Source organism: Neomonachus schauinslandi, chromosome 10 (assembly GCF_002201575.2).
Source record: "Neomonachus schauinslandi chromosome 10, ASM220157v2, whole genome shotgun sequence".
In the NCBI taxonomy this organism is placed as follows: Eukaryota; Metazoa; Chordata; class Mammalia; order Carnivora; family Phocidae; genus Neomonachus; species Neomonachus schauinslandi.
In genome coordinates this window covers 34,920,433-34,970,964 of record NC_058412.1, presented here as the reverse complement: position 1 = coordinate 34,970,964, position 50,532 = coordinate 34,920,433, and the positions used below count along the sequence as shown (strand labels likewise).

Below are 50,532 nucleotides of genomic sequence, written 5' to 3'. Positions count from 1 at the left end.
TCTTTTAAAATGTGAGAGATGTGAACACGTATCAGGATGCCTTCAGGTACAGGGGACAGAAAATTCTTCCCCAACTTGCTAAAGCCTAAAGGGACTTTATTAACTGATAGAATTGCAAAGCCCCAGTGTAGCTCTTGTTTATTGTTATAATTGGAGAGGCTGTAGAATGGACGAAGGAAAGGCAAATTTTTATATCTGATTACAGGCAAGTATGGGAATTCTCTCTGATGCTTCTTCCGGTCCACCCCCATTCCGAAAGTGAGGGAGGAGATGAAGTGGCAGGTGCCTGAGGAGAGCAGAGGTTACAAATATCCACCTGGAGAACTGGATAGAAAGCTGCATAAAAACAGAGGCATCCACGGTAGGGGTCCGCCTGGGGCAGGCGAACAGGGCCAGGAGACAGCTTTGGTTCTTCATCCTTCGGCTTCCCTTCATTTTTACTCCAAATGTCTCCTTCCACCTTTTGAGGAACGTATTCGTGTACCCCGTTTGGTACCTTAGGGGGCGGGGCCTCCGAAAACCGGCTGGGCCTCAGGTTTTCCGCTACGCCCGCGGCCTTCTGGGAATCGTAGTTTTCTGAGGGCACTGTGCGCAGGCGCTCCGTGGTCCTTGCTCCTTGTGGGGCCGCCGCGAGCAGGTTGGCACCCAAGGTGAGGACCAGGGGTCGGGTGTGGTGGGAGCGGCGGCCGGGAGAGGGAGGTGTTGAAGAAAGGACGGGGAAGGAAGGAGGGATGCGAGGCGCGGTGACGTGAGGCTGGACCCGAAATGGGGTGTTTCGAACTATCCCTGGCCCCCGCCCCTAGGCTGCCCTTGATCCGACCTGCTGCGGGGCAGGGGAGGAGGCGCCAGCTGCAGGCCCGGCGCGACACAGGGCGACGACGTGGCTGCGAGGTGAAGTGAGATGTCGCTAACCTGGTTCCGGAGTGTGAGATGACGTGCTCTGGGGTGCGCAGAGCCGCGCTCCGCAGTGCGTATCCCCCGGGTAGAATGGCGCATTCCCTCCCTTAGCCTTCCTTTCCGAAGCTCGCCCTGCGGTCCTTCTCCTGCTTACCCGTGGTAGGGGTTCAGTACACCAGGACTGAACTGACTCCGCGCAAACCTGCTGGTCCATCTTTCCCGGAAAGCACCTCCGTTCCGTGAGCCAGGTTCAGGCGTTTCAACCTCTTACACCCGGCTCGTTGGAGCTGCCCAGTGGCGCTCCCTCTTCTGAGTGCTGCTTTCCAATGCCAGCCAGACTTTCGTGCAAAACTTGGTATTTCAGTTAGTCTGCAAATAGTTCTTGAGTACTATGTGGAAGTAGCTTTCTTAGTGTGAGGGAAGCAAGATGTGGCTCCCAAGATTTACCACCTACTTGGAAAGATAAAGATACAAAGATACTTATATACTAGGTGATTGAATCAGAAATCTGAGAGTTCAAAGAAGATAAAGACCCTGACTCTTTGTTTTGTGATGTGGATCCATTTGGTTGTAGATTGGGAAAGAGTTTATATGCTTGGCTGGAAACATCCATAGTTTATTTTAATGACACTGGTGGGCATCTTAAGATTAATATCACCTTTTGGTTCTGTGAAGCACATTGGATGCTGTGTCCTCTATGTACCCCCAGGACTCTAAAGAGCTCTTAAGAGGAGAGGTCTGGTAGCAGAACATGAATGAAACCTTAGGTGAGGAAGGTAGAAGCTTGCCTTTGCTACCTGTCTGGGTCTCTGGGTTGCAAATTACAGAAACCCAGCTCAAACTAGTATGGGGGAGGAGGTTCATTTTGAGGATACTTGGTTAGGTCACAGAGCCCCAAAGAAAAGACTACAGGTATGTAAACTGGAACAAAACAAATTCAGGACCCTCTCTTAACCCCTTGCCCCTTCTTCTGTATGCCCTTATGTTTCATATTTCCCTGTCACTGCTGACTGGCTTTTTCTGCTCTCAGATGGCTTGACAAAATGTGACTGTCAAGGGCTCCCAAGTTTTCATGCCCTCAAGTGGAGCCTCATGAGAAGAGACTGATCTCTTTTTCTTGGTTCCACTTCCAAAATTCCATGGGAAGGACTAATTTGTTCAGGTGCCAATCAGCTTTGGCCAGGAAATGGAGTCAGTTTTTATTATTGTATGGATGTGGGTAAAGCTATTTCCTTGAAAAGAGTGAAGTGTTGGCAGAGCTCAAGAGACAGAACAATAGCTGCTGCTTGTTGCCTGTCACTCACCTTGAAGTAGAACTACTAAGAAAATTACTTTTTGTAGAGTAGTAGGCTGTCCTGGCCATAGTCCCTTTCTCTGAGAACTGCTCTTTGTGCTCCTTGGGAATGGCTGAGTGGGCAAGAAGTGGAAACATGATCTAAGGTCATTAGTCTCTCAATGGCTAACAACCAATAGGGCCTTAAGAATTCTAAGTAGGAGGGCGCCTGGGTGGCTCAGTTGGTTAAGCGACTGCCTTCGGCTCGGGTCATGATCCTGGAGTCCCTGGATCAAGTCCCGCATCGGGCTCCCTGCTTGGCAGGGAGTCTGCTTCTCCCTCTGACCCTCCTCCCTCTCATGCTCTCTGTCTCTCATTCTCTCTGTCTCAAATAAATAAATAAAATCTTTAAAAAAAAAAAAAAAGAATTCTAAGTAGGAAACACAGAGACCATGGCCAGTTAATTGTGGGTGTTAGATCAGTAAGCCCGGGAGGGCTGGGAGTTAAAGACCTTATTGAACCTTATCTGTACAGAGGACAATGTTCTTTTTTTTTTTTTTTAAAGATTTTATTTATTTATTTGAGAGAGAGAATGAGATAGAGAGAGCATGAGAGGGGGGAGGGTCAGAGGGAGAAGCAGACTTCCTGCTGAGCAGGGAGCCTGATGCGGGACTCGATCCCCGGACTCCAGGATCATGACCTGAGCCCAAGGCAGTCGCTTAACCAACTGAGCCACCCAGGCGCCCCAGAGGACAGTGTTCTAAGAACATTCCTCTGAGAACATTCTCTTGGGGGATAAAGAGATGCAAGACCCATTTAGCCCTTGATGGCTTGAGAGAGTACCTTTTGTTTCAGCACCATTCTCATTTGTGGTCGCCTCCATGCACATGCATACACAGAAATTGTAAATATAATCTTGCTCTTGGCCATTCTAAATATCCAAGATGGCATATACAGGTTCTCTGTGTAGAGCTCTTAAGAGCAAGAGGTAAAGATATGCAGCACCATCATCCTTCAATATCCAGCGGGGTACACAAGTCTATTAATGAAAAAAATAAAATCTGATTGGTAGTGGATCACAACCATAATTGGAATCCAGAAGATGGTGCCAAGTAGGATTTATCGCACTGGATCATATGGATTGTATTATATAGAATCGGCCTCAGATGAGCACTGATGGATCCCTTTACCCTTTCTTTTTCTACTCTTCTGTTCTCTCTACTGGTACTGACTCCATCTTGCAACAACTTTTGTAATAAATCCCTGACAGAATATTGTTATAGCATTCTCTGTGGGCAAGCTTGGGGAGGCCATTGTTCCTGGCTCCACTTCTGGAAGGGTTTTTCACTTTCCCTGACTAAAACTTCTGTCAGATGAATTTTTCTCTTGAGAATATTGTTATCTCTCATGTCTTCCAGGTACTGTTATGTCGCAGGTTGTCTCCATATCAGGCCCAAAGATGAGTAGGATTGGAAAGAAGAGGACAGAGATTCTTCATCCTAATCCAGATGTATAGTTATTCTGTGTAGTCTGCCTTCGCTTTTTGATATTTGACTGCTGACAGCTTTTAAGACTCACTCCTCCTTCCCCTTGTGTCCCACACCTGGACAAGCTGATAAGGAAGCCTGAATGCTCTCTCCCTGGGCATTGGCAAGAGATTCACATCACACAAACCCCTTCCTGTGGGCATGGGAACACTCACCTGGCCCTAACCACAATAAAAACCCAGGCCAGTCTCCTTTCCTCACTCTCTCAAGCCATTTTGGGCCTGCTTGAGAGACGTACCCTGGTCTCTCCCAGAGACCTCAGTTATGTAAGTAATAAACCTTTTCATACACTTGGTCTGTGTTTATGTGGCATCATCATTCTCCATATTGGAACCCAACTTTGGGTGGGTCCTATCTGCCTCTGCAGGTGACCATTACACTCTGGATACTCTAGCTCTCTAGCTAATCCTTTATTTCCCATGGTCTTCTGTGATGCCAGCCAGTGCTGCAGGGGCAGTGGTCAGTCAGTCCATCCTGGTTGGTCCTGCTGCCCTGTTTCTCCTGCAGGAGAAGCAATTGTATTCAGTCCTGAACTCACCATTGAATATCTGGGTGTCATTTTGCATATAGCCTCCTAGTTCTGTGGAAACTTTAAAAATGACTAACAGAGGTGCTTGGCTGGCTCAGTTGGAGGAGTGTGCAACTCTTGATCTCAGGGTTGTGAGTTCAAGCCCCACGTTGTGTGTAGAAATAATAAACTAAAAAATAAATAAATAAACTTAAAAAAAAAATGACTCTACAAAAAAAAAAAAATGACTCTACAAAAAAAAAAAAAGATCCTAAAGAAACTGGCTGGAATTTCTAGAATCTGGTGTCTGACTCCGTTTCTTGGTTGGATGAGACCCGGTCACTTTCTTGAAACTTTGGCAATCAGGAAGGAATTAGGACAGAAGGCCAGTGCTCTTCAGATCCCGGTAAGGGCCACAGATGTCATGAGGCCTAGATGCTGTTTAATTACAGTATCCTTATAATGCCTACTGTACCCTAAAAATAACACCTGAGTTGGCTTGAATGTATTTCTGGTCCTTAGAATGAAACAAAACTTGATTAATACACTAATAAACTAATTTGCTTTTACTTTTTTATTCTTGATCATATGGACTTCACATTAGCTTTATTTTATTTTTTGTTTTTTTAAGATTTTATTTATTTATTTGACAGAGAGAAAGAGCCTAAGTAGAGGGAGCAGCAAGCAGAGGGGTGGGAGAAGCAGGCTTCTCACTGAGGAGGGAAGCCTGATGTGGGGCTTGATCCCAGGACTCTGGGATCATGACCTGAGCTGAAGGCAGACGCTTAACCGACAGAGCCACCCAGGCTCCCTATTCACATTAGCTTTTAAAAAAAGTGTTCGTATAAGCATCCTCCTGGTCATCTTGAACTTAAAAGTCAAATTGAGTTATTTATTAAATTGCTTATTTATGTCAAAATACTACAGAGTACAATGCTTATTATAGATTTATAAAACGGGGTAAAAATTAACTTCATTGTAAACTGTTTGATTTTTTAATAGTTTTCTGGTGTGGGTTCTGTTCCCAGGAAGCTGCTAACTCAGGAACAGAGTTATGGCAATATCCATAATTTCCATCTCCTGGGAAACGAATTTACTTCTAGGCTTGCTTTGCTCTTCGTAGAGTATTGAGAGTAAGGGCTGTTTCATACCTAATTGATATGTAGAGATTTTTAGTCTGGGTCAGAGAACTACAAAATGCAATTGGTCTCTTTCATGTTTCCTTCTCTAGCTCTGCCAACTCTGGCCTAGGCCTTTTCCAAGAGAACATAGAGGAGGAGAGAATGGCGGCCAGATGGCAGGTGAGTTAGATTTTCTTCAGTCCGGAGCTTCTTTGCAAGCCTTGGAGATTCATCCCATTATGGTAAAAGTTGGGCTCTGAAGAGAAGACGAGAATGTTTGCTGGCGTCAGATTCTCTTCTTTCTCACCATACAACACAGCTGTAGGGATCTTCCTTCTGAATGGCCCTTCATAACGCCTTGGTGACCGGCCCCATCATGTCTTTTGTAATGGTTGGGGACCAGAGGATTGAGGCAGCTCTGCCCTTAGCAGTGAGCTCAGGGAGTGCTTAGAGAACTCTCACGAGAATATAAAAATTCTGAATCTTCTAGTCTGGACTGTTATATTCTTTTCAAAGGGACACCATATTTTTTTATCTTTTTTCTCCAGTTTTAGTTCTTAAAAGTATCTTCCGTTCCTCGTACACTTATCATGGATCTTCCCTTGACTTGAGAATCAGTTGTTCAGGCTGAGATCCTCATGGATCCATGAGTGTTAGAGCTGAAAGGGAATTTAAAGATCATCTAATCTAATTCTTTAATTTTATGATTTAAAAAATTGAGGCTAATAACAGTGTCCCTGAAGTTTGGAGGCTCTGCCATGGATATGACATGAGGCTATCACCAAGAGTTTCATGCCTCAGGTCACAGACCTGTACCTCTTTTTTTTTTTTTAAGATTTTATTTATTTATTTGAAAGAGAGAGAAATGGAGCATGAGCAAGGGGGAGGGCAGAAAGAGAGGGAGAAGCAGGCTCCCCACTGAGCCGGGAGCCCAACGCAGGGCTCAATCCTGAGCCAAAGGCAGACGCTTAACCAACTGAGCCACCCATGTACCCCATCTTTTTTTTTTTTTTAAGATTTTATTTATTTGATAGAGAGACACAGCGAGAGAGGAACACAAGCAGGGGGAGTGGGAGAGGGAGAAGCAGGCTTCCCGCCAAGCAGGGAGCCCGATGTGGGGCTTGATCCCAGGATCCCGGGACCACGACCCGAGCCAAAGGCAGACGCCCAACAACTGAGCCACCCAGGCGCCCCTCTTTTTTTTTTTTTTTTAAGTAGTCTCTATGTCCAGTGTGGAGCCCAACACAGGGCTTGAACTCACGACCCTGAGATCAAGACCTGAGCTGAGATCAAGAGTCAGACACTTAACTGATTGAGCCACCCAGGTGCCCCTCAGACCTGTACCTCTTATGTAAAGTATCCAGTGCTCTTACATCATTAAAATCATTTCTTTTTTATTTCATATATCCTCCGGTGCTGTATTCTTTTCTCTTACTCAGTGAGACATAAAAGAAGACACATAGGTGAGTAAGAACATGTTTGTCTTTTCAGAAGTCACTCAAGTTTAAGGATGTGGCTCTGAAGTTCTCAAAGGATGAGTGGAAGCAACTGGTCCCTATCTCAGAGGGCTCTTTACAGGGAGGTGACGCTGGAGAACTATCAGGGTTTTGTTTCTTTGGGTAAGCATGACTTTCCTTGGTGATTCAGAATCTGCCATTGGGTGTGTGTGTGAAGAAGATGGCCGCCCTTCTTTTCTTACTGGGGCAGAATTGTACATCTTCGGATAGATCCCCAGGAAGGGTGTAAGTGGTTTATTTATTTTTTGTTGTTTGTGTTTAACTAATAGCTGTCAGTACTGTCAGTAAATGGCCTTTTTGATCTGGATAGAATCTGTAGGATAAGTGAAGTTTGGTCTGAGACCCTAGCTTTAAGCAAAAAATTGTATTATATAAAATGGAAAATGGGTACCCCCTTTCCTGGGAATTTTCAATAAGGGGGGGAAAATCAGATATATATTTATCTCTGTTTTCCTAAAATTGGAAAACAATGGAAACAACGCAGGCACTTGGGAATAGGGATTTAGGTAAATGAATCATTGTACATCCATAATGGAGTACATTGTACATCCACATGGGCCTTGACCATGAATGATATTTATAGAGTTAGAAAGATATTAATAATATCCTGTTAAATGATAAAAGCAGTATATGAAATGATTGGAACCTGAGTACATTTACAACATATATCTATATGCATAGGAAAAGTCTGGAAGAATCTACACCAAAAATTTTTTTTTTTTTTAGGTTTTATTTATTTATTTGAGAGAGAGAGAATGAGAGAGAACACATGAGAGGGGGGAGGGTCAGAGGGAGAAGCAGACTCCCCGCCGAGCAGGGAGCCCGATGCGGGACTCGATCCAGGGACTCCAGGATCATGACCCGAGCCGAAGGCAGTCGCTTAACCAACTGAGCCACCCAGGCGCCCGAATCTACACCAAAATTTTACCCCTAATTATCTTTGACTAGTAGGCTTACAGGTAACTTTTTCGTTTTTTTATCTTTCTTAATTGTCTACAATGAACATGAAATATTTTTTTTAATTAAAAAAAATTTTTTTTTTAGAGAGAGAGTGTGTGTGTGTGTGCACGAGCCGGGGTTGGGGGGTGGCGGCTCAGAGGGAGAGGGAGAGAGAGAGAATCCCAAGCAGGCTCCATGCTCAGCGCAGAGCCTGACATAGGGCTTGATCTCACGACCCTGAGATCGTGACCTGAGCCGAAATCAAGAGTTGGACACCAAACTGACTGAGCCACCCAGGCACCCTGAACATGAAATATTTTTAAAACTACAAAGATGAGGAAACATTTTTAAATGCATAGTGATTAACACCAAAGTTAGTATAGTGGTTGCCTCGTGGTGGGGGAGGAAGAGGGGATGAGGGAGGGGCTTCAATCTTAGTATTAATGTTTATTAAGTTAGATGGGTTCATAGGTGTTTGTTTTAGTCCTTATGCCTTTTGTGTGCTTAAACATTTAATAGTGCAATTAAAAACTAAATGTAGAAAATTTATATATGTCACTAAAGAAATTTATATATATGACATTTATAAATGTCACTACTTTAAATCATTAAAAACCAAAGACATTATAATTTTTCTTTTTAAGAATTTCTAAAAAATTGTTTATTAATGTTTTCAGTTTTAAGTCTTTAATATTAACTGCACATAAGTTGAATATATTTCTTAAACTGCTCTGGTTTGATTTGTAGTTGCATCAAATTCAGTATAATTGCACAGAAGTATAATTAAGGGATACAAATCTATTATTTAAAAAACTACAAAAGAAAATGGGATAGCTTCTTCACCTTAGTTCCTTGAAGTGCAGAACCTTCTCCATATTCTACTTCTCTAAGCTAAGAATTTCCCCTCAACTCACAAGAATACTCGTTCCATCTGGGGGAGGTTCCTAGATCAGAGAAAAATTAGTGAACTACTTCAATAGATCTAATTCAGACTTTCTAGAAAGTCAGTACTGACTTCCCTTCAGAGAAGGAGAATTAGCATCTTATCTTAGAAATTAGCATATGCTTTTTGGATACTTCCATTTTCCTCTCTAGAGAGTAAGGGGATCTTATTAAACCCTGGGATAGTTGTGAATTTCCATCCCAAACAGCCATTTCTCATTTTGTCCTTTGTGAGCAGGAATTCTAGTTCCTAAACCTGATGTGATTTTCCAGTTGAAGAGAGGTGAAGAGCCATGGAAACTTGATTTTCAGGAAGATGAAGAAAGTGAAGTCCCAGGAAGCACTTTCCTAGGTATGTGTGAACTGGGTAGATGGGATTTCGCTGGACAGTTCACTTAGAGACCGACCACTCCTTGTGCTAGTCATAGGCCTATGGAGAGGGTCACTTCTATACTGGGTCTTTGTCTGGAAAACTTATGCCCAGGTAGCCACGTGGCTTTCTTGTCACCTTTCTCAGGTTTTTGCTCAAATATGCTGCCTTCTCAGTCAGGCCTGCCCTGACGACCCTATCTGTAATTGAACTCTCTCCATCTCTTTCCTCCTTCCCTGCACTACCTTAGCTCTCTTCTCAGGTGTGTCTTCCTAACATACTATATTTTTACTTTTTTATTTTGTTCCGTGTTTGTCCATACCTACCCTGATGAAAATGTAAACTCCATCAGAGGTTTTATGTTGTTCACTACTGGATCCCCAGTGTTTAGAACAGTACCTGGTACATAGCACACACTCAGGTATTTGTCATATGAACAAACAGGTATCAAGGTCCCACCTGTTGGGGGTTTTGGGGTCGGAGGCTGAGGGAGGGTTGAGACCTATTTGTATTTAACTCTGATAATACTTTTTTATCTTTCCTACTTACCTTTTACCATATCTCTTCCTCTTCCTTTAAAAGCCATTGTCATTGACAGTTCACTTTCTCAGGTCCTAGCTGGTCTTCCCACTTACTCTCTGCTGTTTAAACTCACTGACATGTAATAAACTGCCCAGTCATTTCCATGCTTCTTTGTGTATCCCCTGTTTTTCTGCATGTACCTCTCCCTGAAATGTTCTTCTTTTGGTTGTTCGCATGGTTAATATATCTTCCAGATGACCATTCTTAAGTTTTCCCTCTAAAGAAGACCCCACTCCAACTTCCATTCATTATTTCCTTCACTGGACTTACCATATCTGTTACATTTTATTTGTTTACTCTTTGTCTGCTGTCATATAGAATATAAGCATCATGAGGGCAGGGACCATGTCTCTCTTATTCAGTAGAGTCCCATGACTTCTACTGTACCTAGCACTTTGTAGGCACCTAGTAAATATCTAATGAATGAACAACAGAAGCTTGTTTGGCGGGCTAATTGCGCACCTTCTACTTCTCTTCTCTGTTCTCTTCTCCTCTGCCATTTTTCAGCCTCTCTGTGATGTTTTTCTTTTGAGGAGTTATCAATAAACCAGGCAGTATTTTGTATTCATTCTTCTCTTTTTTTTTTAAAAGATTTTATTTATTTATTTGAGAGAGAAAAGAGTGTGAGTGAGAGAGAGCACAAGCCAGGGGGAGAGGCAGAGGGAGAAGCAGACTCCCCACTGAGCAGGGAGCCCGACTGGGGCTCAATCCCAGGACCCTGGGATCATGACCTGAGCCGAAGGCAGACACTTAACTGACTGAGCCACCCAGGCGCCCCTGTTCATTCTTTTCTTAACATAGATAATGTTCTTTTTTTCACTAATATTAAGACCCAGTTATATCTGTAATTTCTATTTGTTTTAGACCAGAATGCTAGACTTGAGAGCCAGGACTCAACTCAAAGGCAGGATGTTTCTAAAGAAGCAAAGTCACAAAAGACATTAATGGAAACACTCAGAAAAGATGGTCCTCTGGGTCCTGTACTTGGCCCAGAAAACCTTGAGGGCACCAAGAAAGAACATCTTTCAGGGGAGACTTTGAAGAAATCCTCCCCCAAGGAAGACTCGCAAAGATCCACTCCTGCCAAGAAAACCAACAGTAAGGGGAGAAACCTTGAATGCAGCATATGTGGGAAGACCTTATATAACTACTTATCCCTCACTCGTCATCAAAGGACCCACACTGGAGAGAAACCTTATAACTGTCAAGAGTGCGGGAAAACCTTCAGCTATAGAAGTAGTCTTAAGAAACACCTGATGTCTCACACTGGGAAGAGCCCCTTTGAATGCAATGAATGTGGGAAAACTTTCTATGACCCATTAACCCTTACCGAACATCAGCGAACTCATACTGGAGAGAAGCCCTTTAAATGTCACGAATGTGGCAAGGCTTTCTTTGTCCGCTCATCTTTTACCCGCCATCAGAGAATTCATACTGGAGAAAGTCCTTACGAGTGTACAGAATGTGGGAGATCCTTTAGCCAGAAAAGCATCCTTGCTCGCCACAAGCTCACTCACACTGGAGAGCGTCCTTATGAATGCAGGGGGTGTGGCAAAGCCCTGTTTGACCGCTCCTCCCTCATTCGCCACCGCAGAGCACACACCGGAGAGACCCCTTTTGAACGTAATGAGTGTGGGAAAGTTTTCTTTGACCGCTCATCCCTTAATCAGCATCAGAAAATTCATAGTGGAGACAAGCCCTATAAATGCACCAAATGTGGGAAAACCTTCCTCCAGAAGAGACCGCTTACTCAGCATCAGAGAGTGCACACTGGAGAGAAGCCCTACGAATGCAGCGTGTGTGGGAAGGTGTTCAATTGCAAGTCCTCTATCATCCAACATCAGCGACGTTATGCCAGGCGGGCTTCAGACTATCACAGAGGTGCTTCAGCCCGGCCAGGGACCCCCACAGGAACTTAAGCCGCTTTTGTGCAAGATAATGAAGATTTGTGTTTGAGCACCTTCTAACTGCTGCTTATTCTCATGCCTCCATTTGATACTAGAGTCTCAGTAAATAGTCTTAATGGACCATGCCATAGACTTCCCCTTGGATGCCTCATACTTAGTATAATACTCTGAGGATCCCCAGATTGGTCAGAAGCTCTCCAATCAATATGTTTTGTAAGTGTTTGAAGGGGACCCTAAGATAAGCATCATACGTTATTTATTTATTTATAATTGTTTTTTTAATTTCTGGACCACTCCATAAGAATGGGAACTATTTCATATCTGTGCACTGCTGTGTCCCCAGTGTGCTGCCTGCCACTTATTACATATTTTCTCAATGAATGAATACCTGTCTAGTCATGAGAACTTGAGTCCCCAGTCAAAAGTAGTTTCTAGAACTAGAAACTTCAGTAAGAAAATTAACATGAAGGTAATATGTATGTAGGACTGTAAATACCTTCACTATAACTGCCCTATTAGCTCTTAATCCACTCTTCTTGGAGGTTTCTGGAGCCCTGGTTTGGGTATGCCCTTGTTCTTCCCTCAGGATCCTTAGTTTCCCTGAACTTTGGCTCTAACCTGACCTTTGGGCTCTAGTAGACTAACCTATCACCCTTGTTTCTAGGTTAATGGTTGTGTTTTTGTTTTATATTTGTTTAATCTCATTGATAACTAAAATTCCTTAGCCTGGTTTTGCCATTCCATCCATACCCTGGACACAACACCTTCCCTTTCTCATAATGTATTCGTGTATAATTGCTGATGGGAAAAATATTCACACCAAATGTTCAAAGTCCAATTGCAAGCCGGCTGTAGCCATGGCAGATGGGTGGGTTTCCAGGCTGAAGAAGTCAGCTACAATGAACCAGGAGATGGTGCTATGTCTAGTCTCAAAGAATATCACAAAGCCAAAGTTAACTCCAGGTATAGCTCATCCATGAGTAGTCATCCTTCAGTACTAAAGCAGCGGACATGAGAATGTAACTGAGACCCAGGCTACCACATCCTATTAGACATGATGTCCTTCTTGCCAGAACATCAGTATCTGTGAAACCAAAATGCAGACTGTCCTATCCACACCTACACAGTGGAGACATAGATTGGCTTCCTTACACCTACATCTTGAGAATTCCTCCTTAGTAATAAAACAATAATTCCAGAGAGCAGCTGAGAGAACACAAGCACCTAGATGAGGAGGAGGACAGGTTCCTCACATCTAGATTTTTTTTTTTTTAAAGCACAGTTGTTTTAATTTCTTATACCACATTGGTATTATAATGGATGAAAGATAGAGAATTAGCATGGCACTCTCTTCTTTCATCTTGTTAATAGACAGGAATCTGGAACCTTGGGCAGGACAAATGGAGTTATAGTGAAGCCCAGTAGCAGAGACCACAAAAAATCAGTCCCCATGATGATCAAAGATCTGTCCCCTTGTATGATGCCCAACCTATAAAACATGCCATAGGTATCATGTAAAAATGTGGATTCCTTTCCATCACACATGTGTCTAAAACCTGTGCAAAGTATGCAGAAGAAGCAATTGACCAAATATCCCAGGATCAGTAGTTCAACTTACTGAGCCATCTTACAGAACCTCATGATTGCAAAAGCCGAAGTGTTGATAATAAGCATTGATTAATGCTTACTGTGGCAGAAGCTGTTAGTTGCCTAACTTGTAGTCATACTTCTTTTCTTTCTTAACAATAGGAAATCCAAGTCTCTTCTGAGCAACGGAGTGCTCAACTATATTGCTCAGCCTCTCTTGCAGTGAGGTATATCTATCAGGCCAATGAAATACAGATATATCAAATGTCAAGCCAAGTATATTGATATATCACATACCAGGCAAATGATATGTTGATATCATTGGAATTTGTTGGATAAGACTTCTAGAAAGGCACCTTAAAAGGGAGGGACATCTAAAAAACCTCTTTTTGCCTTTGCCTTTCCCTTCTTCTCTACCTGGAATGTGGATTTAGTGGCTGGAATTCCAGCAGCCATCTTGTGACTTTGAGGATCTAAGTCATGCCTGAAGGATGGGAAAGGAGAAAAACAGAAGACATCTGATTCCTTGATGATCTTTTGGAGATTCCATACCAGCTCTGGACTGCCTACTTCTGATCTTGCATGAGAGAGAATAAACCCTTATGTATTTAACCACTATATTCACAGCCAAAGGAAATTTCTGTTAAAGTTGGTGGGCAAAGAGAAACAGAAGGAATTTATCTGATCAGATTCCTCCTGTTTCCCTCATACTTTCAGGTTGCTTCATCCAGCCACCTCTAGGGAGGCCAGATCCCACAGCCCACTGTGTGGCACTTAAGCAAGCCTGGAGGTGGTGCAAGGAACCAGAAACTTGAGCTGTGCAGTTGTTTGGCCTGTGGCAAGCAAGGGGGAGAGACTGGCACTCCCAAGCAGATAACTGCCCAGCTGAAGCTGGTGCAATCAAATGTCTGAGTGGGTTCATAGGCTCAGGCAGCTGAGGTAGAGCAAAGTGCTGAGGGTATGTGCACAGGCCCAAAGGTAACATGTAACTTGACTAGGCACATACTCATGCCTGATTTATTGCCTTTGCTATTTATTTCCCGCCAAGTTTGATTACCTGTCTCAAGTCTGCCTTCTTCTCTCCCTACCCGAGACCTGTAGCACCTCTCTCTTCTGTTGAATCTCATGTCCCTGAGACCTCCACCTGTTTGCCATCCAAATCCACCTTTACATTTTCAGTTTTGCCCTCTTCTGTGGTGACTAAAAGATTCCTTGTTTATCACTCTGCATATCAATTTTCATCTCAAAGTAAATGGCCTTTCAAGGCACTGTAGCTTCGAAGGAATGCAAAGATGCTTTCCTGGTGAGATTTTGTGGCAAACACAAAGACAGACTAGAAGGAAACAGAAGCACTCACTAAATTTAGGAAAACCCTTAAGAGACTATATCTTAAAGTGTTTCAACTCCACTCTACTGTGGAACACCAATTTATGTGCTTGGGCCAGCTGGTAGTGTCCAGGGCTACATGATTTCTAAAGTAGGGCCTCTGTAAATAAAAGTAGGATTACAAAGGAAGTCCAGGTTTTCCAAAAGCACACAAATGAAAGCCAAGAAAAACAATGAGGGCAATATTAGTTTCAGGCATTTACACCTTCTCTACAAGCACAGAAAAGAGTATACTCAGTTATTGATCATCTAAGTAGCAGTAAATACTCTGGGATACTCCTCCCATGGAGCTTAATCTGTGGTGTATATGTGTTGGGAGATACCCAATAAACAAAATTAATTACATGTTAGAAAGAGATAAGTACTATGGAAAAAAATGAAGTGGTCAGCGAAGGCTTCACAAGGAGAACAAAGGCTTGGAGGAGGTGAGAGAGCAAGCCATGTGAATACTTGGGGGATATCCACCCTTCACATCTATCCAGGCAGAGGAAGAAGCGCAGAGGCTCCATAGTGGAAGCATGCCTCACTCAATTGAATGATAGGTCAGTGTGGCTGCAGCAGAACAAATGAGGGGAAAGTGGTAGAAGATGAGATCAGAGAGTTAGTGTGTGTGGATTTTGCAGGGCTTTGTGGGCCACTGTAAGGACTTTGGCTTTGTTTTGAGATTGGAGAGCAATTGTGTTAAGAATAGGATGTACAGCGCAAGAGTAGGAGTGAGACCAGTCAGCAGGCATTTGCAGTGATCCAGGCAACAGTTGATGGGTGGTTAGACCAGGGTGGTAGCAGTGGAGATGGCGAGACGTGGTCAGATTCTATGTGTATTTTGAAAGTACGGCCAACAGGATTTGCAGAGGAACTGGATGTGGGTTGTGAGATAAAGAGAAGAAAGATGACTCCAAGGTGTTTGGACTGAGCAACTAGAAGGATGAGTTGCCATTTACTGAAGTAGGGAAAACTGTAGGAGGAAGAGTTATGGCATTGGGGGAGGAAGGGCATCAAAAGTTCAGTTTTGAACATCCTATATTAGAGATATTTATTAAATATCCAAGTAAAGAGATTGAGGAGACAACTCAAGGTCAGAGGAGAAGCCCATGTTAGAGATACGAATTGGGAATTGATCACATTTGGATGGTATTTAGAACATCTAGTCTGAACAAGATTACTAAGAAGTAAGTGTTCACAGAAAAAGAAGAGCGGCCCAAGGATTGGTCTCTGGGACATTCCAACATTTAGTTGGTTCCCAAATGAGCAGCTTCAGCAGCCCTTGGGAACTTGTTAGAAAAGCAAAATCTCAGGCCTCACCCCAGAATCCTGAATAAGGTTAGATAGAATTCAGCACTGTGTTTTAACAATTCTTCCAGGTGATTCTGATCATGGTATAGTTTGAGAATCACTGGTTTCGAGGCTGGGGAGAAGGAAGAGGAGTCTATTTAGAAACTGAGAAGGAGTCATCAGTCAAGGAGGAAAACCAGAGTTTTTCCAGGAGGAAGGAGTAGTCAGTTTTATCAACCGCTGGTGATAGATAAAGTGAGAGGAAGACTGAGAATTGACCATTGATTTGGTAACAAAAGAAGGGGGATTTCTGTGATGGGGTTGGTTAACTTGTCTGGTGTTCCAGACAAGTGGTGCCTTTCATATACAACAGTTTTTCAAATAAACTGTCCACTCCATAGCTCTTGCTATGGAGGGGGTTGGTTGGGGGGAGGCTCCTTTCAGCTGTTCTTTGAGCTGGTAGGGCTGTGTCCTCTATCACATGCTGTCTCTCCTCTCAGCCCTAGCTGATTGGACCAAAAGCAGCCAACCTTACAAATCAGAAGGTAAGTGTAGCTATGTGTATAACAAACCTAGTGTAATAGTGGCTTATATAAAATAGAAGTTTACATCTCTCTCACATTAAAGCTCAAGTTCTGTTCCACCTAATTGTCAGGGGCTCAGTTCCTTCTACCGTGTTGGTTTGCCATTTCTCTGGTGTTAACCTTGTCCACGTGGTCCACAATGACTTGTGTTCCAGCCAGCATGGAGGAGCTTTCCTCTTCCCTTTAAGAATCACTTTGCTCTCATTTCCCTGGCAAGAGGTAGGGATGATAAGAAATGTAATCTTTAGGAAGCTTTAGGCCTACCTAAAAGTTGGGAACGCTATTAGAGAAAAGACAAATGGACATTGTGGCTTCTACTCAAAGAGGGACAGGCTAATTTGATTTTCTTTCTTGGAAATTTGAACTAGAGAGAAAACTGGCTACTTTATTGTGGAAGATACGTGAGACCATGCACCATCCTGAAGATACACCCAATCCCAGCTGACAGCTCCTCGAACTTCTCTGGAGTCTTGAGAGACTTCCATGTTCCAGTCGCCTTGAGGTTAGCGGGACCAGTTATTAACTAGTAACTTCTTGGGGATCTGACTGTGTCTGGGTTGAGGTGATATCCAGGACTGAGATTCCATTTTTCCTTATTCTGCAGCCTGGAATACACACCCTTGGTTACTTTATATAATCTGTGTCCCCGTCACAATGGGCTAACACCATGGAAGCGCAGGAAGGAAGCGGTGGGGATGCGGGCGCCTCCCCTCGGGGGGAGTACCAAAGGTAAAGAGGGAATCCTGGGTAGGTGGTGGGGGCCCTCGGCCCGTCAGTTGCCATGCGAGGCGGGGTTTAGCGTGGCCGAACACATCTTCTGGGCCCGGGCCCAGAGTCGGCATCGAGGAAGGCGCGGCCTTTCGAGCAGCCAGCAAGGGGTTTCCTACGGGGCTCGACGCTCTTGGAAACCCAGTAACTACATGACGTCGCGGGCCTATCAGCCCCGAATAGTGGGGTACCGCCTGGCCAGCGTCCCGCGGAGTCCTCTGGGAAGCGGCGTCCCGTGACGTGAGCCGCGCCCCGCGGAGGATTCTGGGAGTTGTAGTTCAGCCTCGAGTTCGGGCCGGCGCAACTTGGGCCGGCGCAAGTTGGCCCGGCGGATTCCTAGATACCTTTGTCGCCTGGCCGGGGCTTCCTCTGCGTCGTGCGGGAGGTCGAGCCTGTTGTCGAGGAGGGCTGAGCGCGGGGCCTTCCAAGTCTGAGTGGCCGGAAGGAGGGCGGCGGGAGGGCCACCCGGGTGGCGCCAGGCTGCCCTGCGAGGGTCGCGCGCGCGTTCCCGGGCCTCCGAGTGCACCAGAGCGGTGGACCCCCGGGGTCCCTCGCCCGTTCGCTGCTCCCTTCTCCCGAGGCAGTCGTCACCTGCGCGGGCCGGGGGAGGGAGTCGCCATGGAGCCTGGGGGCAGAGGTGAGAATTTCGGAGGGATGCGGCCGCAGAGCCTGCTGGAGAGAAAAAAAGGGGGAAAGGCTGCCCTCTGGCTGGGGCAGGCTCTGGAAGGAGAAGCATCACGTCTTCTCTGTGAGACGACAGCCCTTTCCAACTGGTTGGTCTCACATTGGGGTTTTGAGGGAGAGCCCGCTACCTCATTGCCCTGCTGGTCTTAAGAATGATGTATGCCTCCCTTGCACCCAAAATCACCAGATCCGACAATGTGGCTTTTGACAATGACTTCGTTTTGTCTTCACGGGAACCCCATAAGGTGGTTGGAAGGAGATTGTTATACCCATTTGGCAGATGGGGAAAGTGAGTATTCCAGAAGTCACAGGATTTGTTTAGAATCCTGGATTTTTTCCCCCATAAGACCCATTGCTTTTCTAAGAATGCCAGTATTGTATCTGAAAAGCCAGTGTTCAAGAAGAATTTAACTAGTCTTCCTTCATCCTGTGAGCCTGGAAAAGAACAGGAATGAAACATTAAATGAGGATCGGATGGACACACAGAAACTTTGAATATTACTTTGATTCTCACTCAGCGATGAGAGTTAGAAATACGTATTTAATTTATGTGTCCAGATTTTCATAGCAGAGTCCTTCTAGAGTTTAAGGGCAGAGAAAGATAGGAGGAGTTGGAGGCAACGATGGTCATGTTTGTATTAATTCAGGGATGTTGTGGGATTGTCCCTTGATTTCCTGTGTTGACTTTTCTTAGGTGACAAGTAGCTGTGTGTGGCAGTATCCTCAGGTTTACTGCAAAGCAAGAGTAATCATCATGGCTCCTGTCTCCACTTGTAGGGTCACTTTCTGAGGACTCAGACTATCCCTGTGCTGGAGACCCAAAAGAAAATGGCATGACCACTGTGCTGCTGACCCCTGCATCCCAGGTGGGTTTAATTTCCTTTTTTCTCTTTTGTTTTCAGAACAGAAATACGATTTCCTCCATTGTTATGGAGTTGCTCAGCCATGATTCCTAGACTCCTGGGTTCATCCTGATAAAATGATGAGTGATGAACCTGACAGTAAATGCTCGTCACTTGTGCAGAACTTTCCCTCCAGCATTACTTCACAATCCACTTAGTGCTCAATTCACTCTTACGAGGCCTTTGGTGCTGTCATTGGCCTCATGGTCAGGTGCAAAATAATAGAAGCCAGTTTCCCTGACTCACAAAATTTACTGAGGAAATAAGACAGAGATAAGGAAAATAGTTAATCAGCAAGAAGGTATATATATAAAGATGCAGAAATGACTGGTACAGATTAAGTCATAAAAGGCCTTGGAAGAGGTTTCACATCCTCTAGAGTATTTGGGGGAAAAAATACTGGGATAAAAGCTGTACTTTGGAAAATAAGAGAGAGTAGGTAGTTGGAGAATAGAATACAGGATTATTCCAAGAGAGAGAAAAGCTTTGGCAGAAAGTCTGTAAGCGAGTTGGAGGTCTTCACGGGGTATGTGTGTCACTGTAGGGTGAGCTAGAGTGTGGTAAGGGAAGCTTAGGTATGTTGTAGCCAGACTGCAGGAAAACCTACACGGGGTCTTATTCCAAAGGTAAATAAAACCCCGTAAAAGTTTGTAGAGGCCCAGCAAGACGAAACATGCCTCTCTCTGATTGAAGGGAAATAAGTCAAGATGTTTCTGTAAGATCTGGCCTCAGACCCTGGGTGAATGGCAAACTCTGTGGTAAAGGCAGTGGGACTATTTGACAACTTCAGACCTGCCTCACAGCGCTTAGGTCTGAAACGCTGGGGGTTCTGATCTGAATTTGTAGATGTCTTTCAGAGGAAAGGGGAGAGAGAGTCAGTAGCCTCTGCTGGACGGTTTCCAGTTGGTCTTCCTGTGTCTTCCAGCCCCAGCACATGCACACTGAGCAGCAGCTCTTTAAACAAGTTCAATTTCTGAGGTTTTCTCAGGAAACTAAAGTCTGAAAGGAACTGCCAGTTAGTCTGTTACTGTTTGTAAAGAGAGGAGACCATATAAATTATATTGCTGTGTTGATCACTCCTGAGGCACATGGTCTTAAGGGACCATGAACTTAAATAAAAAGGGTACTGATTTTATACTTCAAGTATTAAAGAGTTAACATATGTGGATTTAAGAAACAAAACAGAGGAGCATAGGGGAAGGGAGGGAAAAATAAAACAAGACGAAATCAGAGAGGCAGACAAACTGTAAGAGACACTTAACTATAGGAAACAAACTGAGGGTTACTGGAGGGGAGGGGGTTGGGGGGATGGGGTAACTGGGTGATGGACATTAAGGAGGGCAGGTGATCGGGCGCCTGGGTGGCTCAGTTGGTTAAGCGACGGCCTTCGGCTCAGGTCATGATCCTGGAGTCCCTGGATCGAGTCCCGCATCGGGCTCCCTGCTCGGCAGGGAGTCTGCTTCTCCCTCTGACCCTCCCGACCCTCCCCCCTCTCATGTGCTCTCTCTCTCAGTCTCTCTCTCTCAAATAAATAAATAAATAAAATCTTTAAAAAAAAAAAAAAAAAAGGAGGGCAGGTGATGTAATGAGCACTGGGTATTATATAAGACTGATGAATCACTGACCTCTACCTCTGAAACTAATAATACACTATATGTTAATTAATTGAATTTAAGTTAAAAGAAAACAAGATAAAATATTCAACATAAAATAAATAAATAAATAAATAATTTTGAGCAGGGGATTTTCCAAGTAGGTAGTTATCTTAACTTTATTTTATTATATGAATTGTTTTTACCATTTATTTTTGGAAGGCTGTATCATAAACACTAGAATGCTGACTGCAAACAAAATTACCCAGTATATTCATATGTATGTTCAGGGAGCTATGGCAAAAGTGGTAGTTCAAAGAGAGACAAGACTGTTTCATTTGCTAGCATCCCAGGGACAGGTCTGTTTTAATGTATCACAATTAAAGTTGTACAGGAAATTTTTTATATAGAATTAGAAAAATTAGTAGACATCTGTCTTATCAGCAGTAAATAGATTCAGCTACAGATTCAGATGAGCATTACCCACTCTGCTCCCTTGCCCTACATTTTAGGAGACAATCTGAACTTTGTGCCTGTCACAAAAAGATAGATCAAGGTTAGGCTTGTACTCCTGCAATGTCTGATATCCTTCTCTTCCCCTCCCCACCTCTGTTCCCACGCCCACTTTTACAGAACCCCATTTAAACTGTTTCTACTAATTCTTCTTCAATGTTCCTTCCTTCCTTCAGCCTTTGACAAATACACAGTGTTTCTGCTCTGTGCCAGATAACTAGAGTTGCTCCAGTGAGCAAAATTAGACCCGGCCTCTGCTCTTGTGGAGCTTACCGTCTAATAGGACAGACAGACATTACTCACAAAGTCCCCTCAGTGTGTGCATCACACAAGAGAAGGGGAAGAACATGGTGCACCAGCCCAGAGAGCCAGGAAAGCCTTCCCTGAGGAGGTAACACCTGAACTGAGATCTGAAGTGTGAGCAGGATTAAAATAGCTGAAAGGATGTGGCAGGGGGAGAGCATTCAGGAACAGGAAGCAGCCTGTATAAGGGGGTAAAAGGGAATGTGGCACACATCTCAAGCAGCTGAATGGCAGCCACCAGCTGGAGCACAAGGAATGTGGGAGGAGTAGGGTGTGAGAGGGGAGAAGTAGACAGAGCAGGGGATGGGGGTGTCACACTGATCAGGGCCATTACGAGACATGGCAGGAACACTTGGGGGACTTTTGTAATTTGAGCTTGAGATACTGTTTTACAAATAAATCTACATTCTGTGACATGTATAGCAATCATCTTAACTTTAGTATGTATTGGGCAGATTTTACTCCCAAAGGAAAACTAGAGAGAAAAATATTTCCTGTTTCTTAAACTCCTTACAGTTTAAAACCATACCACAGAGAAAATAGTTAACTCGTAATTATATTTTCTCCCTTCCCCGTGTCTAAATGGTAAGGATTTCTGTAGTTGTGTAATTTAATTTATCGATCTATAAACTAATAACTTGGTCCCTTCAGGTTTTACAGTGAAGGTTCCTTCCTACTTGCAGGTTACATGCAGTTCTCTTGTATGGATGCAAGGAGCGAGTCTGGCTACAGATGCACCAGAGAATCTTACTGTTGGAAGGGATGTTAGAGGTCCTTTTGTCTAACCCTCCTGTCCTTCCTGTCTTCCTTCTCTTATGCTATCAGTTTGAGTCCCTCTCAGAGGCTCCTGGAAGATCCCTTGGTGAGCACAGGTGTGTTTGGTTTTTCAGGAGTCATTGGTGATCAGGGATATGGCTGAGGCTCTTACCCAGTGGGGGCAGCTGAACCCTCCTCAGGGAGATGTGCCTGAGAAGCATAGGAATCTGGTCTTGCTGGGTAAGGATGGCCTCCTCCCCTGCTTTGAACTTACCCAGTGTGGTACCTTTGCTTTCTCAGTTCCTAGGAGCTCTGAGAATCAAAGATTCTTAATCGCTGTGTAAGTCCTGAGACAGGCAATGTCTACTTTTGTTTCTGGATATATGTGTAACTCTGCCAGAGTTAGAGATGGACACCTTTAGATTGTATTTTCCTAGGTGGTAGCATCCTTCTCTACTCCCTGACCAAGGATGTTGAGACAAAGTTCTAGTGAAGATACCTTTTAAGAAATGGGTGCTTGGGGCGCCTGGGTGGCTCAGATGGTTAAGCGTCTGCCTTTGGCTCAGGTCATGATCCCGGGGTTCTGGGATCAAGCCCCACATCGGGCTCCTGGCTCAGCGGGGAGCCTGCTTCTCCCTCTCCCTCTCCCCCTGTTCATACTCTCTCTCTCTCTCTCTCTCTGTATCTCTGTGTCTCAAATGAACAAATAAAATCTTTAAAAAAAAAAAGAAAGAAATGGGTGTTTATTGTTTTAATAGAGAGAGGTAAAAACAAGTGACTTAGTTGTTTTGCTCAAGTAGACCCCATATCCATCTTCCTACCTTCTTAGCACTGTTGAGGGAGAAATCTAGAACTGACCTCTCTCTTTCTTTCTCTCTCTCTTTTTTTAAAGATTTTATTTATTTGGCAGAGAGAGAGCCAGACAGCACAAGCAGGGGGAATGGCAGAGGGAGAGGGAGAAGCAGGGAGCCCGATGCGGGGCTCACTCCCAGGACGCCAGGATCATGACCTGAGCCGAAGGCAGACGCGTAACTGACTGAACCACCCAGGCGCCCCTCTTTCTTTCTCTTATACTATCTTCCCTAATGACCAAGGAAATAACACTTGTTACCAAACGAATTTTTCTTTTCCCATGAACAGGGCTTCTAATTTCCAAGCCTGATGTCATCTCTCAGCTGGAGCGTGGGGAAGAGCTAGAGAGAGAAGTATCAAAAGCACCAGGTGAGTGATAACATAAAGCCCAGATGGTCAGTAGGATCAAATGGGGTCAAAGCATCTTTGAAGTGCTTGTGGAGGAGCCTTTCCAGATTTCACTAGACCCATGGAAAAGTTGAAGTGAAGTCCCTTTCTCCCATGCCACACTCCAGCTCTGTGGATGATCATCTTTTATAAATGCATACTTTTTAAATTTTTTTTTTTTTTAGAAAATAAATACTTTCCACCCTTTCAAACCTATTCTTTTTCCCAAATAAGGTAAAAATTAAGTCAACATTTTAATATTTGTTCATAATATGCTTGGGTGTTAGGCTCTAAACCAGGCTTTTTCATATTACTTTTTATTTTATCTCTGCAGGAAAGTGTGACTTTTTATCTCGGACCAATGACTAAAAATCGATCTCTGAGTTTCCCCTTGCCTTCCTCTTTATCTAAGTAGAGATAGCATAGAATAGTGGTTGCATGCAGACTTTGGAACCAGTCTAAATGTGTTCAAAGCCAGTCTTAACTACTTAATAGCTTTGTGACCTTTAACAAGTGAATTATCCTCTCTGTGACTCAAAGTCCTCAACTATAAAATGGGGATAATGATAGCTCTTAACTCATAGGGTTGCTGTGAAGATCAAATGAAATAATTCAAAAGAAATGCTTAGAATAGTACCTGACCAAATGCTAAGCAAGTAATAACTATTGATTAAGTCCCGGTAAATTATTTTGAGAGATATCATGAATTTGACCTGATCATTTCTATCAAAGTGGATACCACAATGGACTACCTACTAATTATACGTTCCTTCGTCTTACCCTTGTCTAACTGAGGCAGCATACCACTGCTGGATTCCCCACTCTGCCAGTTCTGTATTCCTCTACCTGCTTTCAAGGCTTTTGTTACTACCTGCCTAACCATTTCACCTACTTTATCCTTCAACTTGAACCCTTAACACGAGACAGGCAATCTCCTACTTTCCTCCATTAACTGTGTTCTCCACGGATATTTCGGGATTTAATTCTTCCATTCCCCTTAGCTGAAAGTCCGTTTGCCTTTAACTTGTTTCTACCCATTTGCCCTTTAAAATCCCAGGTACTTCCCTGATTATATGTAGTTGAGAACATTGTATTGTATTGATTTATTTCATATAGAGTCATGGTTGGAATGGATATTAAAGACCATTTAAGCCTGGAAATATTTAAACATTTTTAGCTTTTCTCCCAAAACTCTTACGAGGAAACCTAGGATTTGGGGCAGTTTTCCTGACAGGTTGGGAACCAATCTGAGCATCTAGGGGTTTGACCCTTCTACTCCCTACATGCTGCTCTTTTTTTTCAAACTTCATTCTATTTAACTCTTTATAGGGCTTTTTTCCCCCAAGATTTTATTTATTTGACAGAGAGAGACACAGCGGGAGAGGGAACACAAGCAGGGGGAGTGGAAGAGGGAGAAGCAGGCTTCCCGCGGAGCAGGGAGCCTGATGTGGGGCTTGATCCCAGGACCCTGGGATCATGACCTGAGCTGAAGGGAGACACTTAACGACTGAGCCACCCAGGCGCCCCTCTATTTAACTCTTTAAAGTTTGTTAGGTGTGGGGCAGTCAGAGGTGATCAGTTACTTCTTTTTTTTTTTTAAGATTTATTATTTTATTTTATTTTAAAAATATTTATTTATTTGAGAGAGAAGAGGACAAATGGGAGGGGCAAAGGGAGAGGGAAAGAGAATCCCAAGTAGATTCCATGCTAAGCGCAGAGTCTGACATGGGGCTCAATCTCACGGCCCTGAAACCATGACAGCTGAAATCAAGAGTTGGACGCTTACTGACTGAGCCACCCAGTTGTTTGATTTGCTTCTTAATCACTAAGCTTTGTGATGATGTGAATTTGCTGCTCTGGACCACTTTGTTTCTTTTTTTTTTTTTTTTTAATTTTTTTTAAAGTTTTATTTATTTATTTGAGAGAGAGAGAGAGAGAGAGAGAGAGCGAGTGCACAAGAGCAGGGGGAGGGCCAGAGGGAAAGGAAGAAGCAGACTCCCCACTGAGCAGGGAGCCTGATGCGAGACTCCATCCCAGGACCCTGAGATCATGACCTGAGCAGAAGGCACGCACTTAACCAACTGAGCCACCCAGCACCCTGATCTGGACCACTTTGAATGCTAGCTTAGAGAATCAGTGTCTCATCTTGAGACCGTGGAACCAACAGAGTTTTTTTTTTAAGGTTTTGAAGGTTAGTCTGTTAGCAGTGATTGCGAAATCCTGGGATGGGGAAAGATTGGTAGCAAGGAGATCAACTAACGATGGTCTTTCTCAAGGCATGAGATGCAGAGGCTCCAGTGAGGAGGTAAGAGTGGGCAATCCTTGCAAGACTGTCTTTTCTGTCTCCACCTCACCCATTTTTAAATCTCATCTGCCATTTACCCACATGACCTCTGCCTAGTCTTATTCTCTGTTATTCTTACTCATCTCCTACCTGCCTAGATAAAAGAGTATTGAGTGCCTTCTCACTCTTTCACTTTTGTGCAATTGCATTTCTTTGCCCACTCACCTTTCTTTTCTCAAGTTCTTTCAGAATTGCAAAGCTATTTTTGAGAGCTTTCAAGTTCCTGTGTTCTCTTGTAAGCATTATTCATTTGTTTATTTTTCATTCTTTTCCTACCACAGCAGTTATTTTTCTTTCCCATGTAGGAAAATATGTGTATTTTTGTTTCTTTCAGACTGGGAGACAATACCAGAAAGCAAGGAGCTTACTCCAGAGCAGGATATTTCTGAGGAAGAATCAGCCGCTGGTGTGTTAATAGAAAGATTCCCAAAGGAAAGTTCCAGTGAATGTGAGGATTCTTCAGAGAGTCAGGAGGAAAACCATGAGAAACATTTAATACAGGAGGTTGTCACTCAGAAGAAATCTTCTGGGGAGGGAAGTTACCAGTGTGATGAATTTGGGAGAAGTTTTAGTCAAAGATCATTACTTACTCAACAGCAAGGAGAGAGACTACATAACTGTGATTCATTTAAAAAGAACTTAAAACAAAATTCAGATCTAATGAGGCACGAGAAAATTTGTGCAGAGAAGAAACCTTGGAAGTGTAATGAGTGTGAGAAAGCCTTTAGTTACTACTCAGCTTTTGTCTTGCATCAGAGAATTCACACAGGAGAAAAGCCCTACGAATGTAACGAATGTGGTAAAGCTTTTAGCCAGAGCATACACCTTACTCTACACCAGAGAATTCATACTGGAGAGAAACCCTACGAATGTCATGAATGTGGGAAAGCCTTCAGTCACCGCTCTGCCCTTATTCGGCATCATATCATCCATACTGGAGAGAAGCCCTATGAATGCAATGAATGTGGGAAGGCCTTTAATCAGAGCTCGTACCTCACTCAACATCAGCGAATTCATACTGGAGAGAAACCTTATGAGTGTAACGAATGTGGGAAGGCCTTTAGCCAAAGCACATTCCTTACCCAGCATCAGGTCATTCACACTGGAGAGAAACCCTATAAGTGTAATGAATGTGGGAAAGCCTTTAGTGATCGATCAGGCCTTATTCAGCACCAGAGAACTCATACTGGGGAGAGGCCTTATGAGTGTAATGAGTGTGGGAAAGCCTTTGGCTACTGTTCAGCCCTGACTCAACACCAGAGAACTCACACTGGGGAGAAACCCTATAAATGCAATGATTGTGCCAAAGCCTTCAGTGACCGCTCAGCCCTTATTCGTCATCAGAGAACACACACTGGAGAGAAACCTTATAAGTGTAAGGACTGTGGAAAAGCTTTCAGCCAGAGCTCATCTCTTACAAAGCATCAGAAAACTCACACTGGAGAAAAGCCCTATAGATGTAAGGAATGTGGAAAAGCTTTCAGCCAGAGTTCATCCCTTTCTCAACATCAGAAAACCCATGCTGGAGGGAAAACCAAAGAATACGGAAAAGCGTTTAGTGAGCATTCAGCCTTTGGCCAGCAAAAGAGAATTCATACTGGATAAAGACTATGTAAATGTGGTACATTCAGAACATATTTATCGAACAATTACTAAACGTGGTGTGAGGGCTACAAGGGAATTTCAGAGTGTGTTACACAAAAGACATTAATTGAGAAGTCATTGCTGATACAAGGCATAGCTTACTTAGAATGTGAAGGAGGGGTTTTACATTTTTTCAGTGCAGCAGAGGACTTTGAGTTTCCTTGGGGAAAGAGGAAGATTATTTCCAACCCTAAGGTGTATGTAAGCTTCCAAATCCTTGTGGGAAAAATAGGGTGTGCGATGATGCAAAGAAGAGATCTTGTCTGGGCTGGATAGTCTCTCTTTTTTTTTTTTTTTTAAAGATTTTATTTATTTATTTGACAGAGAGAGACATAGCGAGAAAGGGAACACCAGCAGGGGGAGGGGGAGAGGGAGAAGCAGGCTCCCCGCAGAGCAGGGAGCCCGATGCGGGGCTCGATCCCAGGACCCTGGGATCATGACCTGAGCCGAAGGCAGTCGCTTAACCGACTGTGCCACCCAGGCGCCCTGGGCTGGATAGTCTCTTAATGCTAAGGAGATGAAGCTTTAAAGAGATGAAGGTTTTTTTTTTTTTTTTTTTTTTTTTTAAGAGATGAAGGTTTCTTTAGGGAAATTGCAGAGGCAGAAATAAGAGATTGAGAATTCACAATGAGTTTGTCTGGGGTTTGGGAGTAGAGGTGGAAGGAAAGTTGTCCTTAGGCTTAAGTATAAGGTCGCTTAGGAGATAGATGAGAAGGTTTGAGAAAAAGAACTGGGGGAGTGAACTCAAGAAATGTTGACTGAGATAACTACTCAAATGAGTGCTCCCAACCAGGGAAAATATTAGTCAGACTCCTTAGTTGGTCAGGTGCAAAGTTTCCACCCTGATGCCAAGGAACATTGGCCTGGCAGTCTGCTTCTGCACTTTTTGTCTTGGAGACCTTGCTTATTGATTCACAGCCTGCTAAGAATCCTATTAACTCCAGGGGTCAAGACTGACAGCCTAGAAAGAGAAGGTATAGGAGGGACCTTTGATGTTTTCAGTCTATCTTAAGCTACCTATTTTAAGCTAAGTTACCCGAGAATGTGCTTATTTATAAAGATTTTACCTCAATCATATGTAGTTTGTACTTTAGACTTATTCATACCATAGTCAAATTAAGTTGTAGACCTGAGCTGACACTGCATATTGGATTGTGAAAGATTCGAAAAGGCTTTGAAATACTTACCTTTCACCATTTTATTCTTGGGTAGAGGCACATGACAGCCTTGTATATATGTATATATTTTTTTTCATTGAAACTTCGAAGGTTATTGCACATATTTTGAGTATTGTGCTTTTAGTTTTCACAAGTTTGATGATATTTCTTGATGTGGATTTCTTTGAGTTTATCCTGTTTTCTGAACTTCAATCTGTAGGTTTATGTGTTTGGGAATTTTTAGCCATCATTTCTTTGAACACATTTTCCAGCCCTCACTCCTTTTCTCCTTCCAGGACCCTGATGACACACATGTTAGATCTTTGATTGTAGTCCCACAAGTTCCTGAGGCTCTGTTCTGTGTTTTGTTTTGTTTTGTTTTGTTTCCAGTATATTTTTATCTCAATCTGCTCCGGCTACCATAAGAAAATAATGTAGAATGGGGGGCTCAAACAACAGAAATGAATTTCTCACAGTTTTGGAGGCTGGGAAGTCCAAGATCAAGGTGTCAGCTTTGGCCTCTAGTGAAGGCTCTCTTCCTGGATTGCAGAGGGCCACCTTCTTGCTGTAGCCTCATGAGGCCTTTTTTTGGTGCTTGCATGGGAAAAGAGAGCTCTCTCCTATTTCCTATAAAGCTGCCAGTCCTATCTGGTTAGGACCCCAGCCTTATGACCTCATTTAACCTTAATTACCTCTGAGAAGCCCTGTGTCCAAATACAATCACTTTGAGAGTTAGCACTTCAACATATGAACTTGGGGGGCACACAATTCAGTCCATAGCATTCTGCCCCTAGCTCCCCCAAATTCATGTTCATGCAAAATACATTTGCTCCATCCCAACAACCCCTCAAATCTTAACTCATTGCAGCATCAAGTCTGAAGTCTTACCTAAATATCACATAAATCAGATACGGGTGAAGCTTAAGGTATAATTTATCCTGAGGCAAAATTCTTGTTCAGCTGCGAATCTCTGAAACCAGTTAAGTTCTATGCTTCCAAAATATAATTGTGGGACAGGCATTTGATAAATATCCTCATTCCAAAAGAAGGAAAGAGGAAAGAAGGAAGGAGTGAGAGGTCCCCAGCAAGTCTAAAACCCAGCAGGACAAATTCCATAAAATCTTCAGTCTTGAGAACAAATGCTGTTTGGCTTGATGCCCCACCTTACAGACCCACTGAGGCAGTGATCCCACATTTTGGACCCACTGGTACAGCAGTCTCACCACCAAGGCTCTGCTGGCCTATTGAAACTGAGATGATGTCCCTACCCTTTGAAACAGGAGGCAGCAATGATCCTGAAATTGACTTGAGTCACTCTTTTTTTTGAAACATAAAGCATGTTCATGGCTGAGTAGCTTTATTGTCCAGTCCTGTAGGATCTAAGAAGTTGGACAGTCTTCCTCCATTTGTTTAGTTTTTCTTCCCTTGGGTGCCAGCTGGCTTGTTTCTGCTGGTATAATCCCTGGCTTCTGTGGAGATGCCTGAACTTAATCACACCCATGAGTCACACCCATGATCTCTTTTTCAAATGGTTGTTCAGCCACACCCTTAGTGTTCTCGGCAGAACAAGCTTTCTCATATTTTGCAACATGGGTGGACAGAATTTTCTAAATCTCCAAGTTCTGGGGTTTTGTTTTGTTTGGTTTTTTGTTGTTGTTGTTTTTGTTTTTGCTTAACAAGTCTTCTTCAATTTATCTCTCAACCTCTCATATTTTTATAAGCAGTAAGGAGGGCCCGAGCTGCACCTTTAACACTTTGCTTGGAAATCTGTGTTGAATGTCCATAAGTTTCTTCGCTCGCAAGTTCTGCCTTTCACAAAACACTAGAATACCATTCAGCCAAGTTCTTTACCACTTTACAGTAAGGACTGCCTTCCTTCCAGGTTCCAGTAACGTGTTCCTCATTTCTGTCTGAGATTTCATCAGAGCAGCCTTTAACATCCATATTTATAGTGTGCACCTCAAAACTCTGCCATCCTCTACCCATTACTCAGTTCCGAAGGTGCTTCCACATTTTTAGGTATTTATTAGAGCAGCATCCCTCTTCTAGGTGCCAAAATCTGTTAATCTGCTTGGGGGTGCCATAACAAAATACCATAGACTGGGGGGCTCGCACAACAGAAGTTAATTTCTCACCATTCTAGAGGCTGGGAGGGCCAAGATCAAGGTGCCTGCTGATGGGTTTCTGGTAAGAAGGTTCTCTTCCTACTTGTAGATGGCCACCTTCTTGCAGTGTCCTCACAATCCTTCCTCAGTGCGTGCGTGTGCAGAGAGAATTCTCTCTTACAAGGCTACCAATCCTATCAACTTAAGACCCCATACTTATGACCTCATTTAACCTTAATTACCTTCTACAAACCCTATCTCTAAATACAGTCACATTGATTAGGGCTTCAACATGAATTGGTGGTTGGGGGATGGTTGACACAATTCCATCCATGGTAATTTTCTTTCTGTTCAGATTGGGTATTTTATATTGTTTTATCTTCAACTTCACTGATTCTTTCCTCTGCTTCTTCCATTCTGATGTTGACTCCATCATTGGATTTTATTTCAGTGATATTTTTCAGTTCCATTTGATTCTCTGTATTCTATTTCTTTAGTGAAACTATTTTCTAAATTTGTGTCAAGCATGTTTGTCATTGCTCATTGAGGCATTTTAATGATGGCTGTTTTAAAATCTTTTATCAGGTAATTCTAACATCTGTGTCATTTTGGCGTTGGCATCTGTGGGTTGTCTTCTCATTCAAGTTGAGATTTTCCTTCTGTTTGTGCTGGCAATTTTCAGTTGAAATCTGGGCATTTTGAGTATTATGAGGATCTGTGTCCTATTTAAAGCTTCTGTTTGGGCAGGCCTCTGTGGAGAAAGGGTTGGGGGGATACTGCTTATTACTATAGGTTGGTGTTGGAAGTGCAGGGTCATCATTGGCCTCTGCTGACACCTGGATAGGGGGCCTCACTCCGGCAGGTAGGGGTGGGGGTTACAACTCCCTACCAGACCTCTACTGACACCACACCAGCAAGGAAGGGGAGAGACGTCTTGTCTCTGGTTAGGATTGGAAGCCTACTCCCCATGTCGTCTTCAGTGGACGCTGCCAGGGTAGGATGGGGAAAGAGTTGGTTTGGAAAATTCTGTCCTGACTTGACCCTCTCTGATACCATTGTGGTGTGGGGGTGGAGCACTGAGGAAACTCGTTACAGACTGGTGAGGGTAGAAGTGTAGCCTCCCCACTTGGTCTTGGGTCTTCGGCTGGAGTAGGATGGTTATTGTCTAAAAGTTTTGTCTTCCTAGGCCACTTCTTTCCTCATCCTTTTTCCAGAAAGAACAGACTTTTCTTGGCCCCCCCCCCCCCCCGCTTTTTTTTTTGGTCTGTGCTCATTGGCATTTCTCGGTTGCCAGCTTCTTCAGAATCCAGTCTGGGATAGATGAGGCAAAAGGAAAACCCAAGGACCTCAGTGCTGTGGTGTTCTTCAGGTCCTGAGGTGCCCAACTGGTCTGCATTCTTTCCACCTTTCAGAATCTTATGTTGTTTTATACAGAATGTCCATGGTTTTTAGCTGTACTTTGAGAAATAGGGAAAAGCACTACTACATATTCCCCATGACATCCTTCAATTTGACACCAAAATAGCAGGTCAAGTTGTTGTCAGATTTTTGTGGCTTACATAGGTCATTTGCAACCAGTTAGAATTAAGTACCAAGAGGAGTGCTCACTTGTTCTTCAATAAAAGTTACCACATTGGTAGGTAGGAACTACCAGGCTGCAAGCTTCATCTAGCTTTCAAGGAACTATAGTGTTTAAGTTGAGGAAATGCCAGTATTTAATTGTAGATTATAAATTTCAGAAGGAAGGATAGATATGATTAAGAATATAAACATATAAACTATTGTGTTAATTTTTTTAATTTATAGCTTTGTTCCAAGAGCATGTAAAAACCACTGGAGAATTGAATTCAGAATTTTGGTGTGCTTTTTTTTTCTATAATGTATTACCTGTATGTAGATATCTGTTCATTTTAATTTGATATATAACACAGGATATCATAGAGAACCAACAAAGAATGAAAATAATTGGGATTTGGGACAAATCACTTCATCCTTTTAAATCTGTTTCCTCATTTGTATATTTTTTAAAAATGTAATACCTCCTTCAGAGTGGCTAGATTATGTAGATAATGGATGCAAAGTGATTTGCAAGCTGTCAAGTGCTATATAACTATTAGGTGTTGTTGATATAGTCATTTAAGGCCTGTTCATCATGTATGCTTTATGATGGTGTAGTCCAATAAAAATGATGAATATAATGGAATGTGTCTTTTCATATTTTCTTAAAAATAACTTTTCTTGGACAGAAGTAAAATGTGTATCTTTTGAGATGATCATATGGTTTTCTTTAATCTGTTAATGTGGTAAATTATAATGATAAATTTTTTTTTAATGATAGACTTTCTAATGCCAAAAATACTTGCATTCTTGGGATTATCCAACTTCCCACTTCTGGAAGAGTTTGTTAGGGTTCTCCAAAAACACACAACCAATAGGATATATATATATTCTATTGGATAAATAGTGATATTTATTATAAGGAATTGACTCATGCATTTATGGAGACTGATGTGCCATGGCCTGTTGTCTACAAGCTGGGGACCCAGGAAAACTGGGAGTGTCATTCCAGCCCAAGTCCAAAGCCTGAGAACCAAGAGCACCGAGGGCAGAAGACCAATGTCTCAGCTCAACAGTCAGGCAGGGAGAGCTAATTCAACCCTCGGCCTTTTTGTTCTATTTAGGCCCATAACATAGTGGACGATGCCCACCCTTGCTGGAGAGGCACTCTGATTTTCTCAGTCCCCCAATTCAAATGCTAATCTTTTCTGGGAACACCTTCACAGACACACCCAGAAATAATGTTTAACCAGGTATTTGGGCATCCCTAGCCCCATCAAACTGATAGATAAAATTAACCATTACACTAATATATTTTTATCAGTTAGTCTTGTTCTTCTATTTGCCTTTCCCCTCTTCTTTCTTGTTTCCTTTTGGATTGATTAATACGTTTTATTTCTTACTTTACAGGTTTGAAATGTATATACTCTGTTTCTATTCTTTTTAATGGTTATTGTTAACATTTTTAACAAGCTGAATTATATTAAAGCATGTTTAACTGAAACTCTAAAATTAATATCATTATTGTTCCTACAAAGACATTAAATACCCTAGAATGTTTTAACTTCAATCACAACTGTATCAGTTATTGCTGCATAGCAAACCAGTCTAAAATTTAGTGTTTTTTTTTTTTTTAAGATTTTATTTATTTGAGAGAGAGAGGGAGCACGAGTGGGGGGGGCAGAGGGCGAGGGAGAAGCAGACTCCCCCCTTAGTGCAGGGCTCCATGCGGGGCTCAGGACCCCAGGACCTTGAGATCATGACCTGAGCCAAAGTCAGACACTTAACTGACTGAGGCACCCCTAAAATTTAGTGCTTTAAAACAGCAGCTACATATGAATCCTCATGAATCTGCAGGTCAGCTGGATGGTGCTGCTGATCTGGTCTCAGCTGGGATTGGTCCTGTGTCTGTAGTCAGGGGGTGGGTTGGCTGAGGCTGGCTGGCAGAGGTTGGCCTTGGATGGAAAGGCTCTGCTCTCCTCCCTAATATTCCAGTGGGCTAGCTCGACACGCTCTCCTGGTGGCAGGGTCCAAGAGAATAGAAGCATGCAAGGCCATTTGAAGCCTCAGCTCAAAACTAGCGCACCCAAACTTTCATCACATTCCACTGGCCAAAGCCAAGTCACAAGGCCAGCCTTGATTCAAGAGGTGGGGAAAGAGACTCCACCTCTGTATTAAAGGAACTGTACAATCACATCACAGAGGGTGTGGACACAGGGAGGGGTGAAGAACTGGGTCAGTTTGCAACCGATATACCACACTCCCCGCCCTCCCCCACACCCCGCCATCTTAAGTATAAGTGCTAACGTTGTCATTGTTCAGATTCACCCAAATGTTTATCTTTATTCCTTCTTGCATTCCAGAAGAACTTCCTCCTGGAGGCATATCCTTTCTTCCTGAATGAGATCTTTTAGAGGTTACTCTGGTAAGGATCTGCTGATGGTAAAATGTCAGTTTTTGTTGACTGATGTCTTTATTTTTGCCCCAGTCCTTGATGTATATTTTCAGCAGGTAAAGAATTCCAGACTGGCTGTTATTTTTCTCTCAGAACTTGAAAGATATTGTTCTACTTTAATCTGGCTTGGTTTCTCATGGTTTCATAATCATGAGTTATGAGCTTAACTGTTATTGACCTTACTGTGTGGGAATACTGAAAAAATGGGTTGTGGGTGTTTCTCCAGAGAAGAATTGAATAAATCCATTTTGTCGACTGAGATTTCCTGGACCATGCAGGAAATATTACCTCAAATGACAAACGCTCCTCAAATAGGTCTGTGATTATGATTTACTAGAGGAAAATCCCCACCCCCAACTTCCATCACCAAGTTTGGGGGTGCTCACGTAAGTGTCTCTGTGGACTCCCCTTTTTGGTGGTTAGATTTATTTTCTGCCTCCTTTTCACGAAGGATCTCAATCATATGTGGTGTCCTAGATCTAACTCATCACTCTGATCCGGGCCAAGTCCTTGTCTCCTGGCCTCCAGTGGCTCTTAAATCCCCAAGTTCAAGGTTGTTAAGATTGGCATGCAAGGCAGGAAATTTCTGGTTTCTTTTGTTCTTAGAAATGGCAGTATTTTAGGGGCACCTGGGTGGCTCAGGAGGTTAAGCGTCCGACTCTTGGTTTCAGCTCAGGTCATGATCTCGGGGTGGTGAGACCGAGCTCCGCACTCAGCTCAGAGTCTGCCTGGGATTCTCTCTCTCTCCTTCTGCACCTCTCACTCTCTCTCAAACAAATAAACAAACAAATAAATAAATAAAATGTTAAAAAAAGAAATGGCAGTATTTTATTAACCTAATGAATTTTACAATGAAACAACAGCAGGGGGCGCCTGGGTGGCTCAGTTGGTTAAGCGACTGCCTTCGGCTCAGGTCATGATCCTGGAGTCCCTGGACCGAGTCCCTCATCGGGCTCCCTGCTCAGCAGGGAGTCTGCTTCTCCCTCTGACCCTCCTCCATCTCATGCTCTCTGTCTCTCATTGTCTCTCTCACAAATAAATAAAATCTTAAAAAAAAAAAAAAAAGAAACAACAGCAGGAAGGAAGCTGAGGATCCTCCCTCTTTTCCTCCCTTCCTTCTCCTTTTTCTTTTCCTTCTACCACATTTGCTTTGTCTATATGTGTTTTCCTTTGCTGAACTATTTGAAACTAAATTGCCTACATTGTGGCATTTCATCCTGATGTTGTACGTTTTGTACGGCAAGAACATTCTCCAACATAAGCACAATGCCATCATTCAACTCAAGAAATGTAACATTTATTCAATAATGTTATCTAACATAGAGACAGTTTTAACTTATTCACACTTATCCCAAAATGTCATTTACAGACCCGCCTCCTAGTTCCCAGTCAATGATGACACGTTGCAATGTTTGTCCTGCCTCTTTAGTCTTCTTCAGTCTAGAATGGTCTTTCGACCTCTCTAGTCTTTCATTTTGAGAGGTCCAGGCCAGGTGATTTGTCAAATGTCCCACAATCCGTATTTTTGGATTACTTTCTCATGATTAGATTCAGATTAAGCATTTTTGGCAAGAAATCTACACAGATGTTGTGTGATCCTCAAGTCACGTCAAGAGACTCAAGATGCCAGTTTGTCCCGTTAGTCCTAATGCTAAATTTGATTACTTTGTTTACGTGTGGTGCAGTCCAAATTCCTTCATTGTGATTAATAATCTCTCCTTTTGGACTTAATAAGTAATCTATGAATACTTTGTTTCCCAGCAACAACCTTCCCCCAATGTTTTTGGACTCACTGATGATCCCTGCCTGAATCAATTATTAGTACTTACAGAATGGTATTTTTCTAACTCTGTCATTCCTTCTACATCAAGTAGCTGGCTGGCATCCTTACAAAAAGAACAACTTTCCATCACCACCTCCCCATTTCCTGTGGGTTCATAGATTTCTTTTTCAAATTTTATTTTAATTGAGGTTAAACATTCCTAACATGTATAAATCTTTAGCATGCAGCTTGATGAACTTTTACATATGCACAGACCCACGTAACCACCAACACATTTTTTTTTAAGATTTTATTTATTTATTTGAGAGAGAGAGAATGAGAGACAGAAAGCACGAGAGGGAAGAGGGTCAGAGGGAGAAGCAGACCCCTTGCTGAGCAGAGAGCCCGATGCGGGACTCGATCCAGGGACTCCAGGATCATGACCTGAGCCGAAGGCAGTCGTTTAACCAACTGAGCCACCCAGGCGCCCCACCACCAACACATTTTAGGTCAGGATACAGAACATTTCCATTATTCCCAGAAGGCTCCCCGTTGCCTCTTTCCCGCAATCCACCCCCACCCCACCTCATCTTCCCAGCCTCTCACCTCCCTGTCCCCCAAAGTAATTACTGTTTTGGTTTCTATTATCCTGGACTAGTTTTACCTATTCTTGATCATCATTAAAAAAAAAAAAAATCATATAGTATTGGGCTGCCTGGGTGGTTCAGTCAGTTAAGTGTCTCTGACTCTTGGTTTTGGTTCAGGTCTGATCTCAGGGTTTATGATATCGAGCCCCATGTCAGGCTTCCTGCTCAGCATGGAGTCTGCTTGAGTTTCTCTCTCCCTCTTCCGCTGCCCCTCCCTCCCTTCGCGCGAGCTCACTCTTGCTCTCTCTCACTGAAATAAATAAATCTTTTTAAAAAAAATCATATAGTATGTAATTTTTTGTATCTGGCTTCCTCACTCCACATTTTGTGTAATTCAACCATCTTGCATGTATCAGTAATTTGTTCTTTTTCACTGATGGTGTAGTATTCCGTTGTATGAATATATGGCAGTTTGTTTATCCATCCTACTGTTAATGGATATTTGAGTTGTTTCCAGTTTGGGGCTATTATGAGTATAACCGTTATGCACATTCCTAGTAGACATATGTTTTTCTTTTGGATATATATATATTTAGGAGTAGAATTCCTGGGTCATGGATCACGCATATGTCTAACTTTAGAAGATAATGTCAAATGGTTTCCAAATGACTTTAGCAATTTACAACACCTCTATCAGGAAAGTATGAGAGTTCCAGCATAGCGAGAACCATGAGAAACCAAGCCAGATTAAAGTAGAACAATATCTTTCAAGTTCTGAGAGAAAATGGAGTTACATGTTTTTCAACATGTAACTTTAGTCTTTTAAATTTTAACGGCCTGGTTAGTAATCTCTCATGGTGGTTTTTATTTTCATTTTTCTGATAACTAATGATATTGATCACTCTTTCAAATGCTAATGGGACATCTGGATATCTACTTTTTAAAAAGTGACTAGTCAAGTCTTTTGTCCATTTAAAAGAATTTTTTGATTCATTTGTGGGAGTTCTTGATATATTCTTGACACAAGTCCTTTGTTAGATATCTATACTGAGAATTTGATCTCCCATTATTTTGTTATGATGAAATGGAGAAAGTGGGAGCCCTTCGTGCTGGCCCCTCTATCCTTTCCCTTGAGTGTACCCTTCCTTTTTAGAGAAAGAGTGAGCACTTGTACACACATGAAGGGAGGGAAGGGCAGAGGAACAGGGAGAGAGAATCCTAAGCAGGCTCCACACTGAGCCAGACGAGGCACTTGATCACACGACCCTGAGGCCATGACATGAGCCAAAATCAAGAGTCAGGCACTTAATGGATTGAGCCACCCAGGCGCCCCTAAAGTGTGGTGTTTTATAGAAGGTCTGCCTCACCTAATGATGACATAATAGTTTATATGAAGGCTTCTTCTCCTTGTTTTGCTGCTCATGTAGAATTGGACTTCTCTGAACTTTAGAAATGAAAGGAATACTGCAGGTGGGAAGGTAAAAGTTCTATCACCATATTGGAAAATGATTTGGCAGCTTCTTATAAACATATACCTACACATTGACCCAGAAAGCTGACTCCTGAATATTTGCCCAAGATGTGAAAATATTTGTTAGCGAGAAAACGTACACAGAACATTCCTAGTACGTAGTACTATTCTTGGACACAGCCCAGATGTCCCTCAGCAGCTTAATTGAAAGACAAATTATGGCACATTCACGCAATGGACTATCATTCCACAATAAACAGAATGAGCTCCTAATACACGGATGAATTTCAAAAACATCATGTGGAGTGAAGGAAGTCAGAACACTACAGTGCAGACTATATGATTCTGTTTACATGGAACTCTAGAAAAGATAAAACTGGTCTCTAGCGACAGAAATTAGAAGAGTCACTGCCTCTTAGAGGAGGACTGCCTGGGGAAGGGCACAGGGATATTTTCTAGGGTGATGAAAATGCTCCTTATCTCAACTGGGGTATGGATTACAAAAGCGTGTATCTGTCTGTCGAAATGGTACAGTTAAGATGTATGTATGCAATGTATATAAAATTGTCTAAAATGTGTGTGTATATATATTATATATATATATATATATATATATAATGTATGTATGAGTGTGTGTATGATTCATATCTCTGGGTTTAAAAAGAAAAAGGAATAAGCGACTGCTTTCGGCTCAGGTCATGATCCTGGAGTCTCAGGATCAAGTCCAGCATCAGGCTCCCTGCTCAGCAGGGAGTCTGCTTCTCCCTCTGACCCTTCCCCCTCTCATGTGCTCTCTCTCTCTTTCTCTCTCTCTCAAATAAATAAATAAAAATCTTAAAAAAAGAAAGAAAGAAAAAGGAATGGAAGGAAATACTAATTGCCTGGCAAAGACTTAGAGTTAGCTGAGCAGATGTCGGCAGAGGTGGGGACTCCAGGATGCTGCTGTCCAGGAGCTTCCTTCCGCTCGGTGCTTTGAGAGATTTATTGGTCTTTTAAGAACTGCCCTGTAGTTCCCTTAGGCTTCACCAGGTGGCAGTGTTGCACCAGCCGCCAGATGTCTAGGAGGGGTCAGATCGCTAGATACCCTGCTCTCTGGAGCCACTAAAGAGAACCGGTTTCCTTATGTTATCATCATAATCCACTTTAAATAGATGATATTACTTATCTCAATTGCCTATTTAATTCGCCAGCCTCAGCTGAAAACGACTTTTATCTTTTTCCAAAAATTAGTATCTAGGGCGCAAATGTGCCACCACCGCAGGTATTCAAGAGAACGTACCTAAGGCCCTGTTGAAAGCTGGGCTGAAGAAGGGCTCCCCAAATACTGAGGTGTCATCTCCCAGCCTGGCTGACCTGTGGCGTAGTCCCCCTGGAGGAGTTTGGGAAGTCTACATGATTTCCCTCCAGAGCTTCCTCCTTCGCGGGGCCGTGCCTCCATGATTCTCAATGTATGAAGGAGCCCCAGGTTCAACTGATAATTACTACATTTGTTGAGCCTTTGCCACGTGGCAGGAACTATTTTTATGCTGAATATTCATTATATCATTCCCACTGTGGGAAGTAGGGACTAGTAACACACCGATTTCCAAGTGAAGAAACAGATTAAAAGGTGTTCTGTGGGACGCCCAGGTGGCTCAGTTGGTCGGGCGTCTGCCTTCAGCTCTGGTCATGATCCGGGGGTCCTGGGATCGAGCCCCACGCTGGGCTCCCTGCTCAGCAGGGAGCCTGCTTCTCCCTCTCCCTCTGCCTGCCGCTCCCCCTGCTTGTGAGCATGCTCTCTCTCTCTTTGTCAAATAAATAAATAAAATCTTAAAAAACAAAACAGATAAAAAGGTGTTCTGTGATGTCCCAGTGCTAGTGAAAATGGCGCTGGGCGTGACCCCAGCAGGGGGGACGCCAGGGCTACAGGTAAGGCTAAGTGGATTCAGACTCATTTGGTCGAGTGGCTGAGTAAAACCATGGGAGACATGTTTTGGCTGACATTTCCAGGATGGTATTTTGCTTTTCATCTCTTCAAAACTCTGGAGTGACTTCACCAGTTCGGTGTTTGTGGGTCTCAGTACATCCCATGGATTTGCTGACATTTGATCCAGAACCTTCCAGCGTGTCCGCTTCAAGAGAGAAGAAGGTGCCCGGTCTCTTTAGAAGCCTTGTCTATGGAGAAACAACAACAAGAAGAATGATTCTATTTTCTTATCATCGCTTAGCACAATACCCTGGTCCTTTCAATAGCTCCTACTAATTTAGGCTTGCTCCTTTTTTAAGCAGAGTTGGAGAAATAGTCCTCCATTCATCCGTGGTTCCAGCATGGTGGTAGATACAGCATATGGGCGCTCGGTGAAGGTTTGTGGATTTTTTTTTTTTTTTAGATTTTATTTATTTATTTATTTGAGAGAGAGAGAGAGAAACAGCATGAGAGGGGATAGGGTTAGAGGGAGAAGCAGGCTCTCCGCCGAGCAGGGAGCCCGACGCGGGACTCGATCCCGGGACTCCGGGACCATGACCTGAGCCGAAGGCAGTCGCTTAACCAACTGAGCCACCCAGGCGCCCGAAGGTTTGCGGATTGAATGGTCTTTTGAGTTCTTGGCAAAATACATCTGAAATTATTTTTAGCTCTAATTTCAGTTTGCCTCATTAGGTGGGATGTCCTGTTCTCTGCTGGACTAATTGTTTTGGAAAGATGCACTTTGCCCAAGGACAACTTCAAGTCACATTCAGAACCTTTGGTTTTCGTTTCTGGAAGTACTCCTTTGTCCAGGGTTTCTCATAAGGACTCCTAATTATAAATCTTTGTTTCAGTTTTACACACACACACACACACACACACAGGTTTTTAATATTTCCTTTCCTTTTCAATACACACATTTCCTCAGCTGCGGACAGGCTGCTCTAGCTGACACCTGGACAGGATGGGGAGCCCACACACTGGCTTGTCTCCCAGTCTCCCACTGTGTCAGGCCTGCAAAGCTGTTGCCACAGAAACGACCAGAGGCCTCAGGATGGGGGAGCAGATTATAATCTGTGGTGGGGAGATGGCTCTGACCCCAGCTTGTCAGATGGGAAGAGGTGCCCTGGGGAAGGTGCCGAGGGAGTCTTTGGGATCCCCAAAATAGAGGCTCTGAGTTGAGGTTCCCTCTGGCTGTGCATGGAGGTGAGACTGAGGCCATTTGCCTGGAAATGTGCCTTCCGGGTGGTTCTGTCCCAAGCAAGGCCTTCACACACAAAATCTATGGAATGTCTTATTGAGCCTGCCCTGAGTTCTTCCAGTGATGTACTCTCACTTCTCAGAAACTCAAGTCTAGCAGAGAAGCGAACAGAAACAATTACACTACCAGAGGAGAGATGTGGCCGTGGAGACAGGTCCTCAGGCCTCTGACCCCGCGCTCCACCTGAGGGCTCTCGGGAAGGCCCCCTGGGTGGCGCAGGTGGAGGCTTTGCCACAGAGAGAGCCACAGGAGGGCACTGGGGGTCCCCACACAGCACATTCAGCGGTGGAGAGATAGAAGCATGACAGACTGGCCTGGTGGGGCAGAGACGCCTCCGAGGCGGCTGTGTCTGGAGATGGGGGTGTGTGGCAGATGTCGGTGGAGAGAACAGTTGGTTGTGGGAGGCTTGGCCAGCACGTGAAGACGCTGGAGAGTGCCTGGTCCATGTGGTGGCTGTATTTAGTTAGGATAGTCTAGGTTCTGCTTCAGGAACCGAGTAACCACACATCTCAGTGCCTAATCCAACAAGGAGTTATTTTTCACTCCGGTCCCTGTGTGGTACCAGCCGGGCTTCGTGTGTATGTGGGGGTGGGAAGGGGGAGAGGGGCTGGGTCTGGCGGCTCTGCCAAGGCCCAGGGATCCAGGCTGAGGGAGGAGCCGAGTCCTGGGACCTCACCCCTGCTTTTGCTGTGCTTTATTCGGTGTGGGGGGGTGTGACTCACTTTCCTTCCGCTGACAGCCTGTTCACCGGGATTAGTCACATGGCCCCAACCCAGCTACGAGGGAGGCTGGGAAAGGCAGTCTTCCTCGGCCTGGGAAGAGGAGGCTGAAGCGGGGCTGGGTGAACACAAAACACTGTCTTTGCCGTAGCATTCAGCAAACGCTGGGGACGGGACCTCATTAGGGGGAAGGAATGGCCCTGAGGTATTTTAAGTAGGGGAGCGTTATGACCAGGTGGGGTCACCTGGGGGCCACCGTGTTCCTGGGGCTGTTACTCCAGGACAGGCCGAGCGGAGGCCCGGGGCCGGGGGCTTCTCCAGAGCGGGGTCCTGCGGCGCAGTCTCAAGGATTTTCTGCCAGAGTCAGAAGAGGGGATTCCGGCTCTGCCCACCCGCTGACCGGAGGCAAAAAACCACGTCCCTCTGCAAGTTTCCAGGCTGCTCCGGGCTGCCTGACGTCTACCCAAGAAGAGCTACTCAAGCCTTCTTGTCAGAACTTCAGTTTGGAGAAACGTGGAGTCCTTGAGCCTGGGCCCTGGAGCGCCCGCCTCCAGCACACAGGCCCGGATCCTGCTGCTTCTGGGCTTCCTCCTTCCCTCTGCCTTGCTCTGCCTTCCTGCCCTTGACCGCCTGCCTGTGAGACAAGTTCACCTGCCCGGGGCCTGGGGCCTTGGTATCTGTACTCACCTGGGTCTCACCTGTGGATCTAATTCCTGCGGCGCCCAGCCTGCCAAGGCCGCCCCTTGCCAAACTGCTGGCCACCCGCCGGTTTGCCACCTCACTGCTTCCCGCTGACTTTGAGGTGAGTCTGCATCTGGACTCCATGCTCCCTGCCTGGGCCCTGATTTGGTCTAGGTCCTTGGTTCCAGCTTCTTCCCTTAGCACTCCCCATCCTGGCTCCGTCCTGCTGACACCCATAATCCCCACGCAGGCACGCTTACTTCTGGAGGGACCGACCTGCATTTGGGCCTGGTGCCTTCTTCACCCCAGTGCACTCCTGGCCTGGCCATTGAGGGGGCTCTGCTTCCTCAGATGGCAGTAGTTTATCCTATGGGTCACCCCACTAGGCAATGGCATTCACCCCTGTTGCCCCTCCATCAAAGCCTTGATGTTCTCGGTCTCTTGGGTTTCATCCTCTGACCCTCTGTTGATATCTTCTTCAGTCCTCTTTAATTTGGTCTTAGAATACTTTCACTACTTTGGGGCCAGGAGAGTAGAACATACAGTTACCGGGCAGCTAGATGGCACACATTCTCCTATAGGTTAAAGGAAAAGAGCCACCCCTCCGTGTGGAGGCTCTGCTCGACTCCCTCTGCATTTCACTGGCACAGCTCTGCCCCCATTGTCATCTTCCCTCACTGTCCTCTACATTGGAAGCACCGGCTGCAGCAAGGTGGGGACCTCACTGCTCTGATCACTGACCTCCTCTGTTTTCCTGCCAGCTCGTTAGCCTGTCCCTGTGCTCTGAGAAAAAAGGCATCTGTAGGCAAATGTGCTTGGGATAGCCAAGCTGGCAGTGATGGCTGGATCCACCCAGTGTCCCACTTCCCTTCTCCCTAAGCCACAGAACCCTGGCTTTATTCCAGGCAGCAGATCGCCCAGCCCCAAAGAGCATGCTTCCTGGCCTCCCTGGAGCTCTGTGTGGCCTCATGATCAAGCTCTGGCCAATGAAACGTACATTCAAGGTCTGGGAGTGACTTCTGGGAAGGCTGCTTTAAAGGAAGGTGCCTCAGCCAGAAGGAATATCAACCCCTCCTGGCCATCCCCCGCCTGGAATGTGAACGTGAGGGCTGGACCTCCAGTCGCCATCTGTTCCATGAAGCAATCACAAGGTTAGAAAGAGAAGAAGCCTGTGTTACTGTTGCTTCGTGGAACCGCCAGGTTAGCCCCGAATGGCCAGCCTCCAGTCTCATTTCATGTGAGAATGCCCACTGTTTGGTTGGATTTTCTGACCTAGTCGACTGAATCTAATCCTAACAGATACATCTGACATAGAAAAAAAATTAATTAGCAAATTAAAGACAGTGGGAAGCTCTACCATAAAGAAAGCTCTCATAGGCAGAATTCTCAAGATGTCCCCTGAAGTTCTTGTCCCTTGGTTGTTCGGTCACATGGTATTCTAGGAGTTGCTGTGATGGGACTTTGCAGATGTAATTAAGGTTATTCATCAGCTGGCTTTCAGATAGATAGCCGGTCTGGGAACATCCGGGTGGGCCCGCTGGGAGTCCCTAATCACAGACTAGGGAGCAGAAGAGGCCGTGAGAAAGCAGAGAGAGGAGATGGAAAAGACCAGAGGAAAGCAACACAAGGGGGGTGGAGGGGATCGGAGGGATTCCAAGTGTGAAAAGGACCGGATGCTCAGTTGCTGGTTGAGGGGTCGAGGGGCCCACTGCCCGGAGCTGAGAGCGGCTTCAAGGAGCCGAGAGCGGCCCCCAGCTGACAGCCAGCAAGGAAATGAGACCCAGGGGCGCCTGGGTGGCTCAGTTCGTTGGGCGCCTGCCTTCGGCTCAGGTCATGATCCTGGAGTCCCTGGATCGAGTCCCGCATCGGGCTCCCTGCTCAGCGGGGAGTCTGCTTCTCCCTCTGATCCTCTTCCCTCTCATGCTCTCTGTCTCTCATTCTCTCTCTCAAATAAATAAATAAAATCTTTAAAAAAAAAAAAAAAAAAGAGGAAATGAGACCCAGTTTGAGGCACTGCTCTGCTCTCCGCTCCGGTTGGAAGTCCACGTTCCCCTGTCCTCAGAGGCGGTCTTCCCGTCCCCTCCGCACGTGGCAGGCACCGAGCCACATGGACGCCCTGGAGGCAGCACGCTGCTGCCCAGTGTGTTTGCACATCACTGCGGGCTCTCTCGCTGCTTCACTGGGACTTCTTCCTCCCCTTGCCAGTGCATTTCGAAGGCACAGCTGCAATGTTCTCTCCCTGCGGAGGCTCTGCTCGACTCCCTCTGCATGTCAGTGTCACAGCTCTGCCCCCATTGTCATCTTCCCTCACTGTCCTCTACATTGGAAGCACCGGCTGCAGCAAGGTGGGGACCTCACTGCTCTGGTCACTGACCTCCTCTGTTTTCCTGCCAGCTCGTTAGCCTGTCCCTAAGAGCTCTGTTGGGGCCTCATTAGGGACCCAGGGAACCCCAGGGGCTGCCCAGACCCTGGGCAGGGAGTTCTCGACATCTACAAACATTCTGGGGACAGGTGTGAGTCCCCAAATCCCAGCTACTCACAACTAACTGAAGGCTTCCCAAAAGATGCCTCTGGGGCCTTTCTGGGACCCAGCTCTCTCCCCGTGACCCACTGCTTCCTGCCCCTTATGCCCCGAGAACAGCCGAGAGACCCAGCTCTTTCCCTACACCTCCTTCTCATGCATACTGCCCCTCTTCCCGCCCCGCCCGGACCTCTACTGATCTGGTCCTCCAAAGCCTGGAACAGAGGCACCTGCCTGTGGTGGGTGGGAAAGGTGGGGGTGGAGATGGCCACAGGCAGGAATGGAATCCTGACACCCTATTCCATGCCCCCGCAGGAAACTTGAGGAGTGTGTGAAGTGGGGGTGCCCCTGCCCTTCAGGATAAGGACTGCTTTCCTGGAGGGGGGCTGGGTCTGCCCATGGTAGCTGCTTTTGGTTCACCTGGCCCATCAGAACCCGTGGGGAGCTCACAAAATCTGCCAATACCAGAAACCTGCCCCTGGAGAGTCACATTTAGTGGGGTGCAGCCCGGGCATCTGCAGGTGATTTTGTGGGCAGCTGAATTAAGACTCTCCCAACTGCCCGTGGTGTGGAAGGTCTTCATCTCTGCTCTTGCCCTGTTGTTCTTACTGGCTGAGCAGCAAATTTGGTCTCAAATGACAGTTCCCTTACAGTCCCCCAAAAACCTGTTCTCCAAACTGAAGGTTTAACAGGAAGAGAAGATCTCCTGTGGGAATGAATAGTTTTGCCATGGTCCCCATTCCTCGAGAGCTGGCTTTTCTTAGGGTCAAGGTATGCCCTTCAGAAGTCCCTCGCACAGTTTTATGATGCTTCCTTGTGTCTTAGGGGCAGAGACTGGTGTGTAATTCACACCCCTAGGGGAGTCCCTCCTAATGTTTTGTGATAGCTGAGTTTCAAACAGCAGTATTTGTGCACTGGATAAATGCACTACACGACACCTGTCATGAGATTCGGCCTTCTCTAATGAAATGGGGGTAAGGGTAGCATTCCTATTGCAGGTCACCTGGAGAGCAAAGACCTTCCCTTTCAAAGAGGCCCAGAAAAGCAACTGTCCAGTTCCTTCCTGTGGATAGTGTCCTGCCTCCTGGGGGAATGCTACTGGGGGAATAATTCTGAGGGGCCTGCCGGGGGGTGCAGGAGTGCCTGTGACCTCCTGAGTGTCAAGGCGTTCCTATGTCTCCCACGGCCTAGGGGGATCCTGGACACATTCGGCCCCACCCTCATTCTGGGGAATGCACCAGCTACGTGAGAAAGGGAAACAGAGCCCCTCCGTTGGGTCTGGACTCATCTCGTCCTTCAGTGGCCGTGAGCCAGTCTTGGTGGCCAGGTCTGGGGAGGTTCAGAGAATGCAGATGAGAAGTGGTGGGAGGAGACAGGCAGGCCAGGTCCCTTGGCTCCTTTTAGTATGAAAGCCCAGAAGCCAATGGGGGCTTTTCCCTGCCCTTCCTATCCCTTCTCCTGACCTGTGGGTGGTCCTGTCCTGGACGCGGGTGGCTTCTCACGGCTTGGTGCTCTGGCCCTGCCTCGTCTGGTCATGGCTATCTGGGGAGGGCATTCAAGCTCCAGAGCAGGGCTGAAAAGCACAGGACAATGCCACTGGGCCTCTGCAGGGGGACCTTTGACCTCTCAGGCTATCTAGCATTACAAAGGCATCTTAGGTATCTGGCCTCATTATTGACTCACGCTAACTTGTGGTCAGCTGATCCATTATGGTCTTTTTGTCTCCACAAACAGTTATGAATCTACGAATCTGTTTGTGAATTGGCCGTAACATTTCTCCTGCTTCCATTTCATGCTGCAAGCTTGAGCCCGCCATTCCAGTGGGTCAAGATTCTTTCGAATCCTCATTCCATCATCGGGATCGCGCACCTTGCCTCCTGGTTTCGTGTAGTCGGTGTTGAGCAAGAGGGACAGATTCTGACCCAGAGCAGTCTCCTGGTTGTGGTTGGGTGGGCTTGTCTTTCCGGCCGAGCTCCTCTCTTCCAGGCCTGCAGTCATGAGGAGCCTCTGCTGCCGCAGTCTGTGTCCTTCCAGAGCTATCTCAAGGGGACAAAGGGTGGAGCCACTTTTTCCTAGTTGCAGTATAAGCTCTCTCTACTTCAGGCATTTGCCATAGAGCTCCTGGGCATCTGGGCAGGCAGGACATGCCCACAAGGAGACTCAGGGGTCAGACAGAGCTCCTGAGAGTCTGGCCGACGGTGCTGTCATGAGTACCAGGAGGAAGAAATGGACACATGGCACCTTCAAAGAAGGAAAGTCAATAACCCTCCCTCGCAGGGAATGTGGTGACAGGAAGAGCCGGGACTGCAGAAGATCTTACAATAGGGCCAGCAGCTCATCTCCAACATGTGTCCGTTTGCTTTCTATGTCAGGCTCTAGAGGGGGCATGGCCTGCCCCTCTGATGCTCCTGGACCACACGAGGCTCCACATCGCCCCAAGGTTCTGCAAACCAGACTCTGTCTTCTCCTCAAAGGGCCATGGCTATAAGTGCCACGGTGGAGGAGGGAGCAGATGTCCGTGTCACCTGTGGCCTAGGCCTTGACCTTGGAGAGAAGGGGTAGCCCAGGAGGCTGTGGGTAATGAGGAACAGGATACTGGGTAGCCTTGAAGAGGTCTGGCTCAGGCCAGAAGATGCTGTCCTCCTAACTGACACAGAGACCAAGAAGTCTTGAGAACAGGATGACCCTCTGGTCTCAAGGGGATTCGCCCGGCCACGCAGAGCGTGCACAGCCTACCCAGGGGGCCTGGGCTGGAAGGACTGAAGTCTTCATCTGACCCGAATCCTCTGGACGATCTATTCAGTACCGGGCTGCTTCCTTTAGTAGACCAGAGCGCAGCCATCTCCATGTGCCTGGGGCCCTGCCATCCTGACTATGACCACTTCTGACAAGGCTGCCTGTCCCGACATATCTGCCGCCCCTGTGGCTGTGCCCAGGCCGCCATGTTGAAAGCTGCACCTGGCCTCAGTGGTTACCACAGGGACGCTAGAGCACTTTGCTGAAGACCCCACGTGCTTCCTGTGGCCTCTCTTTGGACTGCGCCCCATCCTTAATGCTCGGCAAGGCTCAGGAAGAAGTTCCCAGGGACATGCCACTCACCAAAGAGCCTCCTCCCTTTCCCGTCCCACCCCACCCCTTCCTTGCCTGCTTCACTCACCACCACATGCACAGAATTTCAGCTTGGAGACTCTACCATCTCTCTTTTTTTTTTCTTTTTTAATTTTTATTTTAAGTAGGCTCCATGCCCAGCATGGGGCTTGAATTCACGACCCTGAGATCAAAAGTCACAAGGTCTACTGACTGAGCCGGCCAGGCGCCCCATCTCCCATCTATTCTTGAATCACATTCACTTGCAGACTCTCTAGCTGAGAGAGAATGTTTTATTTTCAAACGTTTTGAAATCTGCTTTCTAGTCTAAGGAAACATTTATTGGGAATACTTTGTGTGCCGAGGTCTGTGCTTGGGGCTAGGGGCCGGGGGGACGTGAGGGTGAATAAAATACAACTTCTATGTTGGAGAGGCAGACAGACTCATGACCTGGAAATATGGACCAGCCTCAAGGGACCCCCACCTGAACCTGGGGGAGGGATCTGGGAGCCTCCAGAGAGGATGACCGTTGAGCCAAGTCTTGAAGGATGAACAAAAATGGGGTGAAAGCAGAGGATGGGATACAGCAGGGGACCATGTGGGCAGGGACAGGACAGAGCAGGTATGAGATGAGAGCAGAGCCCTGTGGGCACCACCAGGGGGGCTGAGGGCTCTGGTGGTGCTTGGGGAGACAAATTAAGGAATTCACTTTCATCCTGAGGCTGGAGAAGGAGCCACTGGAGGGTTTGAAGCCAAAGAGTCACATGGTCTGATCTGCATTTTCAATGATCCTTTCTGGAGAAATGCTCAAGAGGTGGCATTGGAAGGATGCAGTTGAGTGGCTGGATGCAAGAACGAGGGACGAAGAGTCAGGGATGGTTTTGTGGCTTGGGGTATGGGGTGGTGGAAATTCTCCAAAATATTCCCACAAAGTTACACCTTCTTCCATTCTCGTGGAATTCTTATCCAAAAGCCTTTCAGAATGATACACATTAGGTGGCATACGTGTTTGGTGGCTTCTTAGAACAAGGTTCTGCTCCCACGACTGTGGCCCCCATCTTCTGGATGTTGCCTCCTGCTCAGAGGACTGTCCTCACGGCCACCACCCTGTCACTGTGGCCCGGGGGATACCGCCTCACACTGGCACCGTGAGTTTCTTGGCGCTAGGATCCAGAATGCGGCCCGCAGTGCTGTGGGCTCTGATGACATTCGACCTGGGAGAACAGGTAGACTCAGATTGGCAGGACAGCCCTCTCTGTCCTGTTGGATGCAGAGAGGTGGTCTGCAGAGGGTCCTGGCCAATGCGCAGTAGGGAGAGGCCTCAGCCCCGACAGACCATCTGACACAGAGCAGTGGGTTTCCTGTTCCAGGCTCTGAGACCCAGCGCCACCTCCCGGGCGTGGACTCCTCAAATGCCCTGTTTCTCTATAATAAATTCTCACTTTTCAGATCCTTTAGCAGCTTAACAGCCGTTAGAAGAATGTTGACTAAGAAAATGTTGTGCTCCAGCCTCGACTGTCTGTCCCCTTGGGTTGGTTTATAACCCATTCCCGGGACACAGCATGGACACCTGAGGCCAGAAAGAAGGGGAATCAGCCTGCTTGCCTGATGTTTCCTTGAGACCAGCAAGGCATGCTCTCCCCTCTGTTTCCAGCAGGTGGCGCCTGAGGAGGCTGGCGGCCACACCTGGTGTCCTCCCACCCTGTTTTCTGAAGGGCAGAGCCCCTCTCCTTGCCCGCGTCTCCCCCTCCATACTCCCCACACTGACCTCAGGACTGTGGGGTTTGGGGACCATCAAACTTCTGAGAACTGTGAGTCAGGAGTGGGAAAGTGGCCCCAGGAAATAGGCCCAAGGTAACCAGGGACAGCCTATCCCAGATCAACCAGAGAATTTCCATGGAGGGCAGAGGGTCCCAGGGGGTCGCAGGAAGAAGGGACATGCAGCTGTGCCAGAAAGGTGTGACTAAAAGGAGGGGATGGAACCGGATGACCCTTGAACCCCTTTCCACCCTTCCAGAAGCCCAGCATCCCTGCTGCCGAACCGGCC

General features: G+C 45.4%; 2 protein-coding genes and 2 long non-coding RNA genes across 4 annotated transcripts; all 4 read left to right on the top strand.

Moving 5' to 3' along the window:
* The first annotated feature begins 5,396 nt into the window (after window positions 1–5,396).
* Window positions 5,397–11,615, top strand: LOC123326011 (zinc finger protein 2-like). The gene is given in 5 exon segments (XM_044918874.1): window positions 5,397–5,526; window positions 6,838–6,906; window positions 6,908–6,965; window positions 8,983–9,096; window positions 10,561–11,615. Coding segments are annotated over 5 exon segments (1,314 nt in total). The 5' UTR covers window positions 5,397–5,508.
* A 64-nt stretch (window positions 11,616–11,679) lies between these two features.
* Window positions 11,680–17,127, top strand: LOC110587578. Its single transcript, XR_002480767.1, has 3 exons — window positions 11,680–11,816; window positions 16,801–16,934; window positions 17,037–17,127. It is a non-coding gene; the product is annotated as an uncharacterized LOC110587578 (long non-coding RNA).
* Window positions 17,127–22,114, top strand: LOC110587300. The gene is made up of 3 exons (XR_002480746.1): window positions 17,127–17,161; window positions 18,662–18,750; window positions 22,085–22,114. It is a non-coding gene; the product is annotated as an uncharacterized LOC110587300 (long non-coding RNA).
* Window positions 22,115–26,070: 3,956 nt separating this feature from the next.
* Window positions 26,071–27,318, top strand: LOC110587577 (zinc finger protein 135-like; the record flags this gene model as incomplete). Its single annotated transcript, XM_044918873.1, has 2 exons — window positions 26,071–26,129; window positions 26,292–27,318. Coding segments are annotated over 2 exons (906 nt in total), but the record flags the coding sequence as incomplete, so codon positions are not given.
* Window positions 27,319–50,532: the final 23,214 nt, after the last annotated feature.